This window comes from Pelecanus crispus, chromosome 8 (assembly GCF_030463565.1).
Source record: "Pelecanus crispus isolate bPelCri1 chromosome 8, bPelCri1.pri, whole genome shotgun sequence".
NCBI lineage: Eukaryota > Metazoa > Chordata > Aves > Pelecaniformes > Pelecanidae > Pelecanus > Pelecanus crispus.
In genome coordinates this window covers 44,798,370-44,869,859 of record NC_134650.1, presented here as the reverse complement: position 1 = coordinate 44,869,859, position 71,490 = coordinate 44,798,370, and the positions used below count along the sequence as shown (strand labels likewise).

General features: G+C 43.4%; 2 protein-coding genes across 3 annotated transcripts; one reads left to right on the top strand and one right to left on the bottom strand.

Moving 5' to 3' along the window:
* Positions 1–21,668: 21,668 nt before the first annotated feature.
* Positions 21,669–31,810, top strand: MEAK7 (MTOR associated protein MEAK7). The gene is made up of 7 exons (XM_009484946.2): positions 21,669–21,836; positions 24,587–24,817; positions 25,579–25,723; positions 26,370–26,810; positions 29,159–29,277; positions 30,461–30,640; positions 31,682–31,810. The coding sequence occupies exons 1-7, from the start codon at positions 21,669–21,671 to the stop codon at positions 31,808–31,810; spliced, it is 1,413 nt and encodes a 470-aa protein (XP_009483221.1).
* A 3,446-nt stretch (positions 31,811–35,256) lies between these two features.
* ATP2C2 (ATPase secretory pathway Ca2+ transporting 2) lies at positions 35,257–63,842 on the bottom strand. Of its 2 annotated transcripts, XM_075714947.1 has the most exons (28): positions 63,744–63,842; positions 59,900–59,905; positions 56,868–56,969; positions 54,899–55,015; positions 52,980–53,069; positions 52,862–52,897; positions 52,708–52,769; positions 51,414–51,522; positions 51,183–51,332; positions 51,022–51,090; positions 50,114–50,189; positions 49,801–49,867; positions 48,425–48,549; positions 46,385–46,482; positions 45,588–45,689; positions 44,678–44,767; positions 43,118–43,219; positions 42,354–42,510; positions 40,502–40,672; positions 39,780–39,877; positions 39,642–39,692; positions 39,004–39,170; positions 38,295–38,363; positions 38,096–38,212; positions 37,243–37,390; positions 36,548–36,643; positions 36,081–36,222; positions 35,441–35,448 (listed from the first exon to the last, which is right to left on the bottom strand). In XM_075714947.1, exons 1-28 carry the CDS (start codon positions 63,840–63,842, stop codon positions 35,441–35,443), a joined length of 2,724 nt encoding a protein of 907 aa, XP_075571062.1. The 2 variants fall into 2 exon arrangements, with proteins under 2 accessions (XP_075571061.1, XP_075571062.1); XM_075714946.1 differs by lacking the exons at positions 35,441–35,448; positions 59,900–59,905 and adding an exon at positions 35,257–35,369 and having other exon boundaries at positions 56,868–56,978.
* Positions 63,843–71,490: the final 7,648 nt, after the last annotated feature.

Below are 71,490 nucleotides of genomic sequence, written 5' to 3'. Positions count from 1 at the left end.
AGAGAGCCCAGCCAACATCATGAACATGTCCCTCAGACTGCATTTATGTGGCTAATGACTTCACATCATGTCACCAGCTCATGGTAATACTACTCTTTTCTTCCTCATAGACGCCTGAATGGCCACAATGTGAACCTGTCAGGAGACTGACCTGGCTTTAAAATCAGGTGATTTTTAAGCTGGATCAGTTCCCTGACCACTTTACTGGACAACAAATTCCTTTGACAAAACTGAGGGCAGGACAAAAGCAGGAACAAGTGAAAAGGGAAGAAACTAGAAGGGCAGGAATACAGTAATCCAGCATTACCACTGAATAAAGTCATTAAAGTCATAAAAATCACTACAGAAATCACATTACTGCACCTTAGGCAAAATTAGTGTTAATACTGATGATAGGTAGTTGTGGAAAGTTGCTTGTGCCTTCTGCCTTAGAAGACTTCAGCTTGAGAAACTCCTACTTGAACGAGCTACTGAGTGCCTCGAACCAGGACAAGCATGTGAAGCATGGCTTCTTTCATATATATGTAAAGCCCCTTAACTAAGATTTTTACATCCCAGCCTGATGCACAAGGTGTGTGTTAGCTCTGAAAACTCTCAGGTAGGGATTTTGGAGAGTTCCACTTTTTTTTTTTTAAATTTCCCCTCTTTCTCCTAAAGAGTTTAATGAAGAAATGTCTTCAAAAACCTGGAAAAGGACAGGCCTCCTGTACAAAAATCAGCAATGACACTGAGCAAGTGAAGCCAGCTGAAGATTGTTAAAATATTCAGCACATCATCACATAGCCAGTGACAAGCTGTACCTTTGAGATAGTAGCTTCTCAGGGTGCTGCATGTTGTTTTAGGGATGCCAGCCTGTCTAGAACTGATTGAGTAATGTACCAGCTCTGTGCAACACAGACATGCTTACAATTACTAAAGTACACTATTTACTTGGGAAAACCAAAGAGTTTAAGGACGCCTGTGTTAAGGGGAAAGAGAGGGAATTTACAATCATGGCATGATTCTTGGGCTCAATGCAAGAATTACTGGGTGAAACTTTGTTGCCTCTGTTATGTAAAAGGCAGGTTAAAGCATTATAATGATTTCATTGGCTTCAAAAAATTAACGCACTGTAGGGCAAATGAGGAAATAGACCTCTGAATGAAAACACAAAAAAAGCACTGAACAGATTCAACAGCTATCACATTCAAGGTAATGCAAACAGATGATGCAGGCAGTGTTTCCACACACTACACTGATGCTTTCCTAAAAGTCGAACTGTAAGCTCTCTCTCTCAGACTTAACAGAACACAAGAGCTGACTTGGACTTGAGCTGCATATCTTGCACAGTAGAAAGACTATATTGGTGAATGCATTTCATACTGGGGTTTTGAAATTTGTACAAGACAGATTGCTCATCTAATTTCTTTGGCAATTTCTCTTCTCACATATTAACAGATCTTTCATATAAGCTTTTCACCATTGCTTTCAGGGGGAATTTCACCTTCAAAATCACATGGCTCCAGGTCTTTATGAGTCAGTAGGACAGTGTATATGCTACAGCAATGACAAGGCAGGCAAACAAAATAATAGGAAGCAGAAAATTTAGCACAGGAAAATGTAGACTGAGCAAGAAGTTCCTAGAAAAAAAAAGTATCAGCTACATCATCATTTAACATTTAAATCACCAGTGTTTCTATTTATTCCTAATGCATATCCTAATGGGGAAAACATTTTGACTATTCCCTCCCCACTAACAATTGCAGGTGGTGGTTCTCAGCTTTGGAAATTTTATCCCCAAAGTTGTCACTTATCTGCTCTCTTTTTACACAAGTGTTTTACTAGAGATAGTCAGACAAAGCTAATTTCCAACCTTGATTTTCACCTTTCACATTTAAATGCATAACTAACAACACGCCAGGTATTAGCTACTTCTAGAAGCTATCCAGTCAAGAAATCTAAATACTGTGGAATTTGAGAAACTGCCACACTGTCAGTTTATACATCCAATACTCCCAATGAGCACAGCCTACCAGCAAGCTAGGATTTATTTATTCCAGAAATCTATGAATAATTTCTAACAACAAATCCATCTGAGAATTTTGCAATTTGTCAGCAAACAAAGGAAGTGGCAGAGTTTCTCAGACAAATTAGTTTTAATGAATTATTCACCAAAGCTTCCTGTATTATGAAGTAGAGAACAATTCTACATTGACAGACAGAACTAGGATAACACACTAACAGATATTTTTTGTCTTTTGTTTCTGCAAAATGACAAAGACTAGAAACATTGATATTTGTATCCTTTATCACTGCCTTTAGCACCACTATGACCCAAAGCAGATTTCACATACAGCAGATGATGAAATATTTACTGACATGGCATTGCATCACAGATTTTTACTTTTTTCTAATAAAGCAAAAAGGGCCTCTTCCAAATTTAAAGACAAATTACAACAAAATGTCTCTAAGATACATTGTCACAGACTAGCTTGCTGACAGAGCATTCCTTCTAGCAGTCTTACCCCAGGGCCTGTTCAAAACCAATCAATCTCTCTCTCTCTCTACCCTCATGCTCATCCTCATTTCCTTTTAAGCAATAGCTGGAAATAGCCCCATCTGCTTTAAAAATCAAAGAGCAGCAGCTGTTGATCAGTCCTCTTTACAGAAGTCTGTGAGACTTAAGGATATTGTCCTGAGCAACTCAGTCAAAATTAATTATAACCTAGATGGAATTAATTAGAGGCTATCTTTATTTCATCTCCATTGTTGTGCAGACAATTGTTTAGCTACTCCTCACATGCTTGGTAATTCTAGTAAGATGAAACTACTTAAAATGAAATGTTCTGAATGGGCTTTGATTTAGATTTACAGGAGTGTGTTTGTGGAGGTGAGGGGAGAAAGAATGCTGGTTGTTAAATATATAGCAGGTCTACAAACACACACAAAAAGATCTCTCAGTTCTTGTTCTCACTCAGTTGTGGCATCAAAAAGTTACTTCAGAATAATTCATTTCAGCAAACATACATGAGAAACACAAACAGACGGTTATACAGTTGGAAGAACACAGGCCCATAACTATAAATGACCAGGACTTCAATACAACTCAGATCATTCATATGGCTGAGGATGTGGTGTATCTGTTCTGAAATTAATCCATAAACACTGCAAAGAAAAAAGAAGATTATATCTATCCACTGTATAAATATACACAGCTATAATGGCATGCACCTATGTGTAGATGCATGCTTATAACATGTATATTTATTTTACAGACACATTCATAGCGTGCTTTTTTTTTCTTTTCTGCCAGTAGGCATTAATTTCAGAAGTGGCTTTTTTTGTTAATTAAAAAGAAAAAGAAAGACCAGCTAGGAGCAAATTGTCTCTATCACAGAGAAACTTTGATGGAATTTTGTTGTAAGTTTTAGAAAATTTTAAATTCAGGAAACCTTCCCCTTGTATTTGAAGGGGATATCTGTCACATGTGAGGAACCAATATTTTTATCTTGCACTGTGGGAGTGAGTTCCTCTAGGCACTTCCATACCAACCCAGATCAAATGGCTCTAATCAGCATTTCCACAACCTACTATCAAGGCAGGCATGTGCCTACAAGTGATGCAGACATTTCCCAGACTGGCAGATTTCAGAGACAGCTAGAAGGAAAGAGTGTCATCAGGACTGAAAAGAGACAGTGGCAGTTTTCTCTTTGGTTGGTAAACACTGCTCTCATTACTAACATCTTTGATTGGATTACAGGAATCAGAGTCTCTAGTTTGATAGTATGAAAAACATTTCAGAACAGCAAAAAAAAAAAAAAAAGTTGCACTTAAGAGAGAGGAAAACCCGCCCATCTAGTCGTAATCTATTGAAATTGCTTCTCCCTATAAACATAGTAAAGCTAAATTGTTCTAAAATAATAATGTCTCTTGCACACGGGCTTGTGGGAGGCTAAATGCAAGATGACTCTTGCCATGGACACAAGTGCTTCATGCTTCCAGGGATAATAAATAAAGCCTCCCTTGTTGTAACTGGCAAATGCATGCTTGGCACTCCTGGGAATTAAGCTAAGCTGAGTCTATCGCACAAAAGTGAAGGTGGAGCTGAATGCTTAATTTATGTGATGCCTGCTACTAGGACGACCTAGAGGCCCTAGGTCATGAAGACGCTATTTTTAGAGAGTGAAATCCTATGAAATTATCATGAGTTTCAGATGTATAATACATGAGGAGGCAGGGAGGTCCAGGCTCCATCTGGCTTTTCTTACACGTAGTGGTTCAATGACAGAATTTTTGCCTCATTAGTCATGTGGCAACCTCAAGAGAAAGAAGGAAACAGCAAAGAAAATTGGTTCTTCTTGATAGCAGCAAACTGTTCTAAGCGGCCAGCTCTCTCCTGTCTGAAAAACTCACACGCAGGAGCAAAATGTTCGGAAAGTGAAAAATCAGTTAGTTTTTGGGACAGGTTATAGTTACAGTGGAGGCATTTCAGTGGGAGCCCTCCAAGGCATTCTAGATTAATCCAAAACTTTTCTGAGAGCAATTCAAGTTAAAATGAACTCTCTGCGCCAGTGCAGCCATCTGTGGTACTACACTACTGATTTTCACACGGATGTCCAAAGTTATACCTGGTATTATGACTTCGTGTACTAAAATGTCACCAGTTATACAAGATAACCACAAAATGTTCAGAAAAATTTTAAACTAAAAAAAAAATTACATTACTTTCATGGTTGTCATGGATATGCAGGAACAACTAACTGTAGCAATAAATGAAAATAAAATGTGAAGATGCATTTTTTTTTTCCTTGATTCTAACACTCCTGTGACAATCTGACTTGATTTCAAAACATACAGATTTTTCCCTTCTTTATCCTCTGGACAACAATTACTGTTTACTGAGTTGCCTCCCAGAAACACTGCAGTAAAATGTTAGAACTACTGTAAGCAGGAAAAGGTCATCAATTACATTATGTTCAGCAGAGCACGGAAAAACTTGATTAATCCTAATAAAATTAAATATGTGTGTTTTTAAAAATGGCATCTTCCTGTTATGTAACTGGTTTAATGAACAGAAATTTTAGTTTAAATCCTAACTGGCCACAAAAGGTTCTCCATAAATTAGCAAAAAATCTGTGATATATTTATGTGCGTAAAATTCTAAATATTTCACGCACCATTGTTTAAATGTATCTTTCCGTAATACAAGTCTCATTTTAATCTTAACAGCATAAGACAGAGTATTTACAGTTTCTCCTGCTCTAGAAGAGGATTTAAAAACCTTGTGTCCCAATCAGCCACCCTGTAATTTCCCACATTTAATTAGAAAATAGATGAGATGAGTTTATTTAAACTGGTACTTGACGTAAGCAATTAAGTGCTTCACTAAATACAACTATGTGCTGTAAATCTGGCCTTTCATTACATGTACAGTTCCTAGCACAATAGGTTTCTAGTACCAAACAGAAGCTTGCAGGCATTGCTTTAATAAAAAATATGCTATTTAAGAATATTGTGATGCATTTCCACTGCCTCTGGGGGACTTACAGTAATACAGTCTATTATCTGTCCTTATTACACAGAACTAAGTGCGCAATTAATTGGCAATCTGTAGTGGATTATGGAAACGTTCCAGATGGATGGGGACTTATCACAGTATTTTTCAGCAGCAGCTACTGTAATTTCCTAAGTTTGGGACACTGAATTCAGAAGAATTTATTTCTTTGTCAGGTTGGTCTTCTGAGCAAGAATTTCCATTTCCTTTTACATCGGAGGCAACAGCTCAAGATGTAGCACAAAGCATCTCTGAGATAACACAATATTGCTACAGCAGACTTGTCTTTGTGATCAGACACACAATAGGATGCATGGGCGGAACGCTCCCTCAAGAAATGGAAATGCAATCAATTGACTTAATTAATATTTTGCTCTATGGGAAAAACTCCATCAGACAGTCTGGAGTTTTGTTAATCCGTGGCATTGCATGAGCTGCGGCAGCCTAAGCAAAAGAAAGCTGCTTCGTGCTTTATTCTCCCCTGTGCCAACCCTCCTTAGCAATTTGCGGGCAGGGGGGAGTTGTTAACCTTTCTAGCCTTGCCTTCCAGTGCCACTGTGCTTAGGTAACACAGAATAAAAGTGGGCTGACACATCTGGAGCCGTGTCACAGATAGCTCTGCTGTTTCTGGGGCCTGTGGCGGTCCTCCTGACCTTCCTGAAAGCTCTCCTGGAAGCCGAATCCAGACAACATCTAGAGGGGGCCAGCAGACCTTGGCAATACTTCACGGACGAGGGTGGGGGCTTTGAACACACCACTCTCTCAGGAACTGTTCTTTAAGATATTCACATAAGATGTGATTGTTGTGCGCAAAGCTTGTCAATGTAGTCTTTTTCTTTAGGGAGATAGAAAGAAAATGCATGGAGAGCTCCTTCTGCTCTTGATTTTTTCAGCCATTTGGAAACTACCAGAACATGAACCCGTGTTACGATGCACAGCGTCTACGCACCACAGAGGGGGAGACCACAGGAATAACCCCTCCCATTGCATCTCCCTTTGGGGGAAATTCATACAGTTCCTTTTCTACAGTGGCAGTAAGTGTCGTTGTTCATTAGACTACCTAGGCTGGTGTAGATAAAAAGTCACCTTCACGTAGCACTCATGTTATATAGCAGCTCTTATTCCACAGCCTCAAGACTTCTGTTTTCTCCCCTCAGCACAAATACACAAGAAAGCTACTAAAATGCATGGATGAGGGTTATATTCTTGTTTGTCTAGGTATACGGTTCCCTAATAGTGAATAGCTTACTGCTTTTTCTATACACTCAGCAAGTATCAAAATTCTTGTAAAGGTTAATAAATACATATTTGCATAGACAACAGTTCAGCCAAGTAACCTAATTCTCGTGTGAACTATATGCCCTGTGTTAGGAATTTTCACTTTAATGTAACTTAAGATATGCATCTGACTGTAAAATAAAATATCTTTTTATTCTTCCAGCTATACCTAAGCCTTCTGCTGATTTCCCCTCCTCTTTTTTGCCACTCTCATTTATTTTCAGATTGATAATTGCCCCCTACACATTTCCATCAACGACCCCCACACATCCAACGAACCTCCAAATTGCTTTTGCCATGTGTTAGCATTAATAATTAATGAAACCAGCTGATTGTTCCAAGTGACCCATTATCATGTCAGGGCAGAGATGAACCAGAGAGAAGATAGGATTCATTTCTGAACCTCCAATTTCAGTAACAAAGTTCAAAATCAAAACACCATCAGCAACATAAATCTTTTTCTCTCAAGAGATCTATTTTTTCTGAGAGGTGGCCAGAACAGCCCCACAGCCTAAAAAGCAGATATTACCATGCTCAGGGCTTTTAAAACATAAACTATTGTGTTCTCCTCCAGTATGTGATGTTTCTCAGGGCTTTTCTGAATTTAAGTATCATCCAGGCATTTAATAATAATCAAGAAGAGAAAAAGAATGGGAAAGGGAAACACAGATTAGCATGAAAGATTAAGGGAAATGAATATGTATAGGACACAAAAAAGAATAAAATGCTGGTATACAATGGGATGCCACAAAGCAGACTGGGAGGGCTTCTGTTCATTAAGTGTTGATATAATGGATTTAGATAAAATTGAATAAAATCCAATTTAAATGCTAGAATAAAAAGACTTGAATGACCAGCTAGGGAACAGAATGGGTTTCTACCTCTCAGAGGTCAGATCAGTGGTTAACCGACAAGAGCTGCAGATGGTCTGACAGCAGAAGCCTGCAAAAATAAAAGATAACAGGGTTAGATCAAGTCTGCTTGTTCTTTTTAACCCCATTATTTGCTGTTCTTCTAACATAAGAGTTATCCTCCAGCACAAAAAAAGTACATATCGCAGATGTCTTAACAGAGCTGGTATCTTACTAATTTTTGCCATGACTCAAATTACGTTAGCTTCTATGTGCATGATCCTAAGACAGTACTATTCAATTTTACAAAAATAAGTGATATTTCAGCAACCAGACAGTAAATTCTCCCACTGAGAAAAAGCAAACAAACAAATAAATGACAGCTCGTAAATTTATTCCAAGTCATGAGAAAAGCCTTACTGGAGATAGCACTGCAGAGCTTATTATCAGCCTGCTGTTAATGTAGGGCTCCCTGGTTTAAGATTTTTTAAGGATGACTAACTCATGTTACATTTATTTCCTCTAAACTTGCCCTGTGCTACGTGAAAAGCAGGAATCAGTTAACTATTTGGAGGAATTTTCAGACAGTGCCACAAACAAAATTTAGAAATTCAACACGATACTTCTGCGGGGTGCAATATCGCATGAAGTTGTACCTCAAGAAATGAAGACAAACCCAAACATGTAAAAATCATGTCATTTCCAATGCCCTGAGTTATAAAACCATGACAGTGTTCTAAGTGTAACAGCAATTTAGAGAAGGAAAAGTTGATATCTGAAAAGTTAAAAGTGCAATATGCAATTGCGTAGGTTTCACTGTTTTCAATTGTGTCTACTTTCTATGAACTTACTTTAGTCAAAGCAAAAATTTATCACTCGCCGGTCTTATAATTAGCCTTTACAGAACGCAAGAGCTTTCTTAAGTCGTCTTGCTGCCACAGGAACAGCATGTTTTCCAGCAAATGACTCACTTTTTTAATCCCCTACATGTAACAGTAGGACACAGAAAACAAGCATGTTTATATTGTTTCTAGTTGGCTGTGCAGCTAGAAATTGTACTGCGATGACTTCATTCTCACCAAGGGACTTGCTGTTACGGCAAGCTGATCATCATGTTTTAGTCATCTCAAAAGGGAAAACCTGTGCACGGTTATTTAAGGCAATCGCTAAATCACTTTTGTGTTGTGTCTGATATTGATTGACTCTTAAGTGTGCTTGGCTTTCAATGATGCTTATGTATGGTCGGCAATCTCATCCTACCACGAGATGCATTAGGTATTGCATAGTTAGGGACTACGTGTTATTTGTTTAGGATTCAAAGGTTAGCCTCTAATGTAAATTACAGATATGTCTCTTTGCACAGGGTACAATAGTATGGATAAAACTGCCTAAAGGAGATATTTCTGCATTCTGTCTTAATGGAGAATACCTAACCTACGCTTGAATCTGCTGCTCCAAAAGATGGGCTGGGAATTCCAGCATTCGGATTAAACACTTGGAGCAACCCTGTACCAGTTTAAGGAATGGCTAGGTGATTTATCATGCTGCTCCCAGCTCAAATGCAAATGAGATTATAATGCCATAATACAATGATACTTTAGACATTATGGTTCCATAACATCTTTTACTCACATAAATTAAGAACTCCTCTATGGTAAGCAAAAGACAAACATTTCATCTGCAACCTCAGTGCACTGCACATTTGAAGGCACTTATTGCCCACAGACGTAGGTACATTGTGATTCTTCTCTGCAGGAAAAGGGAACCAAGACCCTCTCCAGGGATTTTCTGAGGAGTTTGCAAAAACCACCTCTTTATCATTGTAGAACAGCAGTTACTAAACCCTTGTACCATGGAGTACCAGCAGCTGTCTATCTTCATTTTTCCTGGAAACGTTAAAAGTGCAAAAAACCACTAGAAAGATCCTTGCAAAGCAGCTGTGGATTATTTAGGATGCCCTTACTACCCACAGACTCAAATGCACGGTTTCACATTGAAAGAATATGGCTGACCCGTGAATGATATATGGAGACAGTCCTAGCAGCCCATTACTGAAAAAGGGATCTACTGGGGGGAAAAAATGTAGATAGTGAGTCTGTTTCAAACAATAAAGTACATTCAGTACTAATTCATCTATAAAGTTACCATATGAACAGACTGGCTAGATCCTCTTTGTTTGGTTATTGTCCTACGTGCAACACAGTGTTATTCAGGACTACCAGATCAGTCTGGTAAGTACATAACAGTGTGGTATATGACTACATTTCCTGGGGTTACACATGCACTCGGCTTTCTGTGTACAAAAAATCTGACTCAAGCCCGTGCTAAGTTTGCTGTGCTATTCATCTCATGCATTTCTCACTCATGTTTCAAACAACTGGCTGAAGTTTCTGGTTTCAGGTCTGCAGATTTTCCTTCAAGGCAATCATTTTGCTAGCCCATCGCACTGTTACTGGAAAGGGACAGCAACTCTTTCCCACCCAAGATGAAGGAAGGGGAAGAAATAGCCTCAAAAATCAGACCTGTTGTCATGGAAACCAGAACAAGGGTTTTCAAGGCCAAACTGGGTGCATTTATAAATCAGAGATCAGGAAAATCGTATCCATTTATAGCAAAATATTAAGTGGAAAATGTCTTTATTATAGGAAGTCAGATATTTACTAGCTCAACAAACGCTGCAGTGTAAAGCAGTACGTGAGTAATTATTTGCTATAATACAACGTGATCTCATCAGAACCAATGGCAAATGTGTTTGAGAGAAAGGCAATAGTAGCCATAGAAACAGCCTGCTCTTTGTGAGTGGCACAAGGTACCGTGTGGCACACAGTTTGGGTGGTGGCCTCTCGCTCCTGCCAGCCGTGTGGCTGCTTTTGAGCGCAAGGGGGTTTTTGGTGTACCTCAAGGCACTGGAACCAACACGTTTTGTTCTGCGCAACTCCACCGCTTGGCCGGTGCGCTGGCTCTGAAAGGAGGTACCTGAGGGAGCGGGGTTCCTTCTGCAGCGTGAGAGCAAAAGGGGGCTCCAGGGGTACTTGTAACAACAATGCTATTTTTTCCCTGTGTTGTTAGAAAGCATATTGCTACAGCACTCGAGGAAAGTCAGGGCCATTACGCTCTGTATGCTTTCAATACTTGTATGGACAACCTCTGCAGCAAGACTCCATGAGCTAGAGGAGATGTACAAGAGAACAACTAACCTGCCTGAGGCCATACAGCAAGACAAGGACAGACCGTGAAAAAAAAAAGTGTTTTCACTCAGAATTTTCCCACCTCTTAGTTCAGGAGCTGATTTGAATTCCCCAGTGTCCCCCAACCATTCGCACAGAGCGAGTGTTTCACCACCTCGCCGCCTTTCCACCCCCACCTTGAGTCTCCTCTTCCCCACATAAGCTGCCAGCAGGGAGCCCAGCCTAAAGGCCTGGCAGAGCTTGTTGGTTTGGACTCTGATCTGTGATGTACGTCCCGTTTAATGTTGGAAATCACTGCGTTTAACTGCAACTTGAGCCCTGTCTGGGGACACGCACGCTCTGAGTCAGCTGTAGCAGCAGATGACTTACACGGCAGCCCTTCAAAGCTATCACAGCTTTCTGTTACGATCTTGATCTCACTGGTACCTCACTCAGTATAAAAGCACATGTTATCCTCTTGCTTGTGTAATGTATAATAGGGCCCAAGCTGTAAAAAGCCACTCTGAGCTTCAAGACAGCTCATTATACCGTGGAGAATAGTTGGATTTACAGTTTAAGACCATTTGTTGTTAATGATGATATCACTTTAATGTAATAAAGTACAACTTAAAAACAGAAAATAAAGAAAAAGCTGGTATGTTCTGCTCTGGAAAGCATCCATGAGACACGGATCTGCCACACTTGTTTTGTGAAGGTACTAGACTACGCACACATGGGATAAACAAAGAGATGGAAGCAATTTACTGCCCCACCTTCCTCCCAGAGCCTATAGCTCTGGTAGCCAGGACAGCTGGACCACACAAGAAGCTGCTCCAGAACCAGGCTTTTATAGTGCAAAGTTCTGAAAAAAACCCCTATAACTGATTGGAGTAATCTGGCAATGCTGAAACATATAGGGACGTGGATGCATACTATTGTTGCAGCCATGGAGGCAGCAACCTCTGGGAAAGGCATGAGGCAGGAACAGCTTCATCTCTCGCACTTTAATCTGGTGTCTCATCTTTTACCAGATACTCTGGAAGCAGAGATCCCAGCACTGAGCAGTCAGCAACAACTGGAAGCTCCCATAATCTGCTCCGGTTTGGCAAGTATTGCTTTGGGCAATAACCATCCCATCGTGGGCACTTGTTTACTCAGTGAAAGGTAAGCCAAGGACTTCAGACTCCGACAGACACACTCCACTTAACCTGGACAGAAATATGGGAAGCGGTCAAAAAGATGAGCTACGTTGAAAAATAAACTGCACTGCACAAAAAGAAAATTAATAGATAAAATCCAGCCCAGGTGGTAAGGAAGACACTAGTGGTACGGGAAAACAAGCTGCAAGTAACAATTAAAGCAGTGCAATTCTAGTTGCACAAACACCCTAAAATTGCAAGAAATTTATTAGTTTACTTACTGGCTCTTAAAATCACACAAGCCCTGATCATGTTTCTATCCCTTCTTTTCAAAACCTAAGAGTTCACCATACAGCAGATGACAAAACCCCGGTTTCTTGTTACATGGTGGGTGTAAATACTGTACCGTGCCAAGAAACACAGCTGTCCTGCTGAAAAAGACTTCCTTCACTAGTAACTACAAATCTAAGATGTTTGTAAGGGGTTTTCTCCCACTGTTTGGAGAAAGAGAGAGAGTCTGTATGCATTAGAGGTGAACAAGGGTGAAAATGAGTTCAGGAATGTTACCGAGATTTTCCCATCTCCTACTCAAACACTTTTTTGTTTGCCAGATACAATGCTCTAAAACTGCTTGATTTTTTTTCACTGTATTTCCACCTTATTGTCTTTGCTGGTGTTAACACTTCCAGGGTTTTGGATCGGTAGACCAAACAGTCTGACCACAAGAACACAATTGTGATAGCACACTGTGAGACTATCTATGTTCATATCCAGTTAAAAAAATCTGGGCCAGAGTGCTACTATGCATAGTCTTGCCCACATTACAATTGAAATAGATGAAATGCAGGCTGTGCTCTAAGGAAATGAGACCTTCTGTTTCCATCCGGAGCACAAGGATCCTCTGCTTTTCATCCTGAAGTGCTATATATGGAAACAGCTAAAGCTATGAATTGTCAGACTCTATGGAAAACTTCCTTATTAGAACAAATACCCTGCACAAATTCTAAAATTCCTTCATGGACAGCAGCCTTTTTAAAAACCAAAACAAAACAGAAACAAAACCAAGGACTGTTGATATTCGGTGAGAGGCAGAATTCTCCCATTTGACCCCTTTAGTCAGTTACAGACTTGCTCTACTCCTCTACAGTTTGTCCTAAACACAGATTACAAACCTTCGCAAACAATACAAGAGAGTTCGGTAATGCAGTAAGTAATCTGGCGTATTTAATTAAAACTAGGTCTGGGCTAAGCAGAAAATAAACAGAAGTGGTTGTGTACAGTTTCTAAACATCAGAGATTGCATATTTCATGGAGAAGGTTCCCTTGTTAAGGATTATTTGCCTTGTTAAATTTACTTTAGTTTATATGAAGATTATAGCAGATGGTTTCTTAAAGTAAAAGATCTCATACTCCAACCTGGGCCTTAGGCCTTGTTATGAAATAAGTTAAAAGTGCTGTACATCAAACTACGTTAAAAGCATGTTAAAATGGCCAGCTTAAGCATCCCAAAACTGGGAAGTGCCAGAGCTCAGGTCAGCTTGTCAGCTAATCTTATCACTGGATGAACCAGGAACGAACTCTCTCGGTTTCAACAGGCACAGCTTCAGAGAAGCACGTGCCTGACACCTGGGGCACATGAAAGCCTTCTAGTTTCCACCACACAGCCTGCAGAAGTGGAGAGGACTTCAGACATGTATCCTGGCTAAATTCTCACTGCCAAGTGAATCCCCCTTCAGTCTGAAGTCATAGAATCATAGAATCGTTTAGGTTGGAAAAGACCTTTAAGATCATCCAGTCCAACCATTAACCTACACTACCAAGTCCACACTAAACCAATCAAGGGTAGGCTAGACTCAACCATGTCCCGAAGTGCCACATCTACCCGTTTTTTGAACACTTCCAGGGATGGTGACTCCACCACCTCTCTGGGCAGCCTGTTCTAATGCTTGACTACCCTTTCCGTGAAGAAATTTTTCCTAATATTCAACCTAAACCTCCCCTGGCGCAGCTTGAGCCCATTTCCTCTCGTCCTATCACTAACTACGTGGGAGAAGAGACCAACACCCACCTCACTACAACCTCCTTTCAGGTAGTTGTAGAGAGCGATAAGGTCTCCCCTCAGCCTCCTCATCTCCAGGCTAAACAATCCCAGATGTCGATGGGTATTCTTCCACTTTGATGCACAATCGTATGTCTCAGTTGCATGAACAATCACAGTTGTATGCACAGCAGGAGCAGCTATATAAACAGCTGTACTGTAGGTGTATATCTGGTGAACATCTGACCCAAACCATATTCTCTCATATTTCAGCTGCCTTGTGTTTCCTACATTCAATAAATTGAAAGCAAGCTGACTTGTAAAAGACATTGGAATCAGCATTTTCTTTATGTAAATCTCTTCTAAGACCAACAAAGTAAGTCTTAGTTCAACATTTTTGATTGTTAAACTATACATGTATTTAGGCTAACTGATAATTTGCAGCATTTTTAATAAAGAAAATCTGGATAACAAAAGAGTAATTTCTTCCTCCAAATTCTCCCAAAGTGGAAGCCATGAAAGTGTCTCTTCTCCTCACTCCAGAGAGGTTTGTTTTTCATTTCTTTCAGTTCTGTGGAGTCCAGGAGGCAGCATGGTCAACATCTCATATCCTCATTAGTGCTCATACATAAGCCCTAGAATGTTTTTGCACATAAATTATCCCACCTTTTGACTATTTGATCTAGCCACGCAATAATTCCACCCAGCTCTTCCCATGAAACAGCTCTGAATCACAGAATAATACAGGATGGAACGGATCTCTGGATCCAACCCTCACTCAAAACACATGCTACATTACTTCAAGGATGACAAGGCTAGGGCAGCCTAGGAGAACTTCATATTCGTATTCTCCCCTCACTATGGGTCATGGATTTCTTCCAGATACCAGGATCTAGTCTACAGCCCAAAGTAATCTTTATGATCTATATACATGCAAGACATACTACAATTTAATTTAGTAAAGTTAGGCATTGCAGTTTTGCTGTAGACATAGAGTCTGGCATCTTGGCGACAACATGTCTCCTCTTAGCTAATAGGCTATGACAAGAGGCTTTTATCCTACCTGTAAGTACATTTTCTAAGATACCACATATTACCATCTTTACCCATAATCAGATTCACCTCTTCACTGCACCCTTTCTTTCTCCTTTTATAGAAAGCAGTTGGTTACTAGCAGGCAGAGGTTTTTGTAAAGGGAAGTGCAAAGACTTGCAAAACCCAGGACTTCCTTTGTGACTACCTAAGGATGCAGTTCTGATTACAGTCAGACTCTTTTCTTTTAGCCATATATGGCAATGCCATAAAAAACCAAAAGACAAATCAGGTAGGTAACTGCAAGGTTATAGCTGTCACAGCAGCCAATTAAATGCAGAGATGAGTAATACGTATATAAAAGGGCATCGGTGTGTAGGTTTGGACTATACCTTTTAAAGTCAAAGGCATTTTGTGCTGAGGTCACACTACAAGATGATCGATGGGCTGAGCCTACAAGTAGTTTCATCAAATATCAACATTTTTTTGCAGGATTTCAGTTACCGTGACTGTAGGCGGCTTGTAAAAATTCAAGTCTACAGTCAAAACAGGTAACATAGAGCCTAATGGTATTAAAAAGAGGTACAATGCCTTTCATGTTCACTAGACCCTAAAATATGAACATGGATCTTTTATAATTTAGCTCCATTGTTTTCACATGTTTGGTCATGTTTGACTTCTTTTGCAAAGGCCAGAGTTCTGCAATATAATGTAACTAAAATGCTGAGTAATAACTGGGAAGTTAAAAGTATCAAATGTGTTCCCTCCATGTGACTTAAAATACTGCTTATTTAGACCATGGGCTGGAAGAAAGTTTTGAAGCCCAATGGCTTGTTCAGAAGTATAGTCCCAATCTCCCCTTCCCAAAAGGGGAATATACCCCCAAAATACCCTGCTGAAAAGTGCCACTGATGTGATATCACCATTCTTTGGAGTTCACAAAATTCTCTGATGCCTGTGGCCTGAGAGGCCTGGTTTTGTGCTCAATGCATGTATGAATGCAGCTAATTATAAGCTCTTTGGAACAGAAATCGTCTGTATCTCTCTGTCTGCCTAGTCTTTGGCACAAAGCCATCCCATTCTCAGCTGGCCTTTAATAAGAACACAGTGGAAGGTATGTATCATATCAAAGGCGAATCAGAACGATTCTCTGCATCACTGCCACCAGAGGGTAACAACCTTAACATATGTATACAAGACTGATGAGCAGCAAAATTCCTCTCTGTTCTAACTCAAGATAGGAAAAAAATAATTTTAAAGAAACTAAAAGATAATCTAGGTAAAACAGATGTGCTCAATAAAAACACACAGCTGCCCAGCTCATCATTTACATTCTAGGTCATTACCTTGCAACAATTGCCTTTAACTGCAAGAGAGTATTATTAGAAATACCTGGAACTAAGGCATTTAGATTTTCTATAGTCTTTGCAAACCAATAAAACCAAACCTACTCCATTTTATGCAAGTCAGAAGTATACAGTGTTTGAAATAAAATAGTTTGGGGTTTTGTGGGTTTGTTTTTTCACACTGCAAACAAATACACATCTATCACTAGTTCACAAAATTAGCCACAATTGTTTCAAGAACCCTCTTATGTCTTCTTCCTCTTTTTATATACCAGTATACTCTCGAATGTCCTTAAAAGGCTTGTTAGTGTATTCTCTCTTTCTTACTGGCAGCAACTAAGTGACTTGACACCTAGCTAGCTCAGCTAGAGCATCTGAAAATACAAGTGAGGAAGTAACTAGTCATTTAAAGAGTGCTGCAAACTATTACCCTTAGGGACCAGGTTTCTAGCTTGACTTTATACACTCTCAGTGCTAAAAGGCTATGAAAGAACGTTAGCCTGTGACCTGGAAATTCCCCCACAGCGGGAGCATAATCCGTGCGATTTAGTGTTAGTATCTTGCGGCTTTAAGAGTATGTCTACCCTGCAGATTACAGCCTAGTGTTATAGGCAATTGACAAAATGCCATCCAGTAGCAGCAGGAAGCTCAGTTTAGATTGACAGGCAGCGCAAATAAACCCACAGTTCGTAGAGTCACCTCCCTTACAAATGGGCACGAATTGAATTAAAGAAGGCAAAGCAGCACACATCTTCTTTGCAAAAGCGGCTGCTTGGAGCTACGGAAGGCCAGGTACCCTTCAGTAGCTTTTGACTGGTTCTGAGCTCAATAGTTAGAGAAGAGAGGTCACGAAGTCGCTGTACATTTGTGAAGATGGTACTGGTCAGTCAGTCTTAGCTGGCTGGCAGTCTGTCTTAGCACAAAGTCAGTTAGACTAAAATCTCTAGTCCTGTATTTCCAGGCTGAAAAGATATCCTACAGACAGAGCTACAATACGAAATGCAACCCTTTAAAAAAAAAAAAAAAATCTATTTGCATGTGAAAAAATACGTCCACAGAAACATTAGCCTTGAAAAATAACTTAAAGGAGAAAACCCTAACTTGAATTCAAAAGCTTTGTTTTTCTTATTCTGTATGTTTCATTTTTCTCCTTAGGCATCAAGTGGAAATTCATTAATACTGATATAAACCAAACCATCACAGCAGACTTTTTCCAGGACCCGCTTACGTAGCCCAGGGAGGGAGCTTCACCAGGAACAGAGTTTTGTCCTCATGGTCCGTATTATGTTTGCAGACTTAATGGGAAAGAGATAAAAATAATTCCTTACAGGAGCTTTTACTTCTACAGACATGCAGTCTATAAATGTGGGAATCTACACACACTTTGAACAGTTTTGAAGCACTCAGCGTAGGCTACACAGCTAACTTGCTAAACATACGATGCCACCGTGTGGACAAGCAAGTCTCAAGCAGTTTCCAGGTGAGCTTTGCTGGATTTGCGCTTATATTACATGAACTTCCCATTCATTTCATCAGGTTTTGCTTCCTATGTCCTGATGCTGCTGATACAAGCTCGGTAACTTCTGTGGCTCTAGCGATGACCATAACAAACTTGAATCGGTATCCATTTATTCAAACGTGACCATCTTGGAATTCTGGTCAATGTGTTTCTAACTCTGAGCTGGCACCAAGAAGAATATTCTACAGGTTTTTATGAAGTTTCCCATACAAGGAAGATTAAAAAAAAAAAACCAAAACACGGGTATTTTTGGAACTTAATTTTATCAGGATTTTTACTTGGTGCAAAAGAACAAAAACATGTGACTTCTGCCATAGTTAGTACAGATAATTTTCTTTCTTTTGTACGTGTAAAGGAACATAGATGTTTTCTGTTGAAAACACACTGATCAGACTATTATTTAAAGTTAAATGCCAAAGCTGCTAACCTCTTCCATGGTATCTGGTTTGCAGGAATGCAAACAACATCAGCTTTGTGAGACTCTGCACGTCTACCCCTTGGCTGGAAGGAGGCTTCATTCTGAGCTGTGTCTGGCTGCAAAGAAACCAACCAGAGTTAGACGAACCAGGGACAAACGAGGCATCGCTGATATGAAGGCAAAGGCCTTGATATATTACAGGAACCAAACCCTGTGGCTGAAAGTACAAGGGGAGTGCTGCTGAGTAACGTAACTGAGATGGAAAGTTGTTGATCTGAAAAAAACGAGTTCTGGGACCAGTTTTGCAACGACTGAGGCTATAATTTTTCTCTTAAGTATTCATGTCTGTGAAGGCATGGCTGATCCCTAAGCGCTGTCCCCATAACCTTGCATTTGTCCCTCAGCCCTTGTACAGCGTTATTACTTCTCAGTCTACAGACTGGTGTGATTTTGCCAGCCATGAGACAGAAGTTTAACCTATTCATTAAGAAGTTTTTGTGTTTTCTCTCCACGCCCTATTGCAATGGAAATTCCCCAGAGCCTGACTGTATACCTTGCAAATTACATATGTGTGTGTGTGTATGTATTACACACAGGCACACACATCTTTTGCCTTCCCAAAAGCCAAGAGCTGTTTCCAGCACAGATCAGGGCCAGCAAGCCTTCTCCCAGAGACCCTTCTGGGACCTGCCCCGGCACTTCTAAAACCGCTTGAGCACTGGGCACACAGGCACTTCGGCTCTCTCTGACAGGGGCTGCCGGGGGTGGTCGGCCTGCCCCAGCTACAACTCTGCATGCGCACCTTCTTTTTGAACCACATTTTAGGGCCAGGGGGTCTTAGGGAGAAGGGGGGTCTCAGGGAGAAGGGCTGCCTCAGGGAGGAGGGACCCCCTCAGGGAGGAGGGCCGCCTCAGGGAGGAGGGTCCCCTCAGGGAGGAGGGTCCCCTCAGGGAGGAGGGCCCCCTCAGGGAGTAGAGACCCCTCAGGGAGGAGAGACCCCTCAGGGAGGAGGGCCCCCTCAGGGAGGAGAGACCCCTCAGGGAGGAGGACCACTTCAGGGAGGAGGACCACTTCAGGGAGGAGGGTCCCCTCAGGGAGGAGAGACCCCTCAGGGAGGAGGGCCGCCTCAGGGAGGAGGGCCGCCTCAGGGAGGAGGGCCCCCTCAGGGAGGAGGGCCCCCTCAGGGAGGAGGACCACTTCAGGGAGGAGGACCACTTCAGGGAGGAGGGTCCCCTCAGGGAGGAGAGACCCCTCAGGGAGGAGGGTCCCCTCAGGGAGACGGGACCCCTCAGGGAGACGGGACCCCTCAGGGAGGAGAGGCCCCTCAGGGAGTAGGGTCCCCTCAGGGAGCAGGGCCGCCACAGGGAGCAGGGCCGCCGCAGCCTCGCCCAGCTCCGGAGCTCACAGGCCGCCCCCTCACCGCTTTCCATAGCGGGCTCCGGCGCCGCCCGCCTCTCCCCTCGGCGTCGCGGGGCCCCGGGCGCCGGTCCCTCCCCGCCGCCATCCCCGCCGCGGCCCAGCGCCCGCCCCCGCCGCGCTCCGCCCCAGCCGGGCGGCCTGCAGGCGCCGCAGGGCCCCGGCCCCGTCCGCCGGGGCGTGTGTAAAACCCATGGGCCGATCCCGGGGGGCGGAGAGGGGCCGGGGGTGCCCTGCCGGTAAGCGGGGGGGGGGGCCCGCTGTGCCCCCCCGGAGCAGGGGTCTCTCGCCTCACGCCCATCGCTGGCATGGGAGGGGCGGGGGACGGGACATGCCGGGGCTGTTGCCAGCCGGGTGGGGAGGGACGAACTAAGCATACCGGGAATTAAAATGGCAAACCGCGGAGCCTTTTGCCCGGCCCTGTACCGATCCCGCCTTGGCGCCGGTGCGGGGAGCGTGGCGCCGGGCCTCGGCCCCGCTGCCGGGGAGAGCCCGGTCAGGAGCCCCCCCCGGCCTGTGCTTCCCCGGGCGGAGGGGCAGCGGCCAAGGGCCCCCTTCCTCCAGCCCTTCGCTGCTTAAAGTGGTAATGTCTTCACAGTTTGTCTTGCAGGTTGCAGTCGTTTCCGTTAACCCTTTGGTGTTTACCTCACGATCGCCATCTTCCGCACAGGCAAGCAAGGCTTTTGGGCCTGTACTGTTCAGTGAAGGTAAAGCAGCCCAACCCAGCCTCTTATGTACGGTTGTTTATCAAAGACAACATCAGTTAACGACAGAAAGATTGGATTAGGGTAAACAAGGAGTCCTTCTGAGGCCGCTGAAGGGCTGCATGGCAGGCTTGTCTCCAAAAAGAGATTTCTGTGGAACTGCGAATCCCAAACCAAAAGTGAGGTGCCAGAAAGGACGTGGAATTTGTGGAAAGAAAACCACAAGATGATGTTTTATTCCGCTTCTCATCTTTTTTTATATTGCCACCCCAGGAGTGTGTCTACCCCAGACAGGTGGGAAGGCTGTTTCCAGTGGTGACTGTCATTGCGGTCATGGTGGAATTTGGGATTTCAGGCCCTACTGTGGCACTGTTAGGTCTGTGCTGTGCTGCTCCAGGGAGAAAGCCAGGGCATGTGGCCCAGACAGCACTAAAAAATTAGTCTCTGTAATACAAGTGAATCCTGGGGCAGCGAGAGAAATTGTAGTTGTACCATTAAATGTGTAAAACAAACAAACAAATAAACCCCAAACCACCCCCCCAACCTTAAGTCTGTGGGTACCAGCTCTCAACAATTTATTGTCTTTGTATGAAGCTGTGTGTTTTTGATGGGTCTTGAGTCATCTTCCTAACAGTTTTTGTTACTGTGTTTCTTGGCAGCTTTTTGAATGATTTTTGTATTGCATCCTTAATAAAACATTCTCATGTCATCTTCAGAGACTTTACAGGGATGGTGTTTTAGTGCCACATATTATTGGCAGACTTAGCTTCAGTCCATTAATGCCTCAGAAAGATGTAGCATAATCTGTCATAAATAATCCATAATCAGGCTATTACCTTCATGTTATTGATGTATTCCAGCTGACAGACTCGTGGTCATTTTGTACAAGCTAATTTAATCATTAAGTCATATTGGTTTTTCCATTTGATACGACTTGTATGAGGTTTGAATTGGTAGGCAGGGTGGTCTTAGCAAAGAGCTGACAGATTGTCATTTTTTAAAGCGTGGTTACTGTTCACGGGTGTTCTTCAAGTTCACTAAGTCTCTGTGACTACAGAGACTAAACAGTACTTTTAATAATAGTTTCCTGGAAGGCTAGTAATTTGCTTCTCTTCTAAAACTTGCACTGGTATGTTAGTCTGGTGTGTCTTTCACGCTATTGTGATACCTTTCTGTGTTTACTGTTTTTTTTTTTTAATTCCTTTTCCTTTGCTTCAGGTTGAAAAGATGGGAAATGCAGAAAGCAATGCCTATCAGAATCACCTTTCCAGATTTCTTCCTGAGGAGCAGTCTGACATTGATGGAGTATTTGATACCCTATCAGGATCAAGTGGCTCAGCTGGAGCAAAAAATGGCAAAGCTACAAAGAAAACTGTGACTCTGGCAGCACTACAGGCAAGACAGTCTATTATTCCTGATATATCTGGGATGTAGTCCATTGAATGTAATTCCAGAAAGAAACTAAGGATGTGGCAATAGTTACTGTTTAAGGATTGCTCATCTCAATTTAGTAATGTTTTGGGGCAGGATGGATAGTTAACTTTTTCTTACAGTTTAACATGAGTAGTGAATTTCAAGTTTGTATTTATCTCTTATGTTGCACTGTTGGGTCAATATGCAGCTTTCCTGATTCTGAAGTAAGTTGGGACATACGAAAATATTTTTACAGAAACCTGAAAAACGGGAAGCATATTATTCCCCCTGGAGTCTGTAGTGTGTGATTATTTACAGATTTTCTTGAGAAGCTGTCACAAAGTCAGTTTGTATCTGGTTATATCTTTCTCCCTCAACTGCATCACAGTCTCTAATCTTTTCACTTGCACTAAAAGGAGAGGATTCAATTTTGCTTGATTAAGCTGTGGCTCCCTGTTTTAGCTAATTAACATAAATTATGCTTTCTGATTAACTTTGCATTCATTTTCTAATCAAGAAAGATGAGGAAAATGATTCGTTGCAATACCTGATAGCTTCAGTTAGGCAGGAACCAAGTGGCCAAATGAAAGTAGCATTAAAAGTGCATTTTTATATACGCTACAGAGTTAATGGAATCAAATTAAAACCCCGGGAAAGCAGCAGGGTATTTTCAGGTATTTAGCAATGGGCATCTGCATACAGACCTGCTTTAGCCTTCCTCCAGGCTGGTTGTTTATGAGCTATCACCAGTTTGGAAGCAGCGTTGCTGCTGCCTAGCCTTTCAACCCTAATACGACCAAGAACGTGGTCCTTGGTGTCTGTTACTTGATTGGGACCTAGAAGAAGTTCTCTTTCTAGCTTTGCCCCTAGATCAGTGTGAGGTTTGATGAACGTTTGTCTTTTCCCTTCCTGCCTTTTCATTTGCCAACTTAAAATCTTTTGAAAGACTGCCTGTAGGTGCCTAATTCCTTGGTGCAGGGACTGTTGCAATGGCATGCCTGCCTCGTAGGTTGCCTGAGCTAGATTGATACGTGGCAGATCTGATCTAGCAACAGTCTGGTACCATTGGTGAGGCCCCAAGCATAACCTCATGTACGCTGCTTAGGCTCAGTGCTTTACCAGAAGGAAACTACACGGCTTCTGGACCAGAGCAGGCTGCACCGCATAGCTTGGAAAGGAGATAGAGCGGGTATCTCTAGATACTTTCTTGAAGCTGTTTAAGACAAGGATTCTAAACTGTCAGAGGTGTGAGTTTGTTAGATGTTTATTAAAGATTCCCTTTTTACAGTCCTCCTTTTTTGCACCCCAGGTCTACTCACTGGAATAGCTATAAGCATAACAAAACGGTGCAACAAAGTTAGTGGTGGGTGGGAAAGGATAGGGAGTAGGTAAGTAGTACTGCAGGGTGAAGTAAAAAGCCCTTGAGTGTAGTGTTTTTAATTATGTTCCCTGCTGCTTGTCTCACTTCAGGCTCATGTAGCACTTTTAGAAAGCCCCTTAAAGACAGCTGTACCCCCTGTGATTGTCCCTCCCTCAATATGAAGCACTCTAATGTGCAAGACTGCGGCTGCTAATTCTGCTTCTGAAATCAATGGGAGTTTTACCACTGACGTCAACCAAAGCAGGGTAGAGCTTGGCATATTGGATCTCACCCTGTATGCACAGCAACAGCCATTAACATCGAATAGGAACGGCCCTGGTGGCTTCAACAGGAGTGGTATTGAGCCAGCAATAGATTGGTAACAGCAGCTCCACTGAATAGAGCTGGAGTGCTTTTACGCAGGTGGAGCTCCATTGATTTCAGCGTAGTCCCCACTGGGCTACACCCCTGCAGATGAGAGTCAAGTCAGGTGTTCAGCATCTATGCACAGCGCTTTGCGGAGTGAAGACACTGTAATCATGTCCTAGCGTATGGATGTATTTTCAATGATTTATTTTTAAACCGTGTAATTATCTTGAACGCTGTGAAAGTTTCTTGAATCCAGAGTCAGCTCTTTCCCACAGTGTTGTGATGCATGATGATGTATACCACTTAGATCTCAATTCAAAGGGCCAGTCATGCAGTTTAGATGAATAAGTTTTGATTTCAACTGTCTTAACATCAGGGAAGCCTTATAAAAATCAGGTTATCTCAATTTTGTTCTGTGCTTGAATTAGATGTTGCTGCGCAGAGGGAAACTTCTCAGAATTGCTCCTACATGTGCATGTAGGGTTAAACACGTAGCCTGCATTGCCTTGAGGCCAAAACTGAGATATGGAAAAAACTTTACTTTCTCTTTGTTTTTAAGTATCTGTGAGCTCCACTGTCAAAAGCAGAGTTAAAACACAATTTTAAAAGTTGGACTGGCAGAGTTGTAAACTTTTACAACAGTTATCATACAGAAATCCTTTGCTAATATCCTGTTAACACTGTACAGTGTTGTTTTCTTTAAGTCCGTGGCATTGATCTTAAAGGTCTTTTCCAAGCTAAACAATTCTATGATTCTATGATTTATAGAAAAACAGTATCAACTTAAATCACTAAATTGTATTGGAAAGGAGATCCAATAAAAAGAGATTTTTTTTTTTTTTCTCTTGGAAAACCAGTCCTTTGACAGAAGTTTGTTGCTGATAGTAGATACTTGGTACTGAAATCCTTCATTCATAGCAGTATATCTCAGCACAGATTAGCTGGAATATATTAGTTATTCTTCATTTTTAAAACATGTTCTTTGCTCTTTTTCTCAATGTAGGCATATATGCGGGAGCCATTACCAGAGCAAATGACTGTTCGGTTATACAATGGAATGAAAAGTATTGACCTGGCTGGGAAATCATCTGGGCTGAATGAACACATTGCTAAGGAGCAGTTTGTAATTTTTATGTCAAACCTCTTAAAAGGGAATGCAGATGAGAAGATTACCATAATAATGAGAATGATCTCCAAGACGGAAGGGCCTGTGAAGGGCAAACAAATCCAAGAGGTAAACAGGCAGTTAAATGTGTGTTGGGGGACCATAAGAGAACAGAGATGGGTAGGTAATTTGCAGATAATCTTTAGAGCACAAGATTCAGAACAGGGTTTCCTGACTTTTGTATTTTTTTACTCTCTTTACCACTGGCTTGCTGATCTGGAACAAACACTGTAGGCAAACCAGGTTATATGGGATGACTGTTTCAGCTGTGGTGGGCTTTTCCGTGCTGACTTGCCTACTCTGGGAGCGGGATCTGGATTTTGGGGAGTACACTGACTGATTTGTCTGATGGTTCATAAGGTCCCTCTGAAGGGTGCAGAGACTGGCTGTATTGAAGAGCCAGCAAGGGTTGTGGTGTGGCTGGTGCTTCTGGGAACTGAGCAGAATGCTTTCTAGAGCTTTAGTTGCAGGATAGATGTGTGAATCAAATACATAGCTTGCAAGGTGGAAGAGCGGGATCTCACAAAACAGTAATTCACTGGCAGCTCCTACTGCTGCAAAATTTGGCTCTCCCCTACCTCTTTCATGGCATATTTTAGGGAGATGCTTTGTGAAGTAACCTTTACAAAATGTCTTGAAAAGGGATACTTTTCAAGACCTATGACACTGAAATAGCATTTCTGTTATTTCTGACTTGTCATGAGAAGAGATGTTTCTACCATTGGGATTACAGTATCGGTACTACTTGACTTTATTTTCAGAAAGTCTTTTGAAGCTCTTAGCAATTTTATTTAAGAAATGCCAAAATGGTGATGTTTTAACCTTTTAAGTTCACAGAGCATCTGATCATGTCTGTAGTCCACGTACTGAGCTACAGAAAGGAACTGAAAGGCTGGACTTTGGAGAATACTAGGGATTCTGCAAGTGGAATAAAGGCTCTGGCTTCTCAGCTGCTATCAGAATTGAAGCTTGCAGGTAAGTAAGTAGCACTAATGTGTATCCCAGAATGGCACAGAGCTCATGTACTCACTGATCTCACAAGAATTTTCTCTTTGCATCCTATCTTTGAGTTTAAATGATGAGACCAGTATTTCAAACCTAGTGCTTTGCAAATGACTTGGGAATTTTATTTATTTTACCTTACCACCTTTCTCCCCTAAATTCAGGAGAGCTTCGGTTTGAAGTCCTGGTTTAAGCGGACGTGCAAAACTATTTCTCATGGAACATGTCTGTTTTACAAATACCTGACTTGCAGGTGACAGACATTTAGATGCATGTGCATGTATTTATGACTGCAAAGCATAAGTTTACCTTTGCACTCTTCTAATAATAGGTTTTGCTGTCTTGCAAAGAACATCTCATATGTTGTAACCAGGAGTCCACGTTTCTTAATCATGACAGCCCAACCAATGGATGTCACAGGCAAATGTTTCTCAGTTCTGTGGGTGCATCTGCTTAACGTAGTTAAGACTTTACTGTCTCTGGTTTCTTTCATGTGTGGTTTCATGTCCATTAAAATAATGGAATATTGAGTTTACACTTAAAAGTCAACTGACTGTTTTCCAGAGGGAAAGTACAGACTGGGAGGCTTACTACTGTTCCTGTGTGTGTTATTATTTAGATGGGACGAAACCTGTGGGTCCTCAGCTGATGGAGACAAATTTTGATCAAAGTGTCATTGAGGATTGGGTGTACCGAGTTCCACAGATCTCAGTTTTCCTCAGTGTTGTTATCAGGCAAGGCCTCCATGTTCTGCATTCTCTCCCAGACCAAACCAAAGACATAGCCAACCTGGTTCCAGTCTGCAAAGGCATCAAAGGAAGAGGACTTGTCAGTCTCTTTGACATCCCGTCCATCATATACATCAACTCCCATCTGCCTGCAGAGCTACAGCACAAGTGGCGGCTTTTATTTTCTTCTACGCTTCATGGAGAAAGCTTTTCACAGTTATGTGGGCATATAGTGAACAAAGGTCCTTGCATAGTGATCTTAAAGGACTTAGATGGTTATATCTTTGGCGGGTTTGCATCTCACTCCTGGGAGGTGAAGCCACAGTTTCAAGGTAAAACTCACTTTTCTTTTTCTGGTATCTCATGGCTCTGGTAAACATTGCCTATTCTCTACAGATACAAGAATCCTGTCCACTTAATGGATACTGTCATTTTACTGGCATGACATGCAGTATTTCTTGTACTTCCAAGTGTATTTTCCTGTGACAAAAATAACACTAATTTTTGAAAAGCATAAAATACATGCAAAGTTATTCCTCCTTTCTACCCAGTCAGGCATATTACTGATTAATGTTTATAGTTTGTCTGTTATTTGATAAGACTTTTAAAATTGCAGGACTTACTGATCATGGAACAAGTTTTTTTTCAGTGAAATCTATCAACCCCTGTAGCTGCATAAGTGGAAAATTAAACAAAACCGAGGGAAATACAGCACAAGACGATGAATTAGCGTTTAAGTAAGATGTCCAGCAGATGGCAATCTCCCATCTTAGAACAGCTGAGCCAAACACCAGGTTAAGCCTCCTGTTGCCATTTGTGTACTGTCTGTCTGTGTTTCCCTTTCAAAATCCAGCAGCAAAAGGGTCCTTTGGAAAAACTAAACTTTTTGTTCCCTCGAAACCTCTGGGGAGAAGAGAGGGGTTTTTTGTAACTCTTTGGAAAGAACTGTTGTGATGGCTTGCCAAAAAAAAATTATAGGCTCTGGATAATCTGTCCTGCTTGGGAATCCTCACTTTTGCTACATTAAAAACTCAGTTCCTATACTTAATTAGTATTTGATAATTACCACTTCAGTTAGTTCATATAATGTTATGTTACACTGATTACACAACACTTTCCTTGTATTTTTTCACGATACAATAACACATGTAACATAGTAGACAATCACACCACAGGTCCCTCTGAATACCAAACTGGGCATAATGAAAATTGTACTCTAAATCATTGACCCTAAACTGATCTATATATGAATATAGTGAGAACTAAGGGTGTCTGCACTCCTGTCAGTTTGTACGGGTCTAGCAGTTGGCCAGTTTTAGACGATACAGTGCAAGCCTGTGATGTAGTGTACCCTTACATAGTCATGTAATGTACTAGTCATGCCTCTGACTCTGCCCTTGGTCACAGCTGTATAGTCACATTGATTTCTGTGACCCTGCACAGAGTTAATTGAGAATAAACAATAGGTCTAGATCTTGATGAGAGATAGGTATTGGCTTTCTGAGATTGCAGCTACTGTCTTTGATTTATTCAGCTGGAGTTCTTCAATTTTTTTTTTCTTGTCCTGTTTGTAGGCAAGTGTGGTGGGTTGACCCCGGCTGGATGCCAAGTGCCCAGCAAAGCCGCTCTATCGCTCCCCTTCTCAACTGGACAGGGAAGAGAAAATATAACGAAAAAGCTCATGGGTCGAGTAAGGACAGGGAGATTACTCAGCAATTACCATCACGGGCAAAACAGACTCAGCTTGGGGAAAAATCAGTTTAATTTATTACCAATCAAAACGGAGTAGGAGAGAGGAAGAGAACATGTGTAGGGTAATGAGAAATAAACCCAAATGTTAAAACACCTTCCCCCACCCCTCCCTTCTTCCCAGGCTCAACTTCACTCCTGATTTTCTCTACCTCCTCCCCCTGCGCAGTGCAGGGGGACGGGGAATGGGGATTGCAGTCAGTTCATCACGCATTGTCTCTGTCGCTCCTTCCTCCTCAGGGGAGGACTCCTCACACTCTTCCCCTGCTCCAGCGTGGGTCCCTTCCACAGGGTGCAGTCCTTCAGGAGCAGACTGCTGCAGCGTGGGTCCCCCACAGGGTCCCAAGTCCTACCAGCAAACCTGCTCCAGCCTGGGCTCCTCTCTCCACAGCTCCTGCCAGGAGCCTGCTCCTGTGTGGGCTTCCCACAGGGTCACATCCCCCTGCTCCGGCGTGGGCTCCTCCCCGGGTGCAGGTGGATCTCTGCTCCCCCGTGGGCCTTCATGGGTGCAGGGGCACAGCTGCCTCAGCAGGGGCTGCAGGGGAATCTCTGCTCCGGCGCCTGGAGCACCTCCTGCCCTCCTTCTGCACTGACCTTGGTGTCTGCAGAGTCGTTCCTCTCACATACTCCCACTCTTCACTCCAGCTGCAGTTTGTGTCCTGGTGTTTTGGGGTTGGTTTTTTTTTCCCTTCTTAAACAGGTTATCAGAGAGGTACTACTGTCATCACTGAGGGGCTCGGCCTTGGCCAGCGGTGGGCCCATCTTGGAGCCGGCTGGCATTGGCTCTGTCAGACATAGGGGAAACTTCTAGCAGCTTCTCACAGAAGCCACCTCTGTAGCCGCCCCACTACCAAACCCTTGCCATGCAAAACCAATACAGTGAGTTATTGCTTGGCCAGTTGTCTGACCTCAGATGCTTTTCTGTTTACAGGTGACAACAGATGCTTTCTGTTTTCTGTTTTCCCCTCTCTTGCTGTGTACACATACACAGGGTATAATGACCACTACATGTATTTGAACCATGGCCAACAAACAATGCCAAATGGACTTGTAAGTATTAAGAAATGACAATTTGGAAATTGGATTTGTGGCTGGTGTTCGTGTTTTTTTTGCTTCTGTTACTGCAGATTTATTTCACTTCTTATTCCCTGAGGAAGTTTTCATCCATTCTCTGTGCTATTTGTGCCACACTTTTAGTAGGAGGATTTTCTTCTTTTTTTGCATTAAAGCATCAGTGTGAAGTGTGAACTATGGATAGCGATGGAGAACCGCTTACAGTACTGATAAGAGTCTATACTTTTCTTTACAGTTGATATGTATATTGAAGTACTGAATCAACTAAGATGGAATTTATTTGTGTCTGACTCAAGTGGGTGGGCTTTATGTAGGTTAGATTTATAGAGGTTGTGGGAAGAAATCTTTTTGCCGAGTTTGGTTATCATGGAAGCCCTTCTAGCAGTCCTCCCTGTTTGGAAGAATTGACTGCGTGTATCCACATCATTGAAGCAGCACAAGCTAGCTGATCTCTGTAATTGAGGATCCTTCCACTGGCTGTTCTCACTGCCACGCTAACTGCTTTTTAAATTATGGATGGCTGAGAAAGCCCAACGGAATTAGAGTACAAGAGTTGCATGTAGGCTACTGCTGTTGTGTAATTACAGTGGCAGAAGCTCCTTTTATTCAGGTCCCCAAATGAGCTCTCCAGATGCAGAGGAGTTTCTACAGAGGTGCAACACATTGCCTATTTTGAAAAGTGCCTTACGGCCTTGTGGCATTATGTGCCCATAACTTTCGGAATTGCCGCAGTCTGGAGTAAACTTGCTCTAAAGTAAGCAAACAACATCGAATTACATTATTTGTTTCTGTAGTTACTTTTCTAAATGCAAAAGAAGCAGCAAAACTGAGCACTTTCACCCTGTTTAAAATGGAACTGCTTGTTAGTCAATAAACAAAAGCCAGTGAGCTAAATTGCTGGCACAAGACGCAGCTGCAGTGCTTGCGGATACTGTAGAGTGTAGAGGGAGGGCAGTATCACTTAGGTAAATTCTTGTTTGTCTTCAGGAGCACTGGGTTTTGGTACAGAAGACCAGGTTTGCTCAGAATACCCTTTTTCACCTATCCATAGAAGTGGGGCATAGATACTGAAAATAGCAATTTAGGCTCTAGGTTTCATAACTTGCCCAGTCTGTTTTACATGTACAGCAAGTGTTCCATATGCTGCTTTGGTTCACAGGGTATGGGTGGACAACATGGTTACTTTGGACTCTGGATAGACAGTGACTACGGGAAGGGACACAGTAAAGCAAAACCTCGATGTACCACCTACAACAGTCCCCAGCTGTCTGCTAAAGAGGATTTTACACTGGATGCCATGGAAGTTTGGGCAGTGGGAGACCTCCCCGAAAGCGCAGGGGTAGGTGAACCTTTGAAATTATGTCCTGATTGGAACGGGAGATGCAAAGGCAAAAATTGCAGTTGCAGTTTTCTGATTAAACACTGTCTCTCCATTGTAATGAATAATGTTTTCTTTAACTGGCCCTGTGATGCCATATATTTTGTAGCAAGTAAATGGCAAAATAGTGGAATTGTTGAGGGTGCCAACAAGAAATAACATCAGGAGCCATGAAATGATAGAGTGAGAAGAGCTGTACTTTATTCTGCATTTCAAAAGGCCTTTCTGATAATGAGGAATGGTCTCCAGAAGGAACCTCCTTGGAGGGGCTCATTAAAACCCAGCACTTGTAAAACAGAAAGAATGCACTGGAAGGTCACAAGTAAAGCCTAATCTATAGTTCAGGAAGAGAACCCAAGAGATTTCTTTATCAGTAACTTTACATTTACTATTGTTTACAATAGATTTATGTCAGTAGATTTATGCTAGCCTTTCTACACCTGGTTTATTTCTGGGAATGAGTAGGAGACCTCTTTCGAGTCTTCTCTGTCCCTGTAATTTTTTTTCTTTTATTAAACTGTCAGGTCTGCACATTTTGGTGTTGGTTTTTTTTTTAAATTTTTATTTCTTTTCATACTAAATCTGTGTGCTCTGTCTGTTCAGGGGACACATAGCTCTAAATAGAAACAGAACAAATTGTTTACAAGAAATGGTGACTTGTACTTGAATCTCTTCATTATAAAAAAGTTCATGTCTGCACTTCAAACTGAGGTCAGATTAACCAGGATGTTCTGGCTGTTTTGTAACCTGAATAAACTTGAAATAGTTCACTGTCATCTTAGGAAAAGTTTATGACTATTCTGTGTAACTGCAGCAATAAAAATCATTTGATGTATCCCAGTGAATCTTAAATGCCTTGCTTGGAAAGTATATATGCTTCATTGTGACAAGCTTGCAAACCAGATTACTTGTGGACTTTTGAGTATGTCTCTTTCTTGTAGCCTGATACTGATTCATTCATAATGACGTTTTAAATTGACTGTATTTTATTTTGTTTTGAAGACAAAAGGTAAGAAGAGTATCCTGGATGTAGATCCCGAGGCTCAGGCCTTATTAGAAATGACTGGAAAAAGTCGTCAGAGCGAAGGTCTACGAGAACCCATTGAAGAGGAAGATGATGATAATAACTAAAAGAATCACAGTAATATGAAAAAGCTTTTTTTTTTCCTCCTGAGTGTTAATGTTCCTTGGACAGGATATTTTTTTTCCTCATTTTTTTTCCTTACATTTATCTAATTATCTGGGACAAAGCTTAAGCCTCATACTTATGTAATATTTAGGTCCAATACAATATGCTGCCTAAAGGGTTTTGTTTGGGGAGGACAGAAAAATTAATTAGGTACTTAATCATTAGACATCTCTTAAGTTCTAGCTAGCATTCTTGATAGATCCTGTCTGCATACAGAATTAAAAACAAAAGACAAAGTTATTGACAGTATGGCTTACTGACTTGGAGAATTGATGAAAGACTGTTCAAGACACTGATTAAGTCTCTTGCACCTCAACTACACGTATTTATTTGCATGCAATGAAATTAGTCAGCGAACATTGCAAACTGTAGTGATGTCTTACATTGGTAAATGTAGAATAGCCCACGTGATTCCATATGAAGGATGCTATTAATTTGCATTGCTCCAGTTAAAGCATTAAGTTTTCTAAGTCAGATTTTCAGCAAGTGACTCTATATGGGCTGTAAGATGTCCAGAATGCTATGTATGCAGCATCTGGTTTTATAATCCTACACTACACCTTAGTGCATTTCACTTAAGAACTTTCTGCAGAAATTTACCTATTGCTTTTTAAACTTAGTAGAACAGAACTGTTGGAGTCATTCAGCTATATTTATCCTAAGAATGGGCCACACCTCCAGCAGAAATTCTCCGGGGAAGGTACCTTCTTTCGTAGCCTCACTTGAGACTGGTGTAAAAGATCAGGCTGTAAAAAGGATTAAGTAAGAAGCATCCACAGTTAATTGGGAATAGTATCTGCAGATACCTTGTAAAAAAAAAAAAAAAAATCAGGGTTATGTCTTTAACATGTTTAAAGACTGCTGTACACTTTATTTCTACATAGTTAATCATTACTGTATTATGGAAAAAAATGCCTGCAATTTGAAATGTAACTAGTCGGTTGGGATTTTTGCTCTCTTTTGTTGGCTGTTTGCCAGTCAATGCCAGTTTTGTCAGGTCTCTTGTACTCAGGGCTTTTTCTACTTGAATCCGTTCCCATCTATCAGTAATTATTAGTTTGACCTTGCTAATTCTATGTGTAATTAACTTGTCAAAAATAACCCAAATTTCTACCGGGGACTGTCATTTCTAACTCAGCAAATTGTGTTTGGTTATTAGTATATATGCTTGTCAGTCTGTCTCCTCGGAAGGAGAAGGACTGTATCACGTCCCCTTTGTCCTAGCATGAATTAATCTTCCATGCAGCTTAGAGCAAAAAATTACTGTGATGCCTGATCATGTGGCCTTCCTTCAAATTCTTTCCCTTAGCGTTTTCTTGTATGTGGTCCTTTTTTTTTTTTTCTCTTTCTTTTTCCACCCAATGTTTTTCACAGGGAGCCAGATTTGAGTATTCTGAATATGCACTCGTGCCTTAACGTAGATCCCATTTTTTTAAAATTTTATTGAACAAAATTTAGCCTTGAAAGGAGAGCATGAAGAAATCACTCCAGCCAGACATGCTAGAACTCAGTTGTGCATTTTGGTGTGCTACCTGAACTAATGATTGGGGCATATACGCTATTTAGTCCAGTACAGAGTACGCTGTAAAAAGCCTGAGCTAATGTCCTTTTATCTTCTCTTTGCATAAATAAACCAGATAGTCTCCCAAGTTTGTAACACATAGGAAAAAATGTAAGCATTAAAACAATTACACTGTAATTGTTTTATACTATTCTGTATAATTTTCTTTTCTGTATAGTTTAATAGGAAGTTTAAATGATAGAAAGTAGGGAGTGCTATATAGACAGCAAGTAAGTACATGATGGTCTCTAAGCATGGTGATGCTGGCTTTTGTTTTAACATTCTCCCACCGTAAGTCTCAGAGGTATGCCTCACTTAGGCACTAAGCATACTAAATACTTGAAGTGGATGGCATACAAGAATGAGACATAGTTGAATTTCTTCAGTTACACATAAAATAAACAACTAGACTCTTTTCCTTCCATTTCAAGGCGGAGACTTTTCTTTGGGGACTGAAACCATTTGCAAGGATTTTTAAAAAAAAATAGTGAGCAGACATCTCTGCAGACTGTATCTTGGGAGGGTGAATTTCACAAAGCTACTCTTCACCAAAAATGTTTAGGTGGCCAAGTTTTCTTTGATTTGAAATAAGTACCAATATAGCTGGTTCTTTCTAGGCTATGAATCCAAAATGTAATCCTGTTTAAACATCATCTTGTGAAGATCAGCATAGCATTTGACCTCTGAAACTGTGTTTTATGACAAGGTTGTATCTGAGACTCTTCATCTTCACTTTGAAGTGAAGGTGTTAAGCTGGGGCAAGAAGAAAACTGACACTATGGCACTTTTGCCAAATGTATCAGCGAAGCATTTTTTACTGGGAAACCACTGATCCAACCAGCAGATGGGATTATTCAAAATCATTCTTTAAAAGTAAAAGATTGGCTTGGAAGAGACTCAACTTTTTTTTTCTTTTTCTGAACCTAATGATTAAGCAATCTGTGCTTTGTTGTTTGTGCATCTAAAAATGTCCAGAAATCAATCGTCATCAGTAGGCTTAGCTATGATCTAAACGTCTCTCAATCACTTCTACGCAGCTGTTGATCCAACTGCAAAGCTTAACATCCCTGCTGTGTATGTGAGTCATCTTTATTCTCAGGCGCTTGTGCAAGCGAGTCCCTTCCCCATTAAATCCATCCACTACTGTGCATCGCATCAGATCGGCCTTCCGCTTTGCTCCTATTAGTCCTATAGGTACAAAAAATTTCACTGCAGTGTTCGGCAAAAGCTGACAGCTGAGTGTTGGCACTTCAGCTCTCTACTCTTTGTTTGACATCTCCCCACAGTTCCCTTGAAAGTCTTGCTGAATCAAGGCTAGATAGCTGGGAATCAAGGAACACTATAGATTTCCTATAGTCAAAGAAGTGCTAGTGAAGGCAGGTCTTTTCCATTCTTCCAATTTAATATAAAAGGACGGGTCTAAAGCAAGAGTCTCATTCAGATTCTTCTCTGTAACATTTTAAAATGTAGGTTTTATTAATAAAAATCATTTTGATTTAAATAAATATGTACAATAGATTGTTCTGTACAGGTGTGAAACTGCGTTATTTTGTCCAGGACTTGTCACAGCATTCTTGACACATAGATCAATGTTATAAAAATGTACCTGATCTTGGTTTAAAACAGGAGCCGCTGCGGAGGTTTCTGTAGACAGCTCGAACAGCTCAGGTAGAGCATGTAGAAGGAACAGACTCTGGAGTAGGAAGGACAGTCGGTACAGATTCACTTGAGTATCTTCAGAAAGGATGTGCGGCCTCAGAAGATGGCGCATTTGGATTATCCAGCATCACAGCTCCGATCCAGGTATATCTTCAGAGGAAGTTTGCATCAGTTATGACATCCCTTTGTGTGCTTTGGTCGGCAGCAGCGTTTTTCACAGAGTTTGACAAACTCTGACACAATGAAAACTGAGGAAGCCAGTCCAGTCAGAAACAGCAGGTCTGCCGAGAGGAGACAAAGTGGAGATGAACATAGCGGACAGCTGGATTTTGTGCTGGGCAGGAATCTCCAGTTAGTGGCCTTCCTGCAGTAGCTATTTGTGCTGGTGTAACTCCATAGGTGTATGGCCTAGCTATGCTTTTGCTAGCTGTAGAATTGGAGAAATGACTGCACTAGACAAGGAATACCCATACAGTCAGCTGGTGTAGTCCTCTTGATGGGTGGTAACCTCTACGTTAATCATTTGGCATCACTGAACTCTGCTTCTAACGACATGCCTAATGTAGGTGCAATACGATGTACTATGGTGGAGTTTGCTTAGACTGATTCAAGTGGTAAAACATGCATTTCATTTCAGCTAGGAAATATTCACCCTGCTTTTTCAAAATGGAGTGACTGCTTAATGATCTTAGATAGATTTATGTAGAGAAATATCATCAGATGGAGCTCGTGGAAAATCTTGGCATGTCTCCACTTACATGCATTTATATGCAGGAAATCAAAATTCAAAACCTAGACTAGGATAATATCATTAAATACTACTACTATTTGTGTATAGCTCTGTGTATCTGTATAGGTATAGGAACTGTTGATTGATTTCCCCTACCAGCAATCTGTTGGGAGCTATCATGTAACAATTTGGCAATCACATCTGCTTTTTAAAATAGCTTTAATGAAAAAAAAAAACCCACATTATTTATTTTGCAACTTACCTAGCACTCCTAAATTCTCTGTCTGGAAGATCTTTTGTAACGGAGGGACGTATATCACAGCCAGCTGTCCCAAAAATGACCCAAGCACAGAATACCAGAACATGCGGTTTCGAAAAAAGCCTATTTCAGATATCAACTTTGTCTAGAGAAGAGGGTGGGGTGGGGGAAAAAAAAAAAGAGAGAAATGTAACATTTCCCAATCTCCTGTTGGTACTCGAATGTCGCACTGTTGCTTTGCATGTAAACTCCATTGCCTTGAAGTTACATGAATGCTAGCTTAGGCAGAGCTGCATAGTTGAAAGTGTAGTTGCAGTTGAACTATGATGGATAACTTTATAAATAAAGATGATAACAATCACGCTGCTTTAAATGACATTAAAAAAACCCTTCCTATGCAAAATACTAGTATTCTAATGTTTATGTTAGTGTTTTGAGACAAGAAATTATTGCTGACAGAGCGATCTCACCTGAGAGCGGCATGTCAGGGCATTGAAGAGGTCAAAAAACACAAAACAGGTAAAAGTCATTGTTGTGGTTCGAGGAGTTATGCCACTTTTTGGATTCTGAAAGCACATGTAAAAAATTCAGGAGTTAGTTAAGCCTTACAAAAATATGTCAATTCGACAGAGGAATTAAATATTACCTTTAATTAACCTTTAATGAAGGGTAGTAAAACAAAGGAATAAATCTAGTTCTAACCATTACAGATAGCATAAATTTCTCTCTGCTAATAGTTGAGCTTATGATCTTATCAACCATGTTTTCAATTCTTAAACTGATGTGGAGTGCAAGTAAAGACTATTCTAAATTAAATTGCCTAAACTGCTATAGTAACAGTCACTATTTACTAACAGCAATTCATAGTACTTAGGTACTTGGCATTTTCTGCTGATGTGGAAAGCTAGAGGTGAAAAGTACCTTACAGCATTGAAATCATATCAAGTAATAGTTTTCCCATTCTAGATAGGACGCTCCAAATTAGGGGCAACACAGGAAGGCAGAAGCAGAGCTAAGAGCTGACCCTGGTTTCTTAACCCTCTGCCCATACTGATCCTTCCCCACTGGATTATTTCAGAAAGTCCTTCGCAGGTACTTCAGAAATTGCCCTTCACTTTCTTCTCCACCCTGATGAAAACAAGATACGATTACAGATTTTCCTCACCTCCTTCCAGAAGACAAAGAGGGTTCCACTGATGATAATTATCGCTGACATGAAGATTTTCAGGATCAATGATTTGCTGAGTATAGTATCCGTGACGCATCGGGGTGGCTGTTTGATAGTATCCCTATCAACAGGTTCAACTCCCAAGCTGCCTCAAAGAGAAGCAGAGGGATGTGTTTAGTTAATGCGGATCGTCCCGAAATGGTATTGTTGATAAAACAGGATGGATCTGGAGGATTAAATTCTTTGAAGTACAGCATGAGAGTTATCAGTATTCTGGCAGGGCTACATAAGGCCCCAGGTTTGTCCGAGACACCTATGCCAAAGGTCTTTCTTGCATAATGAGCTGCTAAAACGATATATTGGACTACCATAGTGCATCATATCAGTATCCCATCCCAGAGGGAGAGCTAGCTGTGAGATGGTGGACAACATCTCTTCCACATTGAGGAAATAGTAATTGTGATTAGCACTAGTTGTAATTAGCAGATGGATGACGTTCCCAAGTCTTGTGATTTTTGAGGCATATACCCCCATATGTACCCAGTATTCCCTTGCCAGTCAGATCTGCAGGGCTAGCAGCAGGTGATGCGCTCAGGAACAACAGACCATTCGTAGTAAAAAAAAAAGTGGAACAGTTAAGTGATTCCATCACAAAACAGGAATATGTAAAACTTCAAGTAAACCTGAAGTAAATGCTTTTGGACGGACCGGGAGGGAACAAAAGTACAACTTGTCTTATCTACCACCAAATGATTGGCACATTGATAAGAAATCATAACAGCTTGTGTTCCTAAGCCAAATTCAGACATATTAAAACCAAGAATATTTTGCTTATTTGAGTCTTCTGTACCTCTGGGCTGGCGGCCCATCCATGATGATGTTGATCCATAAGATCTGCATAGCATTGAGTGGATTTGGTAGGTTGAGCACTGTTGACAGAGTAATTAGGCTCAAAGCTGAAATGCTCCTGCAAAGCACAGAACAACATTATTCTGCATGGCCACACCTAAAAGGTGCCTTCACGGGAGTCGAAGCAAACAGGAACTTACGTGCTCAACTGGAACCGGACAAAATTTTTTATGTTGTAAAATATTCCTTTTCCCTCTTCTATTGCATTCCTGGAAGGGAGAGGACAGTTTATTAAATAACTAGTGCTTGCACTATTTTACATTGAGCTCCCCGTGACACTCAAAATACAAGTTGTCTTCTCTAGCACATATTTCAGATGAAATTCAGATCCCAGCTTGGGAGAAGGACATCAATGCAGCATCTCAGTTAAAATGACTTTATCAGGACCAGTAGATCTGAAAACCCTGGGTCATATGGCCAGGTCTTGGTCCATAAAGCAGACGTGAACTATTTATATCCTCACTCTACTCTGCCTTATGAACCAACAGAGCATTGCAAATTATGTCTTTCCTCTGAGCTTCCCAGATGAGGCAGAGAGCACAGGTAATGATCTACCCAGACTTCTAGGCACTTTCAAATCCCCAGTTAGCTACAGCAATGAGAAACCAGGACTTTTGGATGAAAGGTAGCTTTGTCACCACCACTTGAAACAAAAAAGTCATTGCTGTGTATGCAACTGAAAATGAGCCAGGCCCACACTAGGTATCTCCACTTACTGCCTGTTGACTTACATGTCCTGCGTCTGGTGTCATTTCCAGGGCTAGTCACATAAGAGACTTGTTGCAATGGATAGCCAGAAAGTATCTGAAGTAAGAGAGTGTCTGATAGTAAGAAAGTCGCTAAACCTACATTACTTTTGAGAAGTCATCGTCCACGAGAATCATGTTGGCAGCCTCTTTGCTGACATCTGTACCAGCTTGTCCCATTGCAATCCCGATATTGGCAGATTTAAGGGCCACGGCATCGTTAACACCATCTCCTGTCATTGACACAACAGCACCAGCCCTCTGCAAAGCCTGTGAGAGTGGAGAGACAAGAAGCTCTGAAGCCAGGAGAAGATAAGTCCTGTTGGCAATCACAGGATTTGCATGCAATATTGAAAGAGCAGAAGTGCTATGTGACTTTGAGCAGACTCAGCAGCCCACTGAGGACAAAACTCAGACCAAGAATTAAGAGACTGGATTTTCAGGAGCGTAGAGAATCTCACAACTCCAGCAGGAGTTAGAAGAGGGGAGTAAGTCCTCAGAAATCATTCTTTTGATATTATGCTTGCTAATATCTCACTAGTGTCTATCAAATGACCCAGGCCAGGTCTGCAAGAGAAATGCTAGTGTCTTCGGTGTAAATAGTGCAACTACTCTAGCTTTTATGGTCCTTTAGTTTGATCTGATCCTGTCTTGGAAGACCAGGTGGTCTAGAGAACTGAGGGGCACCCCTTACATCTTGTTTCTGTGAGGCGTACAACAGATTTGAGAGGCTCTTAGTACCTTTATGATTTTTAGTTTGTGCTTTGGACTTGTTCTGAAGAAAATGGAAACCTGAAAAAAACAAAAAATGCAATCTTGTATTAGATGGATGATATTGGAAATGAAACCAGGTCTTGTTTTTGTAATCAAAACCATTACATTTTTGACAGTGGATGATAGCTCTGCCTCTGCCAATTGGTCCAGCTCTTCCCCAGACATGGCTTTCAGCTTCCCATTGCAGAGACCAATATTCTGTCCTGCAAAGAAAAGCCCCAAATGAGATCTGTCCATCAGCTCTGGAAAAAGCCAGCTATTTCCTGACTCAAAGAATAGAGGCAGCAATTAAAGAATTTACTGGGAAATACTTCTGAACATGGGGCATCTGAGAGGGCACACAGCTCTCTGGCTCCGAGCTGGGCCGGTCAACCTGTCCTTACTCAGCTGGAGTTACGGAACCAATATAATACCCAGAACAGGAGCTGATAGTAAATCTGTTGCTCTCCTCTCTGCTGCTTGCTCTGTGTATTTCTAATGGAAAATGCAAAAATGGGAAGCGCAGAGATACTCACAGTCCAAACATTAGTGGAATCTATAATCCCAGCAATGCCATCTGTCTCATTGAAGGATCTTACACGGAGATTTTGCCATTTCTAGCACTAAAATAGTGGAATTAAGTTACTGGAATTTGGCCCATGGTCCATAGCTCCTCTGTTACTGCATTTAATATGATTTGTTTCAATGGAAAAGCAAGAATTCAGTAGCATTTAAAGCCTCTATTGCACGCACAAAAAGAATGATAAAATTGATTATTAAGTGACATAACATTTGACTGATCTGACAGCCATAATATAGACCCGCAGGAAAGAAGCTAAGTTTGCTACCTATAGCCACAGCAGTTTCCAGGGCATCTCCAGTTATCATCTTTACTGATACACCAGACTCAGAAAGGACTTGAACAGCTTCTCGCACTCCAGCCCTTGGGGGATCAATTATTCCAACCAGACCTAAAAATGTGAGTTTGCCGAGTTCTGGACCTGAAGCCAAAGCAAGTACTAGAAACAGAGGGGACAAAAAGAAAAGGCTAAATTATTAATAATGTGTTTCCATACATTAAAATGAACATTTAGAGGAGATACTAAATTGCCAGTTTTGCAACAGAAGAAGTCATAAAAACAGATCTTTAGTCATTATATTCAGATCTCGTATAGACACAAAAATTTGGTCCACTCGAATAATACCAATTTATCTGAATCAGAGCATTTCTGTTTCACATGTTTCTCTTAGGATTTATTTCTGCCTAATTTAAATCTCTTTACCAAGTTTTGCCTAAACACAGATGGATTAAACCGGGACAGTGCAATATTAGACCAGACACTACTAAATTACTGTGTTAAACAATAGTGCTCCTGTAAAAACTTAAAATTTTGTTGGTTTTTTTTTTTAATCTAAAAAAGTGAAATGTAAATTAAGTTAAACCAGTGAAACTTCCATCATGTAAACATCAAGGCTCTGAACATTTTGTTTCTGTTCTTGGTGCCTGTGTCATTCAATCATTCCTGTATCACTCAAGGATATTTTGCCAGGGGTTCATGTCAGTGCTGCTTTGATGATTGAACCACAAGCTCGCAGCAGCTGCCTGAGCTAATCGCTTTTCTTCAGAGCAGTAATTCGCCATTCACAATGGCAGATGATTCAGATATTGTAAAGCAAGCTCTGTACAGGAGCTACTAACCGCAAGACACAGGGCTGGAGAGTACGTACATTAACTACACCATCTTCCAGATCCGGCTGCCAAGACTTGAGCTCAGGCACTTACATCCTGGGAACACGCACAGGAGATGGTGTCTTTGTTATTGTGTGAAAGTCTAAGATGTTTCTGAAAGGATGTTTCTAGTGATGAAGGAAATGATACGCGTATAAAAACTTCTGTGGGCTGTGCGCTGACGTGCGGTCAGGATCAAAAGGAGATCATTAGAATCATAGAATCCTAGAATGATTTGGGTTGGAAGGGACCTTTAGAGGTCACCCAGCCCAACCCCCCTGCAGTGACAGGGACAGCTTCAACCACATCACGGTGCTCAGAGCCCCGTCCAACCTGATCTGGAATGTTTCCAGGGATGGGGCCTCCACTGCCTCTCTGGGCAACCTGTGCCAGTGCTTCACCACCCTCGCTGTAAAAAATTTCTTCCCTATATCCAGTCTAAATCTATTCTTCTTTAGTTTAAATCCATTACTCCTTGTCCTGTCAAGTCATTAGATTTGGTCCTAATAAAGAATTGAACCAAACTTCAAATAAAAATCTTGGTGCCCAAATCCATGTTTTGAACCTCTTTCAAAAGTTGTTTTTTGTTGCTCTTGAAACAGCTTCTCTAAAAGCAAAACTTGGCAGAGCAGCCCTTAGACAGGTTCAGCACGAAGATTTTCAATGCAACGTTCAGACCGTATCCCAGGCAATCACAACAAGCCATGGAGGAAAAACCTTCACCATTTCCCGTGCTTATTTTCAGCACCTTTCAATCTCACTAATTTAAACCCAGCAAAAAAAGATGAGTGGAAAGCAAGCATCCAGCAGACCTAAGACAGGCCGCTTGGCAAACTCTCACAAGCATTATGAAGAGATCACGCAAGTGATGCTGAGGATTGAGCCCCTGCCCATCCTGACCAAAACAGAGCAGGAAAGTATTAGGGCACGACAGCCTGTAAGCTTAAGAGACATAGACATTAATGACTGACCCCGTAGACCTGAGGAGCCCATTTGTTTTAGTTCCTGCTGGTAGAAGGCTTTCTGCTGGGGTGTAAGTGATAACGAGATGCCACCGCTGTTATATAGAGTGCAATACCGAATAACTTCTTCGAATGCTCCTTTCATAAAGTAAATCTCTTCCTGATCCTTTAAAGTAAGAAGATAATATACTTTATAAAAAAAAAAAAAAAAAAAGAAAAAGAAAAAAGAAAACAGCACATTTTAAAAATACTGATAGTCATAAGGCTTTATATCCTAGGCAAAAAAGATCTTCTGTTTGCTCTTTTACCTGTTTTGCAAAATGCCCAGGTTCATGTATTATTTATACGATGAGATATTTTTGCTCTAGCAATTTTTCATGTTCAGCCATCACAGGCAGAATGGTAACAAAAAGGTTGGCGAGTTTTTAAACCGGAGTACAATGTCAGCCAAAATGAGCTCCTTAACCCAGTAAGGGAAAAATGGCCAACACCTTCTTCCAAACACCGTGTCTTTCTTCCCCTGTCAGTTATCTCTGAAAAGCTTTTGTTTTCCTGCACAAACCACTATATGAAAAGTATTATTTTCTCCCTTTCAAACACAGCTTTACAAGCTAAAATTACACCCAAGTTGGGAATTTTGAGGTTTGTTCAGTTTTTCTCCTGACATAGTTAACTTCTGAAAACATTATTTGTTAAAGAGATACTATTTCATGCCCATTGTTGACGAGCACAATTAGAAACACAAAACCAGCCAACACTACTGTTTGCTTTACCTGATTTTTCAGTGTGCATTTCACAGCCATCCACTTTTGTTCAGAGCTAAACGGAATTTCCTTCTTTCTTACATAAGTATCTTTTATGTCAGCTAATTCCATCTAAAGTAAGGTAAAACAAAAAGAGCACTGTAATGCTGAACAATGGCAAAGCTTGTATATATTTTCCATATTACAAGCATTGACTGTTGACTGTGTGCTTCTGGGCAGGCATATCCTACGGAGCTCAAGAGAAAGCATGGGGAGAGTAACACTCATTTTTCAAACCCATCTTTTCCTTTTGGTGCTTCTTATGGGATGAATTAAACTGGAGTTTGAAGCTTGATCCCTGTTGACTTTTGCAAGAACTAGGGAGCTGCACTAGTGTCTTGGTGGGGCTTTGGGTCAAAGGAGGCTCAAGTCCTTTCCCTAAACCTGTGGCTAAGGGATGGGCAGAGCAGGTTTCTTCCAGCCCAAGCTCAGCCTCTCCCACTTTGGTTATTTCCCAGCCAGCCTATTTGGAAGAAAAAGGGAAATTGCAAATAACTGAATGGTCATTCATGGATGTGGTTTCAAATTATTTCCTGACAGGTTAATCTCAAAAAGTGGTTCACCACAAGAAGACCCTTCAGCTATGAAGTACGACAGTCCAAATCAATACACGGCTGCTTTAGCAGCACGCGTGGTGCTGTAGGCACAGTGGTAGCGATCAGAAGTAGCTTCCAGTCTCTCTCCCCCCTGGCTCCCACCAAACTAAAAAATTAAAAACAAATAGAAGAGACCCACCCCCACCCCCATTCTGCTATTGCTTGGCTACTGAATGGCAGAGCAGAAGGAAGATTTTAATTTAGCATTTAGGGAAATAAAATGTCATTGTTTTACCAAAAATAAAAAAAAAATCATTATTTCACTGTTAAGAGTTACAAGCTTTAAAAACAGGAGGTAAGAACAGATATTTGCAGGTGCATCATTTCATCAGGCACCTTCTGTGCTTTGCAGCCCACCTGAGGTCTGTGGATCACAGGCTGCGTAATGCTGAGTAGATGATACCTTGAGGTGTTTTACAGCCCTCTGCCTATGAGCATGAATGCAGTATTCATCAAAAATTCTCATTTTACATAATCGTGACTAGAAAAAAGTAAAAAGCTAGCAGACAACCCAAATCGATGGTGACCCTCTGCCATGCTTTCTCATATGGCCTGTTCTTGCTCATTTTTCACTCTCTTGTCTTCCTCCTGAACCCTTAATTAGCATATGCAGAAAATATAAAAAAGGCAGTCTGGTCTAAGCCTGAAAGAAATCCATTAAGCGGAGTAATAGCACAGATTAACCAATCAAAACAATTATTGCTGTCAGCACAGAAGCTCAAGGAAGGTGTTTGTCTGTGACAAGATGTTTACATGGGAGAGGTATACATCTATGACCTTGGGGAGAAGAGACAAGGAAAGACTAAAGCCAGTCTGGGGACTTTAAAGAAGTCTGATCACTGCTCTCAGACCTAACAATTCCAGCTCTTTTTTTTTTTGTTTGGTTGTTTTTTTTAAAAAAAATCTGGATAATTTTAAATCTTAACAATCTTACCTTCATTGCAAGGGCAATGAGAGCTCCTTCTGTGGGCTGTCCCATCACACTATTTTCCCTGATAATGGCATTATTGACTACACAGCCAGCCTAGAGACAGGGACATATTTACATGGTTTATTTTTTCATAACTACATTCATAGTTTTTTTTCATCTCTTCAAATGAAATAATGAGACACTGGAGAATGAAAGCAGCCAGATCTCAAAAGATGTGCTCTTCCCCATAGCACTATGTCTTGAGATCAGTTCTTGTGCTTTCTAAACCCACTTAATCCATAGGATACACCAATATTTTGGTAAAATGTTACATTTTGGATAAATTAACATCAAGCTATACATGATATATGTCTAACCAGCTTGATAAATCATGAAAATGAAAACTTAGTCTCTCCCACTATTGCTTCTAACATGCAGTATAGATAGAATAAGACCTAACCTCCATTTAAGATTCCAGCTCAGACCATTTCACTACCCAAACACTCCGCTTTATCCTACAGTTGACTGCGCAAGATTTTCTTTAATGCTAACATGAAACCCAGAGACCATCACAGTACATTTATGTATTGACTATGTAGCTAGCTAAAGTCTAGAATCTGTCCACGTTAAAAACCTGAATGTGGTAAAACTAATTGGCCTCTCCTCTGCCAGAATTGTATTTTTATCCACAATGTCATTGACAATTTAAGCTGATGACTCCGGTCTCTCTTTACGTGTCTTATGATTGCAGCCTTTCACCCATAAGCTTCAGGTATTATATCACAATTACTCAGAGCCTTTCCATGAGAATGCTCTAGCAAGACGGTTCATTTTAGTTACAAAAGTGGCTTTGTTTCATGCTATAACCCAAAGTGATCTGTGCAAACGAAAACCGAATGTAAATAGGAGGAGCTGGTTCATAATTTATGCTTACCTCCACTAGTTTCCCAACTGAGATGTTGGAAAATTCTTTAAGAATCTCCTTTGATGGCAGAAGATAAACATTTCCTTCTCCATTGTAGCCCACTCCACTGACCTGAGGAAGGGAGAGACAGAAAGAGCAAATTTTCCAGTGCCAGGCAGGACTATAGTACATCTGTATACATTGGGGTGCACTTGAGCAAATTTTGAAGGCATGCTGGGATTATTCTTTCTAGCTCAAAGCAATGCTTATAGGAAAGGCTGCAGATAAAGTATAATATTACAATAGCTGTATAGGAACAAAAAGAATTAGCTTGTCTGATACAGAACTTGTTTGCCTTGAGTTCAGAAGTCTATTGCAGCTCAGTCAAGAGATCCAGTGCTTTGGTAGCAGTGGGTTCACTGGTTTTACCCTTACATTTTGCACACTTGTATTTTTCACCTATTTTGCACACAGGTAAATGAACCAAGCGGAAGGATCAGGTTCCTCATATAATAAATATTCCTACAGAAGATGGGCCCACAGGGGTCAAGGGCAGGTTTCAGTATTTACAATAATTGAAGAGAACAGCAGATTATGTCAAAGAACATCTTTGTTTATGGCATCTGAGCAGCTTTTGTACACTCAGCCCCCCCTCTGCCTGTCTCCAGCACCGCAAAAGTCCCTTCTGTTAATGGAACTGGTGATGTGCAAGAAACTGCTTGTTTTGGGGCTGACTCAGCATCCCTGATTTGGACCTAAGTGAACTAAAAGCAAATTGGCCCTGCTGAGCTTCACCAGGAAGGTCCATGTTACCGCCTCGGCCATACCTCTGCCTGGAGCCCATCCGAGGTCACGAGCCAAGTCACCGTCATCTCGTTGGCTGTCAGAGTGCCTGTCTTATCTGAGCAGATGACATTGCAGCAACCTGATGCAGGAAAGTTTTTAATAATGACTAATAAATAGTGCAACCGAACAATGAGATTCAGGGCCTCAGAAGAGCGAGAACGTGTTTTCCTAATGTTACTCAAACTGCACCAGTGAGAAAAGGGAAAAAATACCAAGATATGGATGAGTTTCCTAACAGGGTGTTGTAAGGAAAGGATCTGAGTGCACGTCAGGTTAGCGCACATAATTTAGATGTGAGATGTGGTAGGAGACATTGGAAGAGGACCACATCGTCCTGAGCATCATATGGTGGGCAGTCAAAGAAGGCACAGATCTCCAGGGAGCTGGTCAATGTTTCTGAGCTGCAATATCACACAACAGAACAGCTGTTATATTCTGAAAAGACATATCAAATTCCCACTCTGCCACATGCTTCCTCAGATGGGCCATTTAACCCTTGCTTCTCTAAATCAGGAATAACTGCCCTTCCCTGCCTCACCAAGGGATTGTGAGGGTAGATGTGTTAAAGACTGCTACAAAAAATACTTAAAAATCCACAGCTAAGAGCAGGAGCTGCCCCACTTGTGCTCTGCTCTGTGACGATCCTGCTTCAGTAAAGCACATTTCTTCCAAGGCCCGTTTACACCACATTACAGCAAAGGAGTGAATTTAATGCAAAAAAAGAATCAGACTCCAGCTCCCTTCTAAGTCTGAATATCTTCCCTGGCTCTGAGATGACCACACTGCTTAGGCACAGACCCCATGAGCATGATGACCAGCAGGTAAAAGCCTGGAGAGAATAAAGCAGGTTGGGCTGCAATTAAGCTAATCGCAGTTTTAAAGGATTAGCACAGAACAAAGCTATCACCTCCAGTATTTCATTTTTAGCTACTGACATTTAAAGAATCAGATAAAGAAGAAGGATTATTTTTCTTCTTTTCAGAGGTTTAAGAGACATGACACAATTAATGTATGGGAGCGTACAGTTTTTGCCATGCTTAGACTGTCTTGCAGAGTAGCCGGGCATCTGGCAGTTACACCTATTTGGGCACAGCCCTACCAGAACGAAATTCTTCATGAGATAAGGCGGCTTCAGATGTCCTGGGTCAGGCCATGTACAATAAAATAAGGGTGATAAGATTCCTTAACCGCAGAATAAACAAGGGCAGTTCAAACAATAGCAGCATTTCCAAGGAAGACAGATTTTAGCTGAAGGATCTGGCTGTGTAGCAGATACTTGTGACTGCATGGGTGAGGCTTGGCATTTAGTGTACTTTTTAACGAGTGGTACTAAATACACAACATGTCTGCTCCTTCATATAACTGCCACACTGACCAGGGTCAGAGCAGCAAAGCCTGGAATACAGTGACCTGGGAATAAGGCCCAATTTGAAGATAAGGGGAGGTGGAAGAATAATTTCATTACGGTTCATTCTGCCCTGCAGTTGTGAAGATGGGCTGGACGACTTCTCCAGGTCCTCTCTGTCCCTGTTTTCCATGACTCTTTGGATATCAAGGACATGGCCACACAGACTGTGGAAGGACAAATGGTTTTGTTCATGCCACCACGCTCAACTTGAGGGGCTGCAAGGTTTTTTAGCCAGATACTGAAGAAGCAGACAGGATGGAACTGCAGGATGACCCCACAGAATTGGGGAGGAAGGAGAAACCAAGCCTTTCAACCCAAGCAGGGCATGCATGTCTGCAGAGAGGCTCTGCTCCTCCTGGGCCAGTGCCGTGGGTTGGGTTGCACCATTCCTAGTACTTGCCTTTGTTAATACCACCAAAATTAGGGAAAAGGGTGAGAAACACAGGGTAGAAAATGTATTTAAGTCTGAGTGGGTTGCTCTGGCCCAGTGAGCATATTCCAAATTTAATATTTTTTAATCAGACCAAGGCTCACTTGGCCAGACCATTGCTATTCAGTTCAGATTTTGAAGCCTGGCAGATGACCAAGCTGTGTGGCCCATTTGCAGCGTTACCTAAGGTTTCTACTATGGGAAGCTTCTTCACAATCACCCTTTTCTTGGCCATCCGGAGAATGCCCAGCACCAGTGTTACAGTGACCACGATGGGAAGGCCCTCTGGGATGGCAGCCACCGCCAGGCTGGGGACAGCAGAGAGAAATCAGCTTCAACACAGGGGTCAAACTACAAGTATTGACCAAAACACGTCAAAGGGACATTTCTGTGGGGTGAGTTTTCCTGCTTATATTTGCATATCTCAATAGGAGCATGCAGTGCTAACCACTGGGACTCCTGGCACAGTGTAAATACAAAAGCAGGATATTTATCCAACCCTTCAACCTTTTTCTGGATTATTTTTACAGAGCAATTACTTTTCTTCTTTACATTGCCAAAGAGCATTAATTTCTGGCTCATAAGGATTTAGGGGTTGGATTTAATTTCATTTATTTAACTTCCTGAGGATGGAAGTTGAATATTCCTTAGCATCATGGCTCACGCATTAGCTACTGGCTCCTGGCCACATGCAGCCCCTCATCTCCTCTCTCACATGTGGGTACAAGCCATGGCGGGACGGAATCAGCTCCCCAGGTGTCCCCATGCTGCACACGCTGCATCGGAGCAACGTCAAAACCTGCAACACCTGACATGCTAGAAAAATCCAGACACAGTCTGTACCTCTCAGTTATTCTTTGGGTAACTCTGAACACTTTTAGGTTTGTGCAAAAAGTAATCAAGGAGGACTTCGAAACTACAGGCTGCTCTCCAAAACTCAGGCTTAACCACTTTTCTTTGCGACCACACCCCCCCAGGAGACAGCAAGGTGGGCACTGAGCCTGTTTGGCTTCTCTGTTGTCTCCTCATCCATGGCTTTGTTTTTATTTCCATAGAAAACTTTTTTTTTTTCTTAAAGGATTTTTTTTAGAGCCATGGCAACACCAAACAACAGGTTTTATGGGTACTACTAAAACCACGTGGTTTATTATGCTTGATTAAGAGGTTGTGCATGCTTTTTATGCCACATAAAATGCACATTCCTATCTTTAGACGTAAATCCAGTAAGAACAGCAAAGACTAATATTTGCTGTTGCTACACTCCCACTAAATTCATAGTACAGCTAAGAAAGGACATTCATGGCAGGATGAGGTGGAAAACCGAGTGAAGATTTTCAAAATACTTATTTCCAGAATGAAATAAACCCTCAGACTTGTTTTTCTTTTCTACTAAACTCTGTTTTAAAGCTCACATTGATTTCACCAGTGAAAGATCAATATGTATTTATGAAGGGTCTTACTCAAGTTTTCTTTTGTGAACTGTCCATTGTTTTGAACAGGGAATTCCCTGGGACATGTTTCATTAGAAATCAAAGAGAAAGGTGCTCTCCAGTCCTCACCTAACTCCAATCGTGAACATGCTGAGGAGATGCTTCCCTTGCAACCAGCCAATAAGCATTATTAAACCTGGTGGGGGAAAACCATCTGATTAAAAAACATCAAGAAATGTATAAATCTCTAACCTGCTTTAGCTGTTGTTGGGGAACTGCGTATGAGTATGAGGCCCCCATATCTCTCCTTCTGAGGTGTCTCTGCTTGAACCCCCAAAGCCCAGGAAACCCACATCAACAAATACTTTTCTAAAATGTGGCCCCGGAGCACAGAGGGCTTTCACAGCTGGCCATGCAAGAATGAGCATTGCATCCGACTCACCGATTATGCCGAAGGAGAAGAGAGTGAGTTGCTTCCCCAGTCTGTCCATGCTTTTCTGGAGAGGCGTTTTGGGGGTCTGGAAACATTAGAGCATAGCTGGTTTTCTTTGCTTGTTACACAAGATAAGAAGATGGCACTCAGCCCAGAACGACTGACCCACACAGTCCTGGTTATCTTACTGTGGTCCTTACAGCTGTCAGATACACCCTACTGCTTACCCACCCCCAACTCCCAACAGGGTCTGCTGGGCACAGGCCGTCCCGCAGGGAGAGAGTCTCTGTCTCAGTGCACTCAAGACAGGCAAAAAGTGGGAGAAAAAGAAGAATTATATTTAATTATAGCGGGGGAGCCAAGGTAGAAACAGACTAAGGGCTAAATTGGAAAAGGAACTTAGCGATTGAGTCCAGGACTGGATAATGAGTGTGCAAAGCCTCTGGGACAGGGATAAAAAGTCTGGACCCCCATCCCTGTCCCAGAGGCTTTGCACACATATTACCCAGAAGTGTCAACTTCTGCTTTACTGTGATTTCTTGCATTAATGGATCAAGAGTTAACTAGTTTCTAGACCCTCATCTGTGTTAGCTCAGAGCTCTGGCCCATGAAATTTTGGCACATATGGAAGTAAAATTTTATATACAGAGTGGAAAGGGGCGGGGAGGGGAGGAGAAGAAACTCTGAATTTTGGGTGACTACCAAGTTAGACACAAGCTGAGCATCACAAGTCTGGGGTTAGAAGCCTAAATGCTGCTTATAATGTTCTTTTTGGATACAGCACTTTGGCGTACACACAGGCATTTTGTACCAGAAACAGAAATGAGCCCAGTGCATTAACTCTTGGAACCACTCCTCCTCACTAACTTCCATCCAGAACATCCACCATTTCCAGGGAGACACAGAGACTTCTTTACCTCTTCTGCTTGCATCATTTTGAACACCTCTCCAAACTGTGAATTTTCACCTGTTCCAATAACTACGCCCTGAAAAGAAGTAAAAAAGAGAGAGGGAGAGGAAAAAATCTAGAGATTCTGTAGCTAATGTCAAGGAAAAGATCGAGGCTGAGAGGACTCACTTTTCCCTTTCCGTATCGCACCAGGGTCCCCATGAAAACAACATTGCTCAGCGTGGTTATGTCTCCAGCTTCCAGTAAGACACTGTCAGTCTTGTTGCAAGGCTCAGCTTCCCCAGTAAAACTGGATTCATCCACCAGCAGATCTGTAACCTAATTAAAAAGGCACATTTCTGGCACTGTTAAGTCAAGAAATTTCCGAAACAGGCTCTTGTGCGTACAAGCTCTATTTACCTCTATCAGCCTGAGGTCTGCAGGAACCCTGTCGCCAACAGCCAGATATATGATATCTCCAGGCACAAGCTCTCGCGCTAGAAGATGCTGCAGTTTTCCTTCCCTTAGGCTACACCAGACAGATACAAAAAGAAGAAAGGAAACCAGGCTGTGAGGTTTCTATTTCTTCCGCAGGCTTGGGAACGTGACTGGCAAGAAAGCAAGAGCCCTGCCCTAAAGAGCTTCCGAAGTAAATAAGAACATAAAATCTTCATAATGATGAGGAGAGATGATTATGTTCAGTTTGGGCTCGGTTTTAATTCATAAACGGATGCGCAGGTTGTGGAAGACTTGCATTTCAGCACTAAGCAACTTAAACAGTACTTATACAGCAGATAGGAGTGACAAGCTGGTGTGCTTTCCTGTGGCTCATGCTTTAAATAATGAAATGCAGATTCTTTAACCTAAAAAGAAGCTTTTTAAAGCTAGAATTACTGCCGGCATTTCACTAGTGTATTAAAAGTACAGCCTTTCAAGTGGTTAGATACTTATGGCGTCGTATCATAAATAAATAAAGAGCAAACAGTGGCGTTTATAAGATCCAAACCTGGGTGAATTTTGGACCAGAAGAAAACCCCATGCTGCTTCTGCAGTGCAAGGTTTCTCTGAGCCTCACAGCTTATTTATGATGGCCGTGCCAAAACTGTTTGCAAAGACATAGATATGTTTCCTGTAATCTAAAGCGCTGATACTGAACATCAAAGCAGGCAGGGAAGTGGCACCTGACCCATCCTACCACTGCTCCATGGGCAGTGGCGTGGCTGTGCTCACGTGTGGCCGATCTGCACCGAAACGCCTGGCGTGCCTGCGCCCGGCACGCACCTATAGCAACAGGCAGGCGTGGGCGAGGAAGAACAGCCCACATGCACCCCTGCTTATAAGCCATTTTGTGCCAATATCCCGGAGGCAAAGCCACCCCAAAGCCAATAAAACATGCAGGTGAGGTTTTTCCTGCACGGGGAGTCAGCGCCACGCAAGAGGCTGCAGGGACCCTTATGCGGGCTGTGGAGCGGGACATTTCTGGGACCCTCCCGTCTTTCAGCATTTACTCAATTCCACTGGGTGCCTACTTTAAAAATCAGAGTTATTTCATCCCTTTCACCATGCCTTACAGCTGCACCCGCACACGGTACCGCCCCTCCGGACACCACATTCCCATTACGCACGTGACAACCTGAGGTTATTTTCTTCACGGGTCAGTTCTGCCCTCACAACCCAAACCTTGCTAACGCCCACCCAACCAGGCATGCCTCACCAGTTGCACTCGGGGGGCACCAGCTTGTTAAGTTCTTCCAGAGATTTTTCTGAGCGATACTCCTTTTAAATGAGAAAGGAGAAGAAAGCCAAGTTACACAAGCGGGCTCGCTTATGACAGCCCCGGCCGCGGAGCCGAGCTCCGGCTGACGTACCTGGATGAAGGCCACGGTGACCACGATGAGCACCGCCTGCGAACAAAGAGGCGTTACAGGCACGGGCACACCAGCCCCAGCGAGCGAAGGGTGGGCTCGCAGGAGAGGTGCCACCTACCATGGCGATGCTCGCAGCGTCCTCGTATTCTTTCGTGATGACGCTTACTAAAGCGGAAGCCAGCAACAGGAGGATGAGGGGGTTTTTAAACTGAAAAGAATAAACAAATCGCGACGTAAAGTTAAATACGGCACTGCTGAAGCTGAGCTGGCCTCAGGCCTCTTCAGAAAGGGTTAGACGTGCGGGTTTGCTGCAGAGACCCTCCTTGCTCGTGCCAGCAGCATCGCTCTGCCCAGACAGCGAGGGCGCAGCACCCGTGGCCGGGCTGAAGCCGGACCCTGCACCCGTGCAAGGGACAGGCGGCAGCAGGGACCAGCAGCAGGACAAGGCAGAGGCTCGCACCGAAAGACACGAGTTTCCTCTCCTGTCCCCTGCTTGCGCAGGGGGACCTTTGCAGATGTACAGCACAGGACTGTCTCTAAAAGCTCCTTGGAGGCATGATAGGTACAAACAAAAACGTTATTGTCGTTTTAGAATTTGAAACCAGAAATCCTCTTCCCCCCCCCCTCTTCCCTCCCCTTTAATTAATCTGCTAAACTCTGCGCTGGACCCAGGGCTGCGGGAGTCAGATCCTCACTTTTTTCACTTTTAAACGCAGATTTTAAGGACCTTTCTCCCACCTGCAAAAGTTACAGCTCCATTTAGCTAACATGAGAATTGATGTAAGGGAATTAAGTCAGGCAAAGACAAGACTGCCTGGTTTGGGTAACAGATGTGTGGCGATGCACGGTAGGAAAACCAAGGTTTAAATTTATTCCTTGCTGAGCCAAAGGTGAAAGTCCCTTCATTTCTCTTTAGAAAGACTGGGACAGGGGATGCTTTAGAAAAATAGCAGCTGGAAGAAGTCATGTCAAGTGTCTGCTGAGGGACGATGCTCGAGTGCAGAGATGTGAACGGTGTGGGACTGCCAGCGGCTCTTCCAGAGGGACCAACACGTTGCAGAAGGATCAGAGATGCACTAAAGAGTTTGTTTGGTGTTCCCGTAGGAGAAACAGCTTGTTAGGGATAAGCAGAAAAAAAGCACCATCTCACTTTTTCTTAAGAATAAAAGAAGAAAAAAGAATAAAAGAAGACTTAGTGATGATTACAAAGTGCTTAAAAAATATTGATTGGAAAAAGGGATAATCCATGAAATAAAGTCTTTCAAAGCAACAAAAATCTTCATGATCCAGCTAAGCAAGAAGAAAATCAGTCAAATTGCTGGTTGAAAATAAACAAACAAACAAAAAGATCCTTCTTGTTTGGTTAAAAGCTCTAAAAGAGAGGTGAAAGGTGCATTAAATACTGATGAGAACCAGTTAATAAAAGCAAAACTCAAGGATAACTCAGCTGGAGAAAAACAAGATAGCAAATACCACCTTCTGCCCAGCTTTTTGGGGGCAGCTGGTTTGAAATCGTGGATCTTCACCGCGCATGGCACCGTGTATGAATGTATCCTTCACTGATGTATGGCTAATAGAGGCGCTGACACTCGTCTGAGCCCTGCGACTGCCTCTGCTTTTGCTGGAGGGTTAGGGCTTCCCTTCGCTGGGATAACGGAGATCAGAGTGGCTTTCAGCTACTGCTGGTTTGCCTCAAGCCTTTCGCGATTTTATCACTTGCCTTAAAGGGAATAAATATGCTCCAGAAATCAGGGCACTGATTTACAGCTTTTGATTTGTGACTGTGTGGAGATAAAAAGGTTTATTTTTATATTACTTTTATTTTAAGATGTTATCCTCACATTAAACGACCCCGCATCTGAATCTCACAATGGCTTTCCCAGGGGAACAGGCAGTTTCTGTATCCAGGGCACAGCCTGTTCCAAGGCTGAATCCGTGGAAGCAGAAATCCCAAATATTTCCATGTAGCGACATACTCAGGCCAACCCAGCCAGGGTTTTTTGTCAGGAAATGAGAACCTGTGCAGAAAATCCTTACCTGGTTGAGATATTTCTTCCATATTGGCTCTGTATTCTCTACTGAAAATTCATTCCAGCCATGTTTTAACCTGCGCTGTAGCACAGAAAACTCAGAGAGTCCAGTTTGTAAGTCAACCTAGAGGGAAATTTAAAAAAACACCAACAAACCAAACATTACATATTGTAGGATAGTTATAGAAAACTTCTTAAGGCAAAGTTATGTTAAAAACCTGTAAGTAGACTGGGCAAGATGCTCATGGTTCAGTCCCTCACAAAAAATTAAATCTATCCACTGTTTTTCTGTTTAGGTATTTATTTTTGCGGAACTATAAAAATTTAGCATCAACTATCACAGAAACCCATAAAGTAAGCAGAAATTAATAAAAAAAATAGGTATTTCCACAAGTGAGAAACCATATAATAGATGACAAATTAGAAATCTGAAATAGTAAAGGAAAGAACTGATTTCTGGTTTCACTGTACATTTAAAGAAAAAAAAAAAATACCCTGACAAAATTCAAAGAGAACAAATGGAGAAGCAATAAGATCTGTTTTGCCTGGATTTAAAAAAGTAGCAAGGTCAGACACCAAAATATCGCTTTCTCCGGTCGCAGGGGCTCAGCCTTTCTAAATTTCCATCTATTTTTCATACATGGGGTTAAGCATGAGTTATAACATCAGATTATTTCTTTTCCCAAGGGCAAGGTCCAGTGCAGGTCGAGTCACCGGAGTTTCCTTCCTGCGCCCGGCGTCCCTCCAGCCCTCTGGCTCGCCTGCGCTGCGGCTGCGGGGAAGCTGGAGTGGGGCCGGGGCAGAGCGGTGGCCCTGCACCGCGGGCGTCCCTGCCGGGGCGGATCTCCCCGCTCCGCCTGGGCAAATGGCGCTCCGCATGGGCTGAGCCAGGCGACGGCTACCGCTTGGCTCTTTGCTTGGGGTAGGGATGGCAAGGGGAATTTATATCTAACAATTCCAGCTGCGAGCAAGCCTTTAGGAAGTCATCTAGGACAATAAACGTGATGAGTTTTGGCTCTTGTCCTGGTTTCGGCTGGAATAGAGTTAATTTTCTTCCTAGTAGCAGGCATAGTGCTGTGTTTTGGATTTAGTAGGAGAAGAATGTTGATAACACACTGATGTTTTTAGTTGTTGCTGAGTACTGCTTATGCCAGTCAAGGACTTTTTCAGCTTCCCATGCTCTGCCAGGGGCACAAGAAACGGAGGGGGCACAGCCAGAATAGTTGATCCAAACTGCCCCAAGGGCTATTCCATACCATATGACGTCATGGGCAGTATAGAAACTGGGGGGGGGTGGCCAGGGAGCAGCGATCGCTGCTCGGGAACTGTCTGGGTATCGGTCGGCGGGTGGTGAGCAATTGCATTGTGCATCACTTGCTTCGTGTATCATTATTATTATTATCATTATTATACTGTTACTATTAGCATTACTATTTTACTTTATTTCAATTATTAAACTGTTCTTCTCTCAACCCAGGAGTGTTTCTCACTCTTACTCCTCCGATTCTCTCCCCCATCCCATCGGGGTAGGGGAGTGAGCGAGCGGCTGCGTGGTGCTGAGTTGCTGGCTGGGGCTAAACCACGACAGCTCTGAAATGAAACCTGCCACGAAAAGCAGGGGGGAAAGTGCTGCGTGCATTTGCCCATCGTTTTCCAAGGAGCTGCCAAGAACTGGAGCGGGTAAGCTGTGCAGCCTGCGCCTGGGGCTCCTCTGCAGCCTTGGCAGGGCACTGAGAGCGCTTCGTTTTCCAGGCTGGACAATTGAACTCTTTCACCTGCAGCTCACAGAGCTGCTCACTGCAGTGAAATCCTTCCCCAGGACAAAGTGAAGCGCAAATGCCCAATGCTGAGCCGATTGGGCAAGCCCAGGAGCTTGCACGTGAAACCAAAGACCAGTTTTGCTGCTCAGCCTCTTCCCAGAGTCAGATTACACAGACTGCGTTGCTATGTTCACAAAGACTGCTGCAAACCCTTACGTTTAAAGCTTTTGCCAAGTCTTCTTTATGGCATTTACATGCCTCTTTCGGGGGCAGAACTGTCACCGCCTTCTCCTGCTCAATTATTTTCAGCTCACACTCCTCATGGGTCTGAATAAACAAGATAAAGCAATGGTTAGGCAAGAGCACAGTTCATAAAAGCATTTCAGCATCTCTTTGTTTCTTCCCTTAATCCCATTCCCTTCCCTCGCCTTGCCAGCTGTGTGACTCCACAGTTAGCTAGAACACTTCCTAAATCACAGCACTTTATAACATTCACTAATTAATCTTTATTACAGCCTCAAAGCCAGGTGCACGTTCTTGTAGTGGAAAGAAATGCTATTAGGAGCTGGATCACCAAAATGCTATTAGGAGCTGGATCACCAAAAAGACAACCGCACGCCGGGCTCTGCTGTCTGCAGGTATCGTGCCTGAGATGAGCATTTTTCCATGCCAGTGTCTCACAGCCCACCGCACGCTCAATGCTCAGAGCAAGAAAAAGCCTTTTCCCTTGTTAAAGACAAAATAAATCAACAGAAAATGTGAGCTAGAAAAATCCCTGGGCCAGCAGGAGAAAGCAAAAGTCTCCTCTCCCATCTCCATGGCCGTTTTCCTCCACCGCTGGCTCTGCAAATGCCTCCGAGCAGGACAAACCCTTCCTGCCCCGTCCAGGCAGCCCGAGGGCTGCGCCAAGCTCCCAGCACCCAGGGGCTCAGCACCCTGACACCTATTGCCTTTTGAGATCCCTTGTCTCCTTTTCCAAAATACTCTTTCCAGAGCAGCAGCACCCCCTGAAATCTCAGCCAGGCACACGATGGAGGCGGTGTGACTGCTATTGCAGGGTAAGTACGGAGAGGGAGAAATCTCACCCTTCCCAAGGGACAGGAAAGTCCATTCCCATTTACCTGCATTCATAAAGCACAAGAGCATGTGTTCATTAAGAGAGGGATCCCGAGGGAGCGCGGTGCTCAGCCCCCGGCAGATCTCAGCCCTGCGGCCAGCTCACGCTCACATGGAGGGAGGAATTCGGCACCGGCTCCCTGCTCCCAGCACCCTGGGGTGTTTGCTGGGGGAAACATTCAGGTCAGGCTCATCAGCACCTGAGCAAGGGTTTGGAGGACTTCAGAGGTGCCTGAAGCGGTATTTGGAGAACTAGCCCTTCTATGAATATTCAGGAGGTTTCTAGGAACATCCAGTGGTTTGCAATCTAAAGCCCGAGATAAACGCAGAAAATCTCCTTGGCTGTTTGCTCATGCAGGTACACAGAATTGGTTTCCGTCTTGTGGCTTCTGGAGAGCTCATAGCAGATGAGATAGGAGCACCTCTAAGCCCTGCTCCATAAAAAGGCTTTCGCCACATCCATACATTGCAGCCCCCTTTTTATCGCTGTTTACTGACCCACCGTACAGCTGCTAACACATGAGACACCGGCACTGACCTGCTCCCGGCGGAAACGCGGAAGAGTTTGCTGTGATCCCTTGGTCTATGCAGTGCTCATTTAGAAACCATTTTGCCCCAGGAACAACCTGCCTTTTCAAAACCCCAGCAATTTGCCCAAGACTTCCAAGGATTTTCTCACTTCCATGAGTCCCTCACGCTGGTGACCACATTTTGCCCAAAGAGGCTGCAGTATCTCCCCACTCTTCTGAGCCACACTCGCACTGGGCAGCACCCTTATTTCAACATTCCTTAACAGACATCCCCAGAAGGGACAAAAATGTCCTTCCATGTTTAAAACAGATTATTTATTCCTACTTGTGTGTCCTACTTGTGCAAATTTATCAGTTCCCTGTAACTTTGTTGACTGCCAGACACTGCAAGACCGAAAGCCACCCATGCATCTAAGGAGATGGCAGAACTCGCTGGGAAGAAAATACAGGGCTGCCACATATAGAAACATACCTTCCATTCATTGCTGTGCTGATTTGATTAACCCAGTTTCTACAGGCTCCTCTGTGCTGCCGATGGCACAGGCAGGTATCAAGGTACAACCTTGCCTCAAAGGAATTTAAATTTTAATTAAAGGAGCTGGAGGGTGGGAAGAGACCCAGGCACGAGGGTAACAAGCCCACAGTCCCTCAGAGCCAGCGGGAAGCCAGGGCCCAGCTCTATCACTAATATTTACTTTCAAAAAGGCGTGGAGGAAACAAATGACAAAAGCGAATGGACGTGGCCGAGCCGTACGCAGGCAGCGCCGGCTGCAGAGCCGTAGATACGCCGGTGGCTCCCTGCTCCTTACAGCCGGGGGCAGTTGTGAAATGAACAGCTTTATTGGGATGGGTTAATTTGCATTGATTAGCTTACGCCTGTAAGTGATTTCCCCTGGATGAACGCGGCACAGCTTTTCCTACCAGACGAACAGCTCCGGTGATGCACAGGTTGGAAATGCACCCACGGAGCCCCATCTCCCTCCTCCTCTGCAAAGCGCTGCCGGTGCAGAGCCCCTTTGCCCCTAAACGCATCCCACCCCACGTCTGTTAGGCACCAGGCAGTGTCCTGAGCAAACCTCCTCAGAAACTAACCTCTCGTTGTGCATCTCTTTCCTTTCTATTTACATTGTAAAACAGATGTGGGCTTATCACCATTATCCATTTACATTTTCAACCTTTATCCTTTAGGCATAACTCAAGCATGAGAGTGCACAACTCCATACAGCAGGGTGGGAAAGAGTAAAAAAAAAAAAAATTATTAGTTTATCTATTGCCTTGCAAGATCAGGAGATACTGGAGGCTGTAAAGAGCAGCTGGTGGTGGCTGGGAGCCACGCAGCAGCCTGCCCCAGCACACCTCGGAGCACACCCGGCGCGGCTGGTACCTGCACCACTGCCTCCGCATCCCGCGCCCCGAAACAATCCATTAATTGTCCCAGCGAGCAGCCTGCGCGGGAAGAAAGAAAGCGTGGGTCTTTCTGCAGAGTACATAGCCCTTTCTGTATACTCTGGCAAACAGCCCAAAAGATCAGTTCTCAGAATTTCCCCCCCCACCTCTGCCTTTACTGAGGTTTTGCGTATTTTTTTCCCCATCTTGGATTACTTTGGACTAGGTAATATATTGTAATCTGGTCACAGGTGGGCTGGGTTATTTAGTCTATCACGAAGCCCTTTAAAACATTAAGCAGAAACCCTCTTCTTGTATATCCTTCATCCTTACTAAAAGAAATAAATCAAACCATTCCCTCAAAAGCCCTTTGCATTGCTTTTTTTGGTGCACGTGACAGGACCTGCGTTTCAGGGGTGCCGGCAGCATGCAGAAACCAACCCAGAGCAAACCACAGCCCCGCAAGCGAGATGCTGCCTCGCTGGGCTTCACCATCCGAGCCCCCAGCCGGTCCCACCCGCCGCCGTGGCTTCAGCATCTCTCACGCAGTTCCTCACTCCCCCATCGCATGTCTATCACAGAATTGTGGACTTTCTACGTGAAATAAATCCTCTAGTCTCCCTGCTTGCAGATATAAGCCTCAAAATAGACATTCTGATCGTTCAAAAAGCCAAGGGTTTTCCAGAAAAGCTGCTTTAAAACTGTTCCCTGGATTTTAAGTTGCCCCCAGAGGTATCGGAGGGCTGACTCAGGCTGGGTGAGCAGTGCCCAAACCGCGGGCTCATTGCCCCCAGCTGCACATCCCCCTCCCCTCACCCCTACTGCTCTCCTGCTCCTGCTCAAACCTGGCTTTTTTTTTTTTTTTTTTAATTAAAAACTGAGCTGAAAGATGGCATTGCCATGCCTGCAGGAAAACCCCATCACTGCAGCTCCACAGCTGCCAGCAATCCCAGTTGAGGACCCTCTTCACCCACCCAAACCAGTCCCACCCAGACCCCCCAAAAAAATCAAAAACCTAAAAGCAACTTCATATATAGGTCTCCTGGGAGGGAGGTGCTACAGCCCTCAGTCCAAAAACCTGTGGGGGCTGGAGGGAGGGAGTTAACTCTTTGCCTGCTGGAAGCTTTTCAGAAGCAAGGAGTTGGGTTTGATACCTCTACGGGGCTGAAAACATGCGTGTGTAAGTCTGTGTCGCTGCTGTGCAGAGGCAATCCCACAGTGTTTCTTTTTTCACCTGGAAGGAAAGCTGCACTATTTAGTTTCTTTTGAGGGCATATATAAAATACCTGCACTGATAATAAAACTATTCTGATAAGGATGCTCTGCATATCCAGGAGGTTATGGAGCCTGTGGAAGTCTCCAGGAAATAAATGTTCATTGGTGTGAAACCTGAAATGGAAAAAAGCCTTGACCCAAACTGGAATAGTAATTTAGCCCTGAACGTAGGACAGGGCTGGGAAATACCTGTACTCCATCTCATGGCAACTGAATCTTGAATGGATCAGGTGTTATGGGGGGGAAGGATCAAAAGGCAGTGAGAAGAAATGGAAAAAATTACAAAGGCAAGGTCCTAGCAGCTCCAAAGAAACTCTGAAGATCTTAATGCACTAAAATCTACTACCCAGATGTGCCTGGGGTAGGAGCCAGCTCTTTCTAAAGCTAGCAAGAGAAAAAGTCCCTAAATCACAGCAGCTCCCTGGTGGGTTGGCCATAGATCTCCATGACGAACTCTTCTCCCACCCTGATGCTCTCCGAGACCTTAAAGGTGTTTCCATCTTGCCCTGGGATTCGGTTATTTTGGGATGAAGGAGCTGCATATACAGCTCCCTCCCGCCGGCACCCACCTGGCACCCATGGGACCGGGGCTGAGCATCACCAGTCCCAGCGGCACCACGTGTGGAAATGGAGGCCACCCCACGGTGCGGAGATGGACAGATTGCCCTGCCTGGTGTTACAAAACCCACCCACCTCACCAGGTTAAAAACTATTGGGAGCAGAGGGCTGCAGCCCCCTGGGAAATCTGCCCTTGACTGTATCCACTGGGTGCACAGGGTGCCAGGGGGTGGCCCAGGTGCATGGTCAAAGGGAAAAGGAGATGTGACCCACACGGTGCACCGGGGGGGTTCACTTTCAAACACACATACGTACAGAGGTACGTGTGCTTGTGCGCATGCACACACACAGACACACACACTTGGATGCTCAGAAGAAAAATCTTTGGATGTTCTTCAGCTTTCTGCAGGAAACACAGGGTTGTCATAACCTGTAAACCAGCACCACAAAAATTCCCTGTGATTCTGAATGGGCCACTGTAGAAAAAGAGTTGAAACCGTATACGGCAGAGTCTAGACACAGGCTGTGCTTGTGCTTTGATGTGAAAGTTAACTGTTCTGCCCTCTCCAGATAACACCATCCCCAGAGCCTGCGCGCTGGCCATCACCTCGCAGCTACCAGCGCTGGGGCTTTTCCTTCACAACCCGCAATTTGTGTATTTATCCTGGCTTGGGTCCCATCACATCACCTGGACTCACAACTTTAAGGCCCAGGACAGCCCTTTGACCAAAACTTAAGATCTATAAGATTGAAAGTGCTCTGTTTTCAAATAAAGAAGCAAAATACCATGCTTAGAGGAAATGTGAGTCACTCACCAGCCTAAATCATAACCTGAGAATATGTTCTTGATTTATCAAGTTCCTGTTGTCATTTTGTATTGCTGCCTACTTCCTACGCCTGCAGCCAAAACGGTGGTCATTTCCCTGTCCTGTTATAAATGTATCACACTCTGCACGGACTAGAGCTAAAATTCAAGAAGGGCTTATATTTGGAAGTAAATACGCATCATCGTTTATTTTGGTGCAACAGAAATGGTACTGCCAATGAACAAGCCACACTAATTGCTGGTGGCCTCCTGCCTGTGTACAATCAGGAATGTCACCTTCCCATCAAAGTGAGATTACAGACACTTTCTGAAACCTCATCAACGTCTGCCTTTCCTGAGATTTTGAGTTATGTTTAAGTAGTGTAGAGTGGTGTCACACAACACGCTGCTCAATGTCTTACTTTCTTCTCCCTGACCAACCCCCATAGTGGAAAGATGAGACTCAGAAGAGAGCAGAGGATTAGCTGAAATAACATCTGAGAAAAGACCTCAGCCAGACAGTCATGGAAAAGAACATGAATATCTCAGAAGTGTGTGGATGGTGCTTGTTGGGACGGGACTAAGGGCTAAGCCTGCATGCTGAAGGAATTAGACACATCAGGTTTACGTGGGAAGGCACCCAACCAATAGGTCGTGTGGGAGAAAAAAATGGGGTTTGAGCAATGGAAATCCCTCAGCTGAGCAAATGTGATAATAAAATAATCCCAGGTTTGTGGTGAAAAAACAAGCTGAACAGCCAATGTGACACCACTGGCCACTTTTGGTCCATCTGCACCAAGGCAAGGTAGTGAAGGGAGGAGGGAAAAAAATCAATGAGCATTTTTCAAGAAAAGAAAGCATAATTTTGGAGTGGACTCTGCAGGTCTGAGCTAAAGCCCTTCTCGGCCATTCGTTACCAGTAGTGACTGCAGCAACAGAACAGAGGAGGGCTCACAGCCCATCCGCCCGCGACCGGCGCCGGTGGCCGGGGGTACGCCGGGGGACAGGGTTAGCCTCGCTCTTCATTTACCCTTCTGCTGAGACAGCATTTGCATTTTGTGCATGCACTCCAGAAAGCCTCACGCAGCGCCCACGGACCTCACGGCAGTCACTCTGCTACGAGTTTTGCTAATTTTGAACCTCCTCAGTGCAGAGAACAGTGTTCCTGGCCAGGACTTCGGCCTGAGCTATACGTCCTGGGAGCATTGCATAGAAACAAGTATCCGCATCTCACCCTGCTCCCTGGTAAACATCATTAATCTCCTCCGGTCGTACAGGGAACGACTCAGCACAGAGAGAGGAGAGCACAGCAGCGGCAATATCGCGTTACGGGTGGGACAAAGCAGACAAAGTACACAAATTTAACCCCAGTTACACAAATTATTTCAGCAGGTCCAGGCAAGAGGCATAGGCAATCCTCACCTCCTCTTCCGGCTCGCCGCTTCCAAGGGGCTGATATTTCTGCATGAAGCGGCAAAACGACTTTTTCTGGAAGAGTTTGGCGAAACCTCCTTCCACCATCTTCGCCGCGCAGCGGTGGGAAGCGTCCCGGGGGCCACCGGGACGATGCCACCCGCTGCCGGCAGCGCTGGCTCGAATTCCCCGGCAAGCGCGGGGCTATGGTTACAGGCAGGGAGAGGCAGCCTTCACCTGCCGCCAAGTCACGCCTTCGGCCGCAGGTGCCGAGGGAGGCTGCGCACCCTTCGAGCAGTGACGCAGGGCGCTTCACCCATAAAACCCTGGCAGGGGTAGCCTGTCTGTGTTTAAGACCGTGGCTGAGAGAGGAGTGAAGTGGCCCTACGTGCGTGCACGGCCGGCACCTGAAGAGCAGGTTGAGGTCTCGCAGCTCTATGCTTTTCTCCGCCCTCTGAAAAATTGTTGCAGGAGGAGCGTCGGCGGGTGCCACATCTCGGGCAGGCAGATAGGGAGGTTGTTTTTCCGAGGCTGCTGTGTGCAGAGGCAAGACAGGTTACACACACTGCCGAGCCTGTTTGTAAACTTCCAGGCTGGGGAAATCCTTGAGAAATGCTTCGGTCAGCATAACGCTGGTATTTATAAGTATTTACATCAGGGAGAGGGCATAAATGCGTGGTGTGTGAATTTGTGATGCTCATTTATTAAACAACCACAGTCTTTCCTTCGGTAGAAGGGAGCGCTTTCACGCTGGATCTCCACATACGGCTGCAGTTAACCAGTTACATCCCTTCTGAAGATTTAGAGCTGCCTGGCAGGGAGCATCGTGCTCTGGTTTGCACCTGGACACCTACACCCTCCCCCAGGCATCATGACTAAAGTATTCACTTCGGCTTAAATTGTCTCTAAGGTGTAAACTATGAGATTAAGATCCTCCTTTGACAGCAAAAACTGCATTGAGGGAATAAATGTCATTTCCAGTCAGAGAAAAACATCTGTGCAATTTTCTGCAGGAGAATGGCTTTCTCCTAGGATGTCCAGGTGCCACCTTCCTACCTCTGGGGCAGTGGAGGTGGTGATACCCAGACCATGATGGGGCCAAGACCCCAGACTCTCCCCTGTGTGACAGCCCACAGTACCCAAAACCTGGCAAACTTCCATCAACCTGGTGTTTTCCCAGCGGTGCCTATCTGCATGCCCCGGGTCCCACCAGCTCTAGCAAAAGCTGATGAGCCTCGTGGGACATCCCACCAGCATGGTGCTGCTAGCAGCTACAGGTAACACACGTTGTCCCAAGCTGTGTCCCACTGAAGAGGTCCGGAGGGAGGGCAGAGAGAGCCAGAGACCGAGGGGAAAGCGAAGCGATTGGGAAACACAGCTGGGGCTTCCTAACTCCCTTGGCTCCTGATTGAGAAATGCTTTCTTAATGACCTGAACTGGATGCGTCAGGCAGATGAGGGAAGTTCCTGCATCGCTGCAACAACCCTCCTTCCCATGGGAACATGTCCAGGGATAATGTGGGGCACTGATTTTCAGACAGCTCACATCCAGGCCCTGCCCAGGGTTTAGGTAAGGTGCTTAGCCAGGGCTCGAAGGCAGCCCAGGCTCCCAGAGGTATATAGAGATTTAGACCTTATCGAAATGTGTGGGAATTAGGTGGCAAAACATCTCTGAGCCCACATATGCTTTCGAACCGGTCCCCTCCTTCTGTAGCTTTTGTAAGGATCTGGAGCACAGCCAGCTGGCTCTGCCGTGGTCCTGATAAGGCAAAGCAGGCACTGCCTGGCAAGGAAATGCATTCTTCCATTCATCCAAGCGTGTTTGTAGTAGTCATAGCCTTGGGATCAGAGTCGTTCCTCGTGTCTCTGATAGAAGAGTGGTGAAAAACATCTTCCCCCTCTCTAGGCAGGGAGGAAAAAAGATTTCCTTGGTTTTGTTCTTGCTTTTCTCATCCCGAAACCTCACCCATCATCCATGCAACCGGCACATGGCAAAGGGAGCTGCCACCTGCAAGGAGCCCGGGCGTCCTGGGGCTGCGCTGTGCGCAGTGCGCACGTGGACTGTGCAGCCCCCAGCGCGGCTCTCGTTAGCCAAGCGCTGCTGACAACACGGCTAATTGAGCAACAGGCTCTTGCTGACGGTTTCCTTATTTAACTTCTTCCTCTTGGCAAAAAGCTGCCGCTTGTGGAGACGCATGTGGCTCGGCGCTGAGTACACAGTCCGGGGAAGAACAAAACCTAGAGTCTATGCAACGTGGACACGGGCCAAGACGCCACATCCCGGGTCGGCATGGAGGCACCGGCTGTGCTCCGGTGCTGCAGTCACCTTCCTCCTCTCCCAGCCTCGGCTGGGGGGAATGATGCAGTGAGGGGTACGACAAAAAGAAGAGAAGGCTGCGGGGAGACCTTATTGCTGCCTTCCAGTACTGAAAGGGGGCCCACAGGAAGGATGGGGACAATCTTTGTGACCTGTTGTGACTTGACAAGGAGTAATGGTTTTAAACTAAAGAAGAATAGATTTAGACTGGATATAAGGAAGAAATTTTTTACAGTGAGGGTGGTGAAGCACTGGCACAGGTTGCCCAGAGAGGTGGTAGATGCCCCATCCCTGGAAACATCCCAGGCCAGGTTGGACGGGGCTCTGAGCACCCTGGGCTGGTTAAAGCTGTCCCTGCTCACTGCAGGGGTTGGGCTGGGTGGCCTCTAAAGGTCCCTTCCAACCCAAAGCATTCTAGGATTCTATGATTCTATGACACAGAAAAGGAGAAATACGAGTTGATAAGCACAATAACACACCATCATAATTGGTGTGTTTTGGTTTATTATCCAGCAGACCTGCAGCTCAGGAGAAACAGCATTGTTTGGGCTCATCTTTATGTTCATTTATTTCTGTAATGTGAAATTAACTTTTAGCACTGTCCTGGTTTCGGCTGGGATAGAGTTAATTTTCTTCCTAGCAGCAGGCATAGTGCTGTGTTTTGGATTTAGTAGGAGAAGAATGTTGATAACACACTGATGTTTTCAGTTGTTGCTGAGTACTGCTTATGCCAGTCAAGGACTTTTTCAGCTTCCCATGCTCTGCCAGGCGCACAAGAAACTGGGAGGGGGCACAGCCAGAATAGTTGATCCAAACTGCCCCAAGGGCTATTCCATACCATATGGCATCATGGGCAGTATAGAAACTGGGGGGGGGGGGTGGCCAGGGAGCAGCGATCGCTGCTCGGGAACTGGCTGGGTATCGGTCGGCGAGTGGTGAGCAATTGCACTGTGCATCACTTGCTTCGTGTATCATTATTATTATTATCATTATTATACTGTTACTATTAGCATTACTATTTTACTTTATTTCAATTATTAAACTGTTCTTATCTCAACCCAGGAGTGTTTCTCACTCTTACTCCTCCGATTCTCTCCCCCATCCCATCGGGGTAGGGGGAGTGAGCGAGCGGCTGCGTGGTGCTGAGTTGCTGGCTGGGGCTAAACCACGACAAGCACCAATGAAATTGAATGAATGCAGGAAGAAAATGCAGTTGTTGCTGACTATTCGGCACACATTCTGCAAAATTCCTGAATGGACTGAAGTTTCATTTTCTTGCTGCTTTTGATTTCTGCCTGTTAGGAAATCTAATGGAAAATTCACGTATTTTGCTATCTCATGGCTCAGAAAATACTGGGAATAAACTCAGTCAAGGCTACAATGTAAAGAAAACAACAGTAATACAAGTTGTGTTTCTTCATTCTGGCATAAGACATAATTTTCACACTATAAAAATACATCACACAGCCCAATTACAGTACCTTCATAGTATTTCCTATTTAATTGGATAATAAAGCTCAGGGTCGGACTCCAGTTCTAAGTAGGTTATTTGGGAAACCTTTTTAAAAAAAAAAAAAAATCTGTTATGAAGACACATACAGCAAAGCAGCTTTAATCTGAGATTACGTGAGCCCAAAAGCTGCGAGGGCCGGGTGCTGCTTTCAGTTCAAAACTCACAGCTCCTTCACCTGCTTCCCTCCCATAACCAGGGCTCGCCACACTTTTGTGCCTCTTGTGCCACCTTGAGGGAAAAAAACTCCGGTGCATGGGTAGAATTTACCGAGTTTTCTGCTACCCAGAAATCCAAATACTCTGCTTTCAGGTCGGGTTTTTCCTATGCCCCTGGGCAGAACATCTGCTGCTCCTGGTTATAAAAGCAAAGAACAAAGTTTTTGGGGCTCCTTTCTGTCTTCTCAATGCTACTGATAAAGGCTAGGTAACATCCTTAGGTCTGTCCCTAGGTGTGTCACCAGGAAGGAAGGGGGAATTTAATGAAATCTCCTGGTTCCTGTTTGCACAGCCTCCACTGCTTCAACTGCAAAACTCATCTGGTGGGGCAGCTCAGCCTGGGTGAAATGAGCCCCACATCTCCGTCTTGGAAACTGTCAAAATGGTTTTGTTTTTTTTTTTTTGCACAGCTTCTCCCTTGGTTCTTGCCACTTTGCCTACATAGAAAGGTAACAAGAAGGAGAAAATAATGGGAAGATACAGGACTTACCTCTGTAGACTCACCAGCAAAAGCTGTCTTTTTTATTTATCTTTAAAAGATGCTAAATGATGCTGTGAATCCTTTTGCCTTAGACAGACAATCGATGCTCACCTGACACCACCTCCAGAGAAAAATCTAGCCTGCATAGATGGTGTGAGGTGGGAGAAGTAAACAACCCCCTGTATGAACAAATCCCTGCTATGTAGTGGGCAAAGACAAACTGTCAGTCTGCAAAGACTCTTCTATGGATTGTCTCAACCTTGTAGGCTTCTTCACTGCTCACGAAACTATGGAACAGCTTCCTGAAAGTAACCAAAACACTTCTGCACCATAAAGCTTAATGGAGCTCTGAACTAGGCATGTCAGAATTACAGCAATTTTTTTATTATTATTCCCATATTTACAACTTCTGCAGATTGTTGACCTAGAGATGCACGCTCTGGTTTTAATGCAGCCCCCCTGACTGCCTGAAGATCTATTATAATGTTTGTCCTTCTGTTGAGTCCAGCTGTTGGGTTCACGGATGCACCGACAGCACTTCTGTGTCATGTGTAGATGATGTCTTAGGTCACACAATGTTTTTTCCACAAAGACCGTTAGCCAGCTACACCAGCAGAAACTATATTTGCTTGCATTAACATGGAAACAAGTTGAAATCAAAATATAATTTTGTGGTGTTCACTACATAGATCCTCCTCTTGAAAGCCAAGGCACTCAGTCCACCTCACAGCAGGAGGCATGAGTTATGTACACACATCCCGTAATCTCCCCCTCCAAACAGGCCATATGGCCGTTGCCATGAGAAGTTCAAGTGATCCCAAGGATGACTTCACTGCCAGACTGAAGAGCTACCCTGATACGTTGTGCTAGCTGGCATCCTCTCAAAATCCACAGAACACCCTTCCAAAGCAATGAAACCCACCGCTATTCCCTCCTTGGTTAAATTACAGGTGGTTTCACTCTCTGTGACTCCTCTGTGATGATTTCAGGGCAGAAGGGAAGCAATGTAGAAGGACGCCTGACAAGCAGGTAGAGCAAGACCTGTGTGGGTGGAGCTGGTGGGATGGTGAAGTCTTGCCTGCTCCTGGAAACGCAGTGCTCAGCAGCCCAGCCTCTCAGTGCCAGGCTCCTCTTTCAGCGCCGGTATCCTGCAGCGGGCACCAGCCCAGCGCTGGCCTCTGACTTGGTTTACTTTTCCACCCTTCAAGCAAGCCTTGGCCTCCTGCAAAGCTGTCTGAGCAGCTGCTCTTGCAGCACAAATCACCTGCGCTGGCAGCTGAAACCCAGCCGGCAGTGAACAACAGCTCTGACTCAACAAGGAAAATGCCTGCTAAAATAAAAGGGTCACCTTCTACTTGGGTCACCGTCACTATCCTCTTTACAGTACTGTCCATCAGCTCCCCTTTGGGCAATAGAAATGAAGGTGCCAAGAACTGAGTGAGCATCTGACCTGCAAAGGTGGCCCCTCTGAAAGGGGACACTGGTGGTAGATGTGTTTTGGGGGTCTGTCACCTCCCTTCCAGTGGACAAAATAACTTTTGTCTCCCTGTGTTTATGTTTTCTGAGCTCTCCCAACAACTAAAATGTAGAAGATTTGTCCTTTTTTTTCCATAATTCAAAGCCAAGCATATGTCAAGAACACACAACTGAAACTAGGCAGAGTTGAAAAATATACTGGTCACTTTTTATTGAGCACCATAGTGGCAGAACCTGTACATGTCTAAGCACCAGGGGCACAAACCGGGAAGGGTCTGCCTGGGACTGCTGCAGATCCTTGGCTGCAGAGCAGCTCCACTGGCACCGCCGGCAGCTCTTGAGGATCCGGAAGGCCATGAGCATTGCTAGCACACAGTGATACATGTAAAGTTTATTATAGCACCAAACATGCTTTAAAGTGTACATGGGAACATTAAAAACAACCTACATTAGCCATTTCCTACTGTGCTTCACAAGACTGTTGTCAAGCCATTTGTCTTTGGAGAGAAGATAAGCTGAGGACAACTCATTCGGTCTGTGTTTTCATTTCAACGTGTGATGGATGTCAGTGTTGAAAACACAGCATTTAGACAAGTCTCTTCTGTGGCTTTCATTTCTGAGCATGACAAATAATAACTTGAAAAGAATTAATGTGAAAAAAATCCAAAGCATTATAGCACCACAAGGAAGGGTGATGTCTTTCATAACACCCAGTAAACAGAAATTCATCAACAAATTATTAATTTGTCAATTTTCTTTTTAAAAAACTCCTTTTGCAAGTAGATAGTATCTTTACCATCCCATCCAGCAAGGTGGTCAGGTATGTGCTTTAGTAGCTACAAACAAGTAGCCACTGAAGTGAATATGTCCACTCAAATTAAGTGTATTTTTTGATGCTTTGCATGATTAGGTTGAAATCTGAACTTTTAATCTTGCAAATTTATTAATACTCAAGACATGTTTTTCAGCTGGATCCTCTGATGGATTTTTTTAGGCACTGGATTTTTTATTTTAGAATAGAACAATTTGGCATTTACTCTTTGGGACTTAGCAGTAACCATTGAAGGACTTTGATCATTTAATAAGAATTTGATTTTTCTGCAAAAAGTAATGCTGAAAAAAAAATCCACCCATTTCACTGAGCAGCACCTAGGAGCAAGGCTGCATTAAGACTTTCATTATGAGCTGTGTTGCTTTAAGTTGTCAAGTAGTGGCAGTGGCAAAGTGGCACGTTTCTGATCTAAACTGAGACTGGGACTATAAAATACAGATGGACGTGGGTCTCTCAGCAGGAGTTAAGATATCATTGTATGAAGTTGTACATAATAAAATTCTAGAAATAGATGTGTCCAAATATGGTGTTGCATTTAATACCTAGAACTTGGAACAAAGGCACAAAGAAGTGAATGGAGTTCAACAAATGAAGATCTTTAGGAAAAGGTGGAGCTCTTCATCTGTTCCTTTGCTCTGCAAAGCATCGAGGGGTGTGCCTGTTTATGATAGGAAACAGAAGAGCAGTTTGGCATCTTTCATCTCTCCAGCTGCAAATGTCATATGCAAAGTATCAAGTGTTTTATAGGCGTCTTAGCTTTGGCTTAAAACATTTGGTGAGTGGAAAAAAATCCCATAGTTTGTGGGTGGGAGCAGGCACTTGTATTTGTGAATTGGGTATTTATATACACCGCTACTACTCTGCATATTACAATGCTAATTTTATGCATACAGATGGGGACACGTACTAAACGAGGGAGCAAA

Bases quoted from the DNA above. Each gene is read 5' to 3' on its own strand.
- MEAK7 (XM_009484946.2), top strand. From the start codon at position 21,669: ATGGGAAATGCAGAAAGCAATGCCTATCAGAATCACCTTTCCAGATTT. The intron at 24,818-25,578 runs GTAAACAGGCAG...TAACCTTTTAAG, and splicing joins AGGGCAAACAAATCCAAGAG to TTCACAGAGCATCTGATCAT. The intron at 26,811-29,158 runs GTAAAACTCACT...TTCTGTTTACAG, and splicing joins GGTGAAGCCACAGTTTCAAG to GTGACAACAGATGCTTTCTG.
- ATP2C2 (XM_075714946.1), bottom strand. From the start codon at position 63,842: ATGGTGGAAGGAGGTTTCGCCAAACTCTTCCAGAAAAAGTCGTTTTGC. The intron at 53,070-54,898 runs GTAAGGATTTTC...TATTCTTTTCAG, and splicing joins GGAAGAAATATCTCAACCAG to TTTAAAAACCCCCTCATCCT. The intron at 52,770-52,861 runs GTACGTCAGCCG...CTCATTTAAAAG, and splicing joins TCACCGTGGCCTTCATCCAG to GAGTATCGCTCAGAAAAATC.